The sequence below is a fragment of the Gasterosteus aculeatus genome, chromosome 6 (genome assembly GCF_964276395.1).
Source record: "Gasterosteus aculeatus chromosome 6, fGasAcu3.hap1.1, whole genome shotgun sequence".
Lineage (NCBI taxonomy): Eukaryota > Metazoa > Chordata > Actinopteri > Perciformes > Gasterosteidae > Gasterosteus > Gasterosteus aculeatus.
In genome coordinates, this window is record NC_135693.1 from 3,981,639 (window position 1) to 4,042,586 (window position 60,948).

General features: G+C 44.0%; 4 protein-coding genes and 1 long non-coding RNA gene across 27 annotated transcripts; 1 reads left to right on the forward strand and 4 right to left on the reverse strand.

The window, feature by feature from the left end:
- Window positions 1-438: 438 nt before the first annotated feature.
- Window positions 439-9,208, reverse strand: fam83ha (family with sequence similarity 83 member Ha). 2 transcript variants are annotated; one of them, XR_013468007.1, is made up of 7 exons: window positions 8,833-9,208; window positions 7,418-7,869; window positions 7,161-7,325; window positions 6,000-6,124; window positions 1,840-5,848; window positions 1,580-1,744; window positions 439-817 (listed from the first exon to the last, which is right to left on the reverse strand). XR_013468007.1 is itself a non-coding variant. In XM_040179030.2 (6 exons), exons 2-6 carry the CDS (start codon window positions 7,859-7,861, stop codon window positions 1,733-1,735), a joined length of 4,755 nt encoding a protein of 1,584 aa, XP_040034964.2. In that variant the 5' UTR covers window positions 7,862-7,869; window positions 8,833-9,208; the 3' UTR covers window positions 1,353-1,732. The 2 variants fall into 2 exon arrangements, 1 of the variants encoding a protein (XP_040034964.2); XM_040179030.2 differs by lacking the exon at window positions 439-817 and having other exon boundaries at window positions 1,353-1,744.
- Window positions 9,209-9,973: 765 nt separating this feature from the next.
- LOC144409516 (uncharacterized) lies at window positions 9,974-10,551 on the reverse strand. The gene is made up of 3 exons (XR_013468009.1): window positions 10,409-10,551; window positions 10,216-10,291; window positions 9,974-10,114 (listed from the first exon to the last, which is right to left on the reverse strand). It is a non-coding gene; the product is annotated as an uncharacterized LOC144409516 (long non-coding RNA).
- Window positions 10,552-14,206: 3,655 nt separating this feature from the next.
- Window positions 14,207-20,797, forward strand: mlh1 (mutL homolog 1, colon cancer, nonpolyposis type 2 (E. coli)). Its single transcript, XM_040179049.2, has 19 exons — window positions 14,207-15,912; window positions 16,142-16,232; window positions 16,466-16,564; window positions 16,652-16,725; window positions 16,838-16,910; window positions 16,999-17,090; window positions 17,190-17,232; window positions 17,361-17,449; window positions 17,526-17,638; window positions 17,723-17,816; window positions 17,911-18,064; window positions 18,247-18,548; window positions 19,334-19,473; window positions 19,629-19,737; window positions 19,821-19,884; window positions 19,967-20,131; window positions 20,238-20,330; window positions 20,400-20,498; window positions 20,582-20,797. Exons 1-19 carry the CDS (start codon window positions 15,806-15,808, stop codon window positions 20,735-20,737), a joined length of 2,157 nt encoding a protein of 718 aa, XP_040034983.2. The 5' UTR covers window positions 14,207-15,805; the 3' UTR covers window positions 20,738-20,797.
- Window positions 20,798-21,341: 544 nt separating this feature from the next.
- lrrfip2 (leucine rich repeat (in FLII) interacting protein 2) lies at window positions 21,342-39,622 on the reverse strand. 22 transcript variants are annotated; one of them, XM_040179031.2, is made up of 27 exons: window positions 39,336-39,518; window positions 38,021-38,181; window positions 33,884-33,970; window positions 33,390-33,452; window positions 32,717-32,773; window positions 32,536-32,574; window positions 32,263-32,334; window positions 31,566-31,613; window positions 31,395-31,463; window positions 31,052-31,141; window positions 30,667-30,723; window positions 30,253-30,306; window positions 30,090-30,143; window positions 29,539-29,610; window positions 29,184-29,297; window positions 28,792-28,833; window positions 28,317-28,448; window positions 27,841-27,912; window positions 26,881-27,051; window positions 26,666-26,758; window positions 26,200-26,292; window positions 25,554-25,655; window positions 24,323-24,455; window positions 23,922-24,092; window positions 23,755-23,834; window positions 23,555-23,659; window positions 21,342-22,097 (listed from the first exon to the last, which is right to left on the reverse strand). In XM_040179031.2, exons 2-27 carry the CDS (start codon window positions 38,108-38,110, stop codon window positions 21,987-21,989), a joined length of 2,271 nt encoding a protein of 756 aa, XP_040034965.2. In that variant the 5' UTR covers window positions 38,111-38,181; window positions 39,336-39,518; the 3' UTR covers window positions 21,342-21,986. The 22 variants fall into 22 exon arrangements, with proteins under 22 accessions (XP_040034965.2, XP_040034967.2, XP_040034968.2 ...); XM_040179033.2 differs by having other exon boundaries at window positions 39,078-39,450; XM_040179034.2 differs by lacking the exon at window positions 33,390-33,452.
- Window positions 39,623-54,703: 15,081 nt separating this feature from the next.
- On the reverse strand, window positions 54,704-59,335 carry dact2 (dishevelled-binding antagonist of beta-catenin 2). Its single transcript, XM_040179367.2, has 4 exons — window positions 58,824-59,335; window positions 57,432-57,564; window positions 57,024-57,305; window positions 54,704-56,897 (listed from the first exon to the last, which is right to left on the reverse strand). The coding sequence occupies exons 1-4, from the start codon at window positions 59,094-59,096 to the stop codon at window positions 55,057-55,059; spliced, it is 2,529 nt and encodes an 842-aa protein (XP_040035301.2). The 5' UTR covers window positions 59,097-59,335; the 3' UTR covers window positions 54,704-55,056.
- Between the last annotated feature and the right edge of the window lie 1,613 nt (window positions 59,336-60,948).

Genomic DNA, 60,948 nt, shown 5'->3' on the forward strand with positions numbered 1-60,948 from the left:
TTGAGTCGTGTGTTTCTCTTCAGAGCAAGAAACCAGTAATAGTGATTAAGCACATGTAACGTGATGATTCTGTTGTATGTTGATGTTTATGAATGCAGCATGTAAGTCTGCATTAAAGTAAGGTAAATGGACCCTCAGTTGTAGAAACGTATGTCAGCTTTATTAAAGGAATATAGTGTATATCATAAGCTACACTTATATTGTATGTTTTGTTCCATATCTGAATGCATATTTTTATATTTTCTCATTGTTTATGGCTCTTTTCACAAACCCCCAGTCCCATTATTAAAACCACACTTCACAGTTACTTCTCTCCGTTAAGGCAAAGCCAGAGTTCCACAGCAACTAGAACTAAACCCAAACTCAACACCACTTCTTAGTGGTGCGAGAGAAAGGGTCATTGGGGTGAGACAAAAATTAGTATGGTCAGTATGGAAATTTTGGTAAATCTGTCATTTTAATTTAGCAGGAAATAAACACATGATTTTTAATCACTACACAAATCCTCCCCAAAACGTTAAAATTACTTTCTTGTCTTATTTTGGCAAATTACTCACAAAACTGAAGTGATTTCTATTGCAGAACATGAAATAGATGGAATTTTAGGAACGGCCTATAAAAAAAATGGGTCTGTTCGACAGAAGGCATTTTGACGTGTCTCGACAGGACAGGCAGAGATGTAAGTAATAAAAACAAATGATCCTTCTTCAGGGTCCCGGGTTTGTTCATGCTGCCTCACGCTCACAGCGTCATGGCCTACTGGGATACTTGAACACCTCTGGTTTTCATATTATGACAAGTCTGCTTTGAAAAATGCCTGTAGAGACAGAGAATTTCTTTGAGAGGCAGGCACAGAAGACAGAAAAACATATTGTTGAAGACAATTTCTTTTACATATGGCACGGGTATAATTTTTTCCGTTTTGGAATTTCTTGTTTCAGTGAACAGGGATGATACGTTTTATTGTAAAAAGCAAATAACTATATAGACACTTAACCCTTTGGCATCTAGCCAATCAGAGAGCTTCGGCTTCAAACACAAAAACGTCTTTCTTACGTTTGTTTTTTGCACAAATGATTTTTCTACTAAGTCTACATTGTATTTACACCAGAACAACACCAGTCCTCCATGCATGGGGATCTATATAATATATATATATATATATATATATATATATATATATATATATATATATATATACACACACACACACACACACACACACAGACACATATACATATGTCTATATATATATATATATATATATACACAGGCTTCACAAACACATGTGATTACCACGGTTGTGAAATTCTACAATATAACCGTATAAAACAGGGAGAAAAACTCTTGACTACTTTACACAATCTATTTATTTATACTTGTACATAACACATTATGTCTTAAAAAGAGTTCCAATTAATGTAATGGCTGTCGTGGCTGTAAAAAGGCAAGGTCAGACCTCATCGAAGATCTGTCGCAAAAATTGCACTCAACCCAACCAGTCAGTAATACCATATTTGATACCTCTCACATCTTGTTTGCCATGACACATGTAATGATGTATTACAGGTAGTTTTACTCTTTAGAGTTCCGTGCTGGTGATACAGGTCCCCTGCTTCTTCTTCGTCTTTTTTAGGTCTACAAGCACAGAAATCCCATTTCTATTAAAGGTCTTTGGTGAGAAAATAGCGTTTGTTTCTGTCTGCAAACACTGTGCTGACACTGATCCCGTTTAAGGTGCCATCTGTGAAAATAATAGAAACAAAGTGAGTTACAACAAGGGAAACACAAAGTGCCCATAAATTGGTAATCGGAACAAGGGTTTTAATAAGGTCATACCTCAAATCGGCTGTAAACTTTCCTCTCCTTCCTCATGGTCTGGATTTTCTCCAGCGCCTTTTCCCGCTGCTCAGTCGTCTTGGGCTGCCCTCTGCTAAGTGATCTGATCCCTCTTTCTTTCTCTCTTTTGGCATTTTTGTCAGCTTCGTCTTCTTTCTCGTCATCGGTGACAGGAGACTCTTTAGCAGATTCTATCCTGCTCTGGCTATTAGCAGAAATTTGCTCCAAGAGCAGCTTTGTATCGTCTCTGAGGTTGCTGCTGGAGAGCAGGTTGGCTGTGGATGATTGGTAGCGGGAAAGACTTGATTTGGGCATCTTGGACTGTGGTGATGCAGGAACAACTTCGTCTGATGGGATCTCTGGCGGTTCGGAGCAGTTATTTTTTACGACTTGTTGATTTGTTTTCTCATTGCATGCTGACTCATCTATAGTAGTTTTATTTACTGTAATGGTGGACTCTGTATCATCAGTTTTTATCCCATTAGGGTCAGGCCTGTTGATGTGACTACGCTCAGCAGATACAGGTGATTCTGGAGGGTGGGCTTCAAAAGCCACAGATTCAGGTGTTTTGCTTGGTTCAGAGGGCTCTGTTGGGACTTTTAGGGTTGGCGCAGTTGAGCAAGATGTTTCTGTTGATGGAAGCATTGGTGTTTCAGTTGAGTCTGTTGCAATCTGCTTGGAAAAACCTCCACTATCTGAGTGGCTGTGCAATGTAGTCAATGTTTTTTCAGCCTCAGGGGACCAAACGGATCCCAAAAACTCTGTTAAAGGAGAAGAACATGATACTGGTTTCATTGGAGTGGGAGAGACAGATGTTGTCAGGTTAAGGCAGGAGGGAGGGGTCACTTGTCTTTCTGACTGAGCAGCATTAGGTGGATAGTCTGGGAGGACGGGAGAGCTGCTTTTTGCTGCACTATGCTCGGGTGAAGCGTCTCCTGGGGAGAGGGTCGAAGTAATAGTCTCATTTTGAGCAGATATTGATTTGGTTTCCAGCTCAGATACAGTATGTAAACATGATTCGGCAAAGTAGGGGCTAAGGTTAGGAGGTGGGCTTCCAGATGCTACGTTCATTGATGATCCAATATCCAGAGATTCCCCTCCAATGCCCTTTGGAGTTGATCTGTTGTCTGATTCAGGAACAGGTTTTGAAGGTGTAGGACCACATGATTGTTCAGAGTCTGTCTTTTCACTGGACTCTGATGAGGATGTGATTAGATCTCGACCAGCAGCACATTTGTCAGGAGAAAGATCAGATCCCACGTGTGCAGACTCAGCTGCTGAAAGGGTCTCAGATGATGTCAATTGGGAGGGTTCCGGAGGTGAGAGGCTGACAGATGCCTCTGCATTTAAGGACAACGTACTGGAAGTTAGTGTTGAGCTTAAATCTTCTGGGGTAACATTAGAGGATTTAAGTTCTGCTGGGAAAGAAAGAAGTGCACAGCTAGAGGGGGAAGGACTTGCATTCATCCGTGAACCAGAATCTAGCACAGTGTTACTAGCAAAAGGACTTTGGCCTGATGGGTCAGAAGTGCTGAGTTCTGACCTTGTGTCTTCTTCAGGTGGCAGAGGAGGAGAGGAGGAGATACTGGTTTCTAACTGAACTGACTCTGAATTTGGGGTGTTAAAACAAAATGCAGAGGAAGGCGGGGCCTTCACTAAACTGGGAGAGAGTAAACCAGACTTATTTGCGGTGGAGCTGAAGCTTTGGCTTTCACTTTCATCATTAACTTGTGCAAGCGAAGGAACACTAGCAGGAGTAGAGTTTGGTGGAGAGTTGTGCATGTGTGGTGGTGTAGAAGGAGGAATGGGGCTACTCTGTTTGACAGCAGGATTTGACAGCTTTAGCTCCTGCGGTGGTTTGCTCTGAGTCGCTTCTGTTTCTGCAGAAACAGGCACAGTCGCTGCTGATTGGCTGTTCTTCAGCTCTGTCGTCTCTGAATGAGGTGAAACTCTGGTTTGTTCTTGTTGACAGCTGTGAGGGATATTTGGGTCAGCTGTGACCAGACGCTTCTGCTTGTTAGCCTCATCTTCAGTATCTAAAGATGGACTGAGTGGCTTGTGTGCCTCTGTGGAGGCCGTTTTCAATACTCCCTCAGCTGCTGGGTCAGGGTTAGCCATCTTTTCAGAGGTGTCTTTTGGTACAGGCTCCTCCTTTTTAAGCGCCGCATTGTTTTTTAGTTCAGTTGGTGGTTTCATTGGAGCCTTCACTTTGCTTTTTTCAGCTTCTGCAGCCTTAGCGGCTTTGCGTTTGGCTGCCAACTCCTTGAAAAATAGGAGCCTGTTGTCAGGATCACTCATATCAACATTAAGTGGAGTTGGAAGCAACAGTTTGACTTTCTTTTCTGACTGAACTTGCTCTTCAGCTGGTGGTTTGAGTGATTCTTGTACCTCTGAAAGATCCTCTGACTTTTTATCCTTTGATGAATCTTTATTATCATCTTTGCTCTTTTCCTCCTCTGGTTTGGATAGGGCTGAGGCAGAGTTCTCGAAAGCAGCTGACTTCATGTCCCGGCTCCATTGAAAAGGTTCTCTTGCAACAGACCTCCTTTGTCCTAAAACTTGAGAAACACGAGTTAATTTGGTCTGTTCTGCCTCATTTTTGTCACTTTCCTCATCCTGTTGGTCTAGGGCAGTTTTGGTATCTTGAGAAGTAGTCTGCTGCTCCATTGAGCTGAATATCAAAGAAGATCTTAACCTAGAGCTCCTCGGTAGAGCAGCATTGTATTTCCTACGGAACGACTCTCCCCTTCGAAGAACAGCAGTTTGGGGTTCTTTTGGCTGTGCCTCCTCTATTTTTTCCATTTCGGTTGTGGATGATGACTCTGAAGGTGTCGGCGATGTTTTTGTTTCTGTTGCTACTGCAGTGGGTTGATCAGGCATTTTCTGTTCTCGCACATTGATTTTGGCATAACCTGGCATTTGACTTGCCCTGGGTATTGCAGGAACCATAAACTCTCTGAGATTTGCAATTTTAGGGACTGATAATTGCATGCCCGGTGTTTGCAGGACGGGTTTAGAGGGCTCTTCAAAAGTATCTGATGCATCAGGTGATGTCGATGGCAGACCTTCATCTTGATTATCACATGCACTGAGGTATGAGCTAATTCTCCAGTTTCTTAGCCCCCGTTTCACCATAGGATCCTTGCGGTCATCATTAGGCTGCTGGAAAAACTGCTTCTCGTCAGTCAGACTTGAGGGGGTGAGAGATGTTTGACCAGAATGCGACTGACCTAAATTTGATCTTCGAGGGTGAGGTGACCCAAACGGTAAATCTGCTGGAGGTGGGAATTTCTCTGAGCCCTGGTCATACTCTGCATTTCTGGTAGATGATAAATAGCTACGCACAAGGTTAAAGTTATCATGTGGTTCCATTTCTTGAGGTAAACCAGGTTCAATGTACTGATCTGCTGAATAAAAGTCTTGGTTCCAGAACTTGTCATAGCCACTGTAGTCGGCTTCTTTTCCTGGACCTGGTCCAGGCTGCTGCCCCCACTGGGACTGCCTCTCCTTGTTCTCAGGCCCTGGCATTCCCTGCTGCAAAAATGGATAAGGGAATCTACCATGAGCATCTTCAGTATAACTGTGACGTTTGACGGCAAGGTTTTCTATCGTGGGGGTTTTGGTCGGGCCATGGTCAAAAGACTGATCCATGCGAGATTTCTGGAGTCTACTGTACACATCTGCAGGGCCGTGCAGGGACTCCTGCTTTTTAAGAGGCATCATTCTCCAATCTACGTCCATGCGTTCATCATAGGAATGTCTCGGCCATTCCTCTGGATGCGCGCTGTCCAGTGACTGAAAGTTCTTTGCCTCTCTATACAGTATTCTATCACTCGGATATTGCCTCTTTTTTGAAAGGCTGAACTCTTCCATTGGGGTGAAATTTTCGATCATCAGCGGGTGGGACTGAGCAAACAGAATCCGAAACTCTTCATCAAAGGTAGATACAAGCTGTCCAAGGAAAAGGTGTGCCATACAGCGGTGAAGCTTCTCAAAAGACCATGTGAAGCTGGACAAAGACATGACAATAAGAAAGAATGAATAGAAGCACTTCATTCAGGGCATAATTATGTCGGGGGGGGTTATGCAAACACAGACAGTAATAATAGGAGTGAATATTTCTAAATTCAAAGTGTGAAGGTAGTTTTAAATGTGTTCACCTGTAGTTCCCACTTAACACAGCCCTGCAGTCTGTCAACAGGAAGCGATCCATCATCTGCCCCTTAAAGGATTTCCCTGAGCGGCAGTGATATGTGATGCCAGACACGGTTCTCACCCGTAAAAGCTGCAAGACAGGAATCAAATCACACAAATATTAAGAAGACTTTCTTGGGAAGGGAAGGGGGGGGGCAGGGGGTTGTGATGTAATGGTAGGGGAGACACTGGAGTTCTGATAATAGATACCTAAGTCAGTTAGGAGTTCGAGACACCTAATGTTTGGAAAAAGTGATATGCTGTTATTGTTTATTTTATGAAGTTTCCTCTGGCAACAGCTGTGCTTAACCCAACGGCACTTCTGCTTTATTTCACAAGTTGCTTAATAACGATAGTGTAATACTGTAAAGGATAGGTCTGGCAATATTCAATGCCTTTCCCAACAAATCCCATGACTCAGATCGTGTGGGTTCCCTATTCTGTCCATGGCCCTCTTACTGAAGAGGTACATCCTCACAAGGAGGTAACAAATATAGACAGGACATAGCTTGGTGCTGTTGTTTTTAGCAAATGTTAATCAACCAGGAGTCCGTTTGTTGTGCAGTACTTTCAGCTGGGGAACATTACACATTACACATAGGTGACTCAAAGTAACCTACAGCGTCTATGCTAATCAGCTAAAAGGAGAACATGACACCCGGTGCCACATTGTGCCTAAATATGATATTTCCAATGATGCATCATGCTCCATGGCAGAGAGGAATAAGCTATGTCAAACTTTAGATACACAGAAAGATTTTCTAGGATCGATTCATTGTTGTTTTTGGTCTTTTAACTAGATGTGTTGACAATAAGAGAATACAGAATATCACTAAACTTAACTTGGAGGAACTAAAAAAAACTAACATTGAATCAGGAGGTTTTTGATGTTCTATAGTCAAAGTGAGATTCATATTTGTCGTTAATGAGTTGGTTAACAGTTTCAGAGTTAACCAAATGGCAATCATTCAAAACACTTTACTTTCATCCAACCTTTTAATAACTTTAAAAAGGTCTGACTTTTAATAACTCTGGAAAAAAACCTTTGGTGGGTGGGTCGTGTGACTGCAGGGGACTGCAGCATTTGAAGAAAAGGGAGGGAATTCTAACGTGTAAGCTGTACTCACTTGAATGTTCTGTAGATTGACTCTGCAGTTGGACACCATGTTGACAAAGTGATGTGCATTCTGCTCGTCTAAGATAAGGTAGACGGCAACATTCCTCATGGCAGCGTCGAGAATATCAGCAAACACGTCGACATCAGTAAACATGTCCATCACTATAGCAATCACCTGAAAAGACAAAAGTCACAAACAAGAGAAAATTCTGAATGGCCCTGGTGGGAGATGGACACTTCTTTACCAGCTCAAAGTGAAAGGTCTACCTGCTGGGCATTCTTGATAAGTCGGCGGGCCTGCTCCTTGATACTCGGCATTTCAGGCTCAGGGGGGTTGACTAGAGTTGTGATCTCTGTCGGCCCGATGAAGTGGTGCACCTGAGGCCAGCCGAGGTCCAAACCCGGGGCGTCCAGGTCAGAGTGCATCGGCCAGTAAGTGTCTGAGGAGTTATCTCCTCCGAGCTCCAGAAACTGTTGTTCTGGGTTGTGTCTCTGCTGAGGGACCGGCACCGAGCTCTGAATGTACTGAATTTCAGGTAGGGACAGGAAGTCCACCACATCTGCCTTTTGGAGGAACTGATAGTATCCCTCCAAGTCCTCCTCAATCAGATGGTCAATAGCCAAGCGGTATTCTTCCCGATAGTGAGGGGGGAGGTAGTTGGGGTCCAGGGGGTTATCCCCATCAGAGGAACACTGTGAGCGACGTGCCATCCTGTAGTCTAAAGAGAGGATCATGGCATGAATAGCATGAATCATTTTCACTTTCACCAGCTAGATAGTCCTGAATTATCTAGTATCGATTGAATGAGAATGTACACAGTTGATAATCAGTTAAGAATACCTTTTCAACTCTTATGATTATTCCAGTTCAAGCTTCTCAAATGTAAATATCATTTTGTTTGTCTTACTTGATAGCACATCGAAAACCTGTCAGCAAACTGTCTTTGCTTGACGAAACAAAACATTTAGGGGAAATCGAAGTGGGTTCTGGCAACTTTTCTGACATGAACCAAATCAATCGACTGTTAATCAAAGAATCCTCAGCTACCACCCATTAATTTAGATAATCATCTTTTAAACGAATTGCATTATGAGCAGATCACATCCTGTTGTCAAACAACTATAAACACCTGACTGAAGTTCTTTTGCCTTAGAGAACATTTATGGTTCATTGGATCGGACCGATTTGACATTCATTCACCAAAATCAGAAGACAAGGATCTAATCAGTATCATGTCTTTTATTTCAGCCCAACGCCCTCAACTCTTTCTGTGGAGACGTGTGTCCTCCATGCGAGAGGTGAGGGCTCCTCTCGGCCGGATGAATGGGGGGGTTATGGTGCTCTGCTCCCCCACCAGGAGAGATAACTGAGGTTATGGGTGTGGCTCCTCCCTACGGCCAAGTCTCCATTTGCAAGTTCATGGAAGTTAGTGAAGTGCCAGCAAAACGAAACGTTAAAAAACACAAACACAGCAGGAGAAGAATGACTTGACGAAGCTAACAGATTACGTTCGACCGATTAAACGGATTTTGGTTTCCGAAATATTGTTTACCCAAACCCCCACCCCACCACCCCACACCCCCCTCCCCATTACGAGACCGATGGGGCATTTCGACACTCCAGCAAAGCATAAAAATCCGCGCTCGCGCGGTCCGTCCGGTGACGTGTTCCGTGAACTCACCTCCCTCGTCAAGCTTCTTCTCCGTTAAACTTTAAGCCCGTCGTCTGCTCCACTTCGCCATGTTTTCCGTCACAACTGCGACTCGCTTCTGCTCCAGGTTTGGGAACTTTTCGCTCGTCTGTGTCGTCCCCCGCTGTCACCCAGCCCAACCAGTTGGTTGTCATGCTTGAGGCATGTTGGAGGCGCACGGCGAGCCGCGATGTGCGCGGAACGTCGCCCCGCCTCGTCCGGAGCTCCACGCCGACCGTGTCCTAAAGCAGCTCAACTCTGCACATCTGTGGACTCTGCACATCTGTTATGGGTCCACTCCAGCTACTGACAACCGGGGTGATCCCGAGTAGCCTTCTCGTTCAGAATGCTTCATAAACCGACCTGCGCATGCTCAAAGCGTCACTCATAACTCATTGGAATATTCCTCTGCATGCGGGCGGTTTCCGTCCTTAAAATGTGCCACACAACCATATGATGTAAAAAGCATTATGGATGTATTCTGTCAAATGAAATGAATGCTTAGAGAGAGAGAGCTTTACTCAGAGAAAGTATAATTGAAAAGATACTACTCTCTAATGGAGCACCCTGAAAAGTTGGTAAATGCTTTACCAATGGATCATTCATCATTTCTTACTAATTTTTAGCTTCATTGTTATATATTTATGAGTAAAACTTTGGGTTACAGTGTTATGAAAAATAATAAATCCTACAGGATTACCAACAAGTTATGGGGGACTATTTTCCCGGGCCCCCAGATCAGGATGGGGGTCCAAAGCATCCACCTTATACAGCAAAAGCTTTGTGGCAGTTGGACTTCTTTCACATTTGTGTGATAATATGTAAGCCTACTAAAGCGTTGTGAGGTATTTGCGCCTGTATCACTTCTGTTTATGTTTTTGTTCCAAAGTGCAAATTCCTAAATACAATTTTTGCAAATTGCTTTGCCATTTGGCGGAGGATAATTGTAATTGAATCAGTAGTCCATAACAGTCCTTAATAATTGAAATAGAGATGCCATTGTATTGGGAATTACAGTAAAAAAAAAGGTAACTTCTTAAACTGCACGAGGTACCTTCTGCCTGTTTCTCACTCATCCATTAACAGACAGAGCACAGGGTTCAGAGACTCTGTCCCATCTACCCATTGTTGCATTGGGGAATGGTTAACCAAAAAACTGATCAGACCGGCAAAATAGGAATAACATGCCCGGCAGCAGTGAAAGAAGAGCCACTTTGAGTGTGAATAAAAGAAAACCTACCACATATTGTGTGCCTCCGCGAGGTTTCATCGCCTGGAGGCGAATAAAGAAAAACTTCAACCCTCAAACGTGGGAAGTCAACACAATGGAGCTACTGGGTTAGGATGATTATTATAAAGGCTCCATTGCCGTACTTTGATGAAGGTGCAGTCTGGTAACACCAACAAAAGAGAGGAGCAGCACAAGGAGGCCGGGACAGATCATCCAACGCTGTGGGGAAAGCTTCTTCTGTCAACATTCATTCTTTTGTTTATTTGAATGGTTCATTAACAATATGTTTTGCGTCATTTGTAGTACTGTAAAAGGAGTGAAATGACATGGCCTCACCAGACAGGCTGCGGTGTAAATGTCCTGTGGTTTAGTCACAGCGCTTTGAAGTTGGAGGGAGTCGGTCAGTATCTCCAGGATACGACTTTGTAGCAACGTTTTGTTAAACCCTGAAAGGAGAGAGAGAGAGCGAAAGATGGACCATACACAGAGCCAATTCCTTTAATGGTTGCTCCACTCTAGGACTTAAAATAAACTCAGCAGGATGACTAAAGTAAAGGAATTGATGCAATGTGACTGCACAAGTTAAGAATTGGAGACAGTCCCTCATTGTTTTCTGTGTCCACCACCCAAGACACACAGACAAGCCGTTTGAATAGAAACATGTAATGAATGTTCAACAATGGATCGTTGCTATACTACATACCACAGTGAAGCTGCACTCTTTGTTGACCTCCCTTTTGGTTTTGTGACTGACGGGTGATAAAACATGAACTTAGCCAATCGCAGCCTCCTGGCAAGATCTCTCTCTCTTCATAAAAGACCTTTAGGAATGTATGAATCAAACACCAAGTGTAACTGTACCGTGGTGTTGTTGTGTAACTATGAGATAAAACAATCTCCATTGAAGTGAGGCAAATATTGTTGAAGGTGAATAAAGACGTAGTATCCTTCGTGGTAGGAACACAACAGATTAGATTATTAGCTACTGATATAGGCCTTTCAGAATAAGAATAAAACCAGTTCATATACCATGTTGCCTTGGGGCAAAGTAGTATACACACCTGGAGTCAGTTTACATTGTAAACAGTACAGTCAAAGTGAAGGCTGAGCTTCCATTGTGCCACATGCGCTGTAGAAAGAGCCTATGACCCTGCTGAATAAATATGGACATCTTCGACACCAATGGAGATGTTAAGCCTCAATGACCGTCCAGTGAGTCATGTCACACTTAGAAAGCAGACTGAGAGCCAAACAGAACCATGCAACGCCCAATTGTCTGCTGTAAAGAGGTCAGTGGCTGATGCACCGCTGTTTACGGGAATAAACGCTGACACAAGTTTAATTTGCAGCACAAGAGGAAACTCAAGAACAACTGGATGACTTCAAAGCGATAGCTCACCGCATAATGCTTTGATAGTGAACCCTAAATGAACACCATTTTATTCAAGGGTGGGGTTGAACAGGTGACAGCAAGCCTTTTGTAATGTGCGCTGTTGCATGCCTTAAACTGTGTTTTAGCCTGACTAGCTGCATGGCCCTGGGGGTAGAAAAAAGACATGTGAGCTGGTTGGTCTAAACGGAACATTAACAATGTTTTTTTTTTAAAATGGAAGTTCTCGAGTGTCTTGATCGCCATTCAATTTGGTTTATGTAGCCCACAGGAAGAATCATAGCCAAATCTCTATGAACATATTAGCATGCCAATGTTAGCCTTTAGCCCAGCGGACGCCATTATATCATCTTTGCTCTACAGATCAATGTGCAAATTGTAATCTTATCACCTTTGTAATTATGGGTGATTATATCATTGTTTTTGTCTTCGGTCAGCAAAACCACACATGCTTTTTGCGTTCATCGTTTGTTTACAGGCTATGTCTCAAGGCTTTTGTCCCAGAGCAGGAGGAGGAGGAAGGTCACAGTAGAAGGAAGGAGATAGGGAAACAAAAAGAAAAGCATTTGATGGAGCTCATGACTTGGCAGGTTGCAATAATGATCAAGGGGTAATTAAAACACCACCGCACCCTGCCCATCATCACCATCTACAACTAACATAGATGGTGATGACATTGTCCGTAAATACACAATCTACCAGTCAGATTACAAAATTGTTAGACATGATTTTAAAAATCAGAGAACTCTAATTTCTAATTTGCCATAATGTGTCAAACACCTTCATTCTCAGAGGAAAAGTTGGTTGCTCTTTATCGGTCACTTGGTGAGGTCATAACACAGATGATTGTTTTCCCACATTTTGTGTCGCTAAGAGATACTGACAGACCCCTTTGTCATTGTGTCTGATGGCCAGCCGAGGATGTCTGGGGGTTTCGAGCCAAGAGACACAAACACACATGTGGGACAAAACAACAGGTTCCAGGTTCCTGTTTGAAGTTGTATTTGGAGGCCATGTGGGGGCAATAGGGTGCTGTCCTCGCTCTTCACAATGGGCGTGCTGCTGAGCAGCAGGTGTACATTTGCATCTGATTTTGTTGTCATTTGCTTTTTTGACCGCATTTGTGTGTTTTGGAGAGCGGAGTGTGGAATAAATGTGTGCTGAAAGATTTATAATATATCTTCTACATCTACAGTCTTCCTATCAGCGAACATGCATGCATGGGTTTATCCTTGTGTGCACCTGTAATCACATGTACCCTTGTGTGAATGTGCCATTGTGTGTTGACACGCCACTGCTACAGGAGTAGCAGTCATTGCACTTCAAAACTGTTGCTATCCGTGTTTCAGTAAGAATTGCCAAATAAATGCTATAAAGATTCTAGTTGCAAAGGAATATGACGCCTAGCTTCACAATTGCTGCCCAACGGTTAAACCATAAGTAGAACGAACAGCAACTGTTCTTTAAACTCATGGTGTACCCACATCATTTTTTCCCCTCTTCTAATTCCTCTCCAGTTCTATTGTATTGTATCCTGTAGCACATCCTGCTTCTACAGGACAAAGTGGAATTCCGTGCATTGAGTCAGGCACACGTGTCTCAGGATGGACATCATATCCCCCCGATACATCTGTAATACAAACACGATGGCTGATGTTGTCCCTTGGCCCACCGGGAAAAGAGGATCAACTTAAACAAGGGCATGGGTGATGCACACATCTGGATTTTCACGGTTTCACGGTTGTGTACTTTGCATGCGAAAATGCAATGACTTTATGTCACTTCTGTCTTTGTGGGCGAGCCCTGTGGTTCAGCTGTAGAAATTGCCCCCGAGCAGAATGAGAGGATCACTGGATGTAGCAAATGTACAAAGCCAGTAGCATGGATTATTAAAAAACAAAACCACATTTCAGACTGACGTTAATACTAAGGTGATCATTCAGGTTGTACTTTTTGTATCCGTCTGTGGTTAGCTGCTTCTTGGCCCTAAAGGTTTGTTGGCAACGACTCACACAGCACCTAAAAAAGCTGCTGAACTACTAAAGCATGCCAAGGTAGCTGTCATGGCTGCCTGTTGTAGGTCATACGTTTGTATAAAGTGTGCAACCAGTTTCATGTTTTTATAGCTGTGTTTCCTCATTCAGCTGCTGCCCTAAAATATGGTATAGAATCATCACTACGGATAACAGCTCAGAAGTATGAAGTTACTGCAAGAGAGGGTGAGCTCAGACGGTTTATTTCATACTTTAAAATAAGCCTTCTAAAAATGATATACTTATCTGGGGGAGTCATGAAGCAAGGCTCCAAAACGTCTCTGCCACATGGAACTTGAAAAAGTTGCCGCAGCTTTCCAAAGGAGGAATCAGATGATGGTGAAAGCACCTTCACTTTTAGCCATCACAATCTCTGCCCCTGCAACTCTTTGCAATGTACATAAAGGGGGACTTTATATTAGTTTTAGATATAAGATAAGATATTATTTTCCCCACCTGCCCTCAGTTTATTTGTTTTCTTCACACAGGTATTAGAGTGGTCTGGTTGGACTGCATTGAGAACATCTCCCTGGTCACGACATGCAAACAGCGCCGCTCCCCGGACAGCCTCCAACATTTTATTCTGATGAAGTCATCCTCCCTGAGGCCAAAGTATAGCAGCCTAACAAAATACTTCGTTAAAATACTACAATACTACAATACAAAATACTTTGACAGCTCATGTGAGAATCAGAGGCTAAAAAGAGCAGAGATAAGATTTCATAAAAAAGAAAAATCTTCTCATAAAAAATTAACTTTGGGATTTTTGCACCGCCACAGTTCTGCGGAGTCCTGCTGAAAGGTGGTTGTGCAACCAGACACACACGTGGTCGTACCTGGGCACAGTGGAAGATTGAAGTTTGCAGTCAACCCTTATGGGAAATACACAAACGGTTTGAAATATCTGGAGTTGTTCATTTATTTTTTATATTTTTAAAAATATGTATGCATGTATTACTTAATAATCTATATTTAGAATGTTGTTCATACTCTATAGATTAATGCAGCTAGAATGTAGAACCTTTTCATTGTGCAAATGTTGCAAACTTAATTTCTTCAATAGTTAAACATTGCAAGACACAGTTAAAGATTATTGACAGAGGCTGGACAAAGATGACTCAAATGTTGTACACACACACACAAAACAATTTTGTAACTACTGGCAGGGAACCTTTGATAGGAATGGATCTATAGTGGATTCTGACCCTTGACCTTTTCTATACCATGCAACAGATACTTTCCCTAGGGGGGCAATCAACTTTATTTCATCACTTTACGTTGTGGCCCTTTTAAATCAGTACATTCCTGAGTTAGACATGCCAGAAGCACAACACTTACATATCATAATGTATCAAATTATCAGGAGCCAACTGAGCGATAAAAAATGCATAACAAAATATAACAATTCAAATATGATCTATTAGGATTCATTAAGCCATCTCACTATTAAAATGGAAAGCTCCACCTTGAACAGACGTTGAGTAAATGTTGGCACACCGTGCTAATAATAAGAGTCTACCACAGCAAATAACAACATTCCCAGTTGGACTAACGTGTGAAAAGTAAAATGTTTACCTCGGGCCCCAAATCTTAAAATTTGGTTCTGTAAAGCACTCAGCGGTCAGAAATATCGGTGAAATAGGCCTAGCTGAGGAAAGTTCCAAATAGGTGCATTAGTAGTTTGCTTTGATACAACAACCACAGTTATAAAGTACAGGCTCACCCACCAAGTGAAAAGTAGACTCTTATAAGACTCTAATAAGATACTTAAAATGTGTCTCAAAGTAAAGCATTATTAATCAATAACTGTGAGGCGCAATGCATATTTCAAAGCTCAAATGTTATACTGTCTATAAAGTTTAGACTCTAGACGAATGACGTCAGCAGGAAGAAGCCCCACCCCTCGGTTCTCTCCCCGCGCAGTGTCGTCAAAGATCGCGTATGCTTAAGAAGATGTTGATCACCAGAAGATGGAACCGGAAACATTATTGTTTTATCATCGGCCACGCGTTGTATAGAGTGTTAAACCTGTGTCTTTTTTTCGTGGGGAAGTTATAAAACATCTCTCTTTTTTAGGCGCGTTACTGGGAAAGCTGCGTGAATGACACGTGACTCTTCCTATTCTCTGACTCCGACATTTCTATCACAGGGAGAGCTCCTCCTTTTTGTCTCCTCTCTGATCCCCTCCATGCTCTGTTCCCGGTTTCTTGTTGTGATGCTACATTGACGCCTTTTACACCGTTTGTGTCTTTCTGCAAGTGAATTCACCACTATTTCATACGACCAAGCTCCGTCAGCATCACTGTAAACATGGCCGGAGTCATCCGGAGGCTCGACGAGACTGTTGTCAACCGGATCGCTGCAGGAGAGGTCATCCAGCGCCCGGCCAACGCCGTCAAAGAAATGATTGAAAACTGGTAACTCACTAACTAGCTAACGTTACATAGCACAGTTACGTTCAAAAACGTAGGCCTGCGTCAGGCGTTTGATAAGTGGCTTTAAAACACCTGCAGTGTAACGTGGCAGGAGATACCTGTTACGCGCCGTGCATGGTTACCTCGGGGCCACGTGTTACGTCACTCTCACAACCCTTGACTTGAAAGGCACCATGTCTGTGTAGTGGCTGACTTTTATTGTGTCTTCCAGTTTGGACGCCAAGTCCACCAACATCCAGGTGACGGTGAAAGACGGCGGACTGAAGCTGCTCCAGATCCAGGACAACGGAACTGGCATCAGGGTGGGTGACGAGGGCAATGGGGGCGGGGTCCATCGGAAGTGTCCGTCAGGCATGTTTTCCCCTTTGTGATGACTGTAGAGTTTAAGTCAAGAGACAATAGAAATAACCCTGTGTATCCAGTCTCAATTCAGTCTGCTGCCCCCGGTTCAGTGTTTTGTTTCCCTACTGCTGAGGGGGTGTGCGGGTCCCTGCGCCAACATCTTTTAACCACCTCTGATCCGTCTGTCTGGCAGAGAGAAGATATGGACATTGTTTGTGAGAGGTTTACCACCAGCAAGCTCCAGACGTTTGAGGACCTCTCAGCTATTGCGACCTACGGATTCAGAGGAGAGGTAGAGCAGCATCCTTCGTGTTATTACACGGGGACGTCCATTTTTCTATGCGAGTACGTCACAGTGGTTGTCTGTTCTTGTTTTCAGGCCCTTGCTAGTGTGAGCCATATTGCCCATGTGACCATAACGACTAAAACAGCCGACGCAAAGTGCGCCCACAGGTATGCTACCGTTTGAAGTGCTTCCATCGTCTCCAGGAGAGTAAAAGCACATTATAATGGATGGAATTAAGCAGGTGGGTAGAGCTCCTGTGACCTGATCCATTGTCTGCAGAGCGAGCTACAGCGACGGCAAACTGAAAGCGCCCCCCAAAGCATGTGCCGGCAACCAGGGAACCCAGATCCTTGTGAGTTGTGGAGCGCGTCAACTTTTCCAGATTGAAGTCCGTGGAGTGCCAGAGAGACGTGAACACAGTGTGCGCTCCCTGCCTGCAGGTGGAGGACCTCTTCTACAATGTGTCCACCAGGCGGAAAGCCTTAAAGAGCCCCAGTGATGAGTACTCCAGGATTGTAGAAGTGGTCAGCAGGTCTGTGGTCTTCGCTTTGCCATTTTTGTCTCTTGATTCCTGCTCGTTGGATGAGTATCATTGTGTTTGGATGACTCACATTGTAATGTTATTTTGAAGGTACGCCATACATAATTCAGGGAAAAGTTTTTCGGTCAAAAAGGTGAGATGTGCGTCTTTTAAAAAAATAAAAAATTCTTAGCGTTTCTTAAGGACGACCAATGACTTCACAACACAATAAATAATCTCCCAATTATGGATAAGGCTGCACAGAATGACTCTTTCTTCCAGCAAGGAGAGACCGTGGCGGCCGTGAGGACTCTTCCCAACGCCTCCGTAGTAGATAATATTCGGGGAGTTTTTGGAAATGCAGTCAGCAGGTAATAATCAACGAGAGGGAAGCAGATGCACTGAGGTGCTCTCTGGCGTCACGTGACCTCTGTGGCCCGTTCCCAGGGAGCTGATCCAGGTCGGCTGCGAGGATCAGAAGCTTGCTTACAAGATGAAGGGCTACATCTCCAACGCAAATTACTCCGTAAAGAAATGCATCCTGGTGCTCTTCATCAACCGTACGTGTCGCGGAAAGTCTCACAAAAACGTGGCTCGCCGGTGCAGAGGTTTTAACGTTGATGAACCGTTGTGTTCTGCCTCAGATCGCCTGGTGGAGTCGAGTGCGCTGAAGAAGGCAATCGAGACGGTTTACGCCGCGTACCTCCCCAAGAACTCGCACCCTTTTCTGTACCTCAGGTGAGTCCACGCGCATGCCTCCTGTTTGTCCATATCGTCTGCGGCAGCCTGAATATAATTTGACATCCACCCGCTTGCGTTCCGATGCCCACAGTTTGGAGATCGCGCCGCAGAACGTCGACGTCAACGTCCATCCCACAAAACACGAGGTGCACTTCTTGCACGAAGACAGTGTCATTGAGAGCGTCCAGAAGCACGTGGAGAGCAAGCTGCTTGGCTCCAACTCCTCACGCACGTACTTCACTCAGGTATCCGTCCAAGTAGTCCGGCATCGTCACCGCGGCAATAGATCGGACCTCTGTCGTTTTTAGCTCTGGTCAAATGTTTGCAAAATGGATACAGTGTAAATCTCCGGATGGACCCAGAGAAAAACTTGAATTTCAACACACACACACACACACACACACACACAACATGTGTTTTTGTGCAGACGTTGCTGCCGGGTCTGTCAGCTGGCGGCGAGGTCAAGTCCCCCGGCGGCGGCGGCGAGCCCGGTGAGCGAGTCTACGCACACCAGATGGTGAGGACCGACTGTCGCGCGCAGAAGCTGGACGCCTTCCTCCGGCCGAAGGAGACGGCGCCGCGCGACCCCGACGCAGCCGGGCCCAGCGGCGGTGAGGCGGCCCGGACCGGCGGCGCGGAGATGGACGAGGCGGACGACGCGGACATGCTGGCGGCCCTGGCCGAGCAGGAAGCGGAGCGGCCAGAGGGTAACCAGGGCGACGCTCAAAGGTAAAAACTGAATCATCCTGGCTGCATTGGGTGTGCCAGTAGAGACTAGACGGGACAGCACAAGTCTGGGTGTAGGAGCAACCCATTAACGCTAGCAAGTCATACCGACGTGCAGGGCATGAGTCGAGCGAGAGGGCGGAAAGAATGCAATAGTTACCATGTTTCATCACTCATGAGTTATGTCACCTTTTTTAAATCCGCGGGTAACAAAGTAGCAAGTAGCAGTGTTCAAAGTTTACAATTTTACATGAGGAACCCTCCTGAGAAAGCTAATTGTTTAAGTTTAGGCAATAAAAAAGCCCCACATCAGTCCAGCTTTCGGCAAAAGGTTTACGTAAAGTGAAGAAAAGTCCAGGAGCTGCTGAATGTGTGATCTGGTCAAGTCTCTCTAACTTAATCATAAACTTGCCATATGGTCATTTAATTAGGTTAGAGAGATTGGCAAAGATTGACCAGATCACACATCCAGCAGTGGCTGTGCAACAGGAGCACTTAACCGGAGTGGCCTTCTGATGAATTCTATTCATGCTCTCCTTAGACAGACTTTTGTTTTTGAACAGCTACTGAGAGAAATATCTGGGTCTTAAGCTCCTGGACTTTTCATCACTTTACGTAAACCTTTTGCAAAAAGTCCAGTTTACTGGTCTGAATATATCTCTTCTGCCCCTCTGTGGCGAAAAAGAAAATCTCATGCTGCTTAAACTGGTCGGTGAATAAGCGCTTACACGTGTTCATAGGTTGTGTGAGTTACTGTGTGTGTGTCGGTGTGTGTGTGCGCACGCCAGGAAGCGACCCAGGAAAGAGCAGCAGACGGAGGAAGAAGTCCACGAGGACCTGACAGCTGCTGCCACGCCCAAGAGACGGGTCATAAAACTGACCAGCATCAAAGAGCTCCGAGCGGAGGTCACCGAGAACGCACACAAAGGTACTAACAGAACTCTCTTCTCCATTATTAGTTATGCTACCTTTTGTTACTTATTGGTCATTCATCAACTCGTCAGCATAATCTACAACTCAAAATAAATCAAATAGGCTTCCGTTTTGTTTTTCCTTCACTGGAGTTTGTACTTTTACCTCCAGGGCTTCAAGAAATGCTGCAGAACCACTCGTTCGTGGGCTGCGTGGACCCACAGTGGACCCTGATCCAGCATCACACCAAACTGTACCTGCTGAACACCACTAGGCTCAGGTCAGCGCTGAGCCCCTCCACGTGGTCGTGGTCCCGGCCCGCTGCTCCACGTCCCGCTTGACTCTTGTTTGTTTCTGCTGCAGCCAGGAGCTCTTCTACCAAATACTCATCTACGACTTTGGGAACTTCGGCGTACTGCGGCTGTCGGTAAGTCGAGTGTCTTTTGGGGAGTGTTTGCATACGCTGCACAGGGGGGATTCTCTTCTTGCGGCTGATCATGTGCATTCAGACACCAGCGCCGCTTTATGACCTCGCCATGCTGGCTCTGGACTCTGAGGAGAGCGGCTGGACCGAAGAGGACGGTCCTAAAGAAGGCCTGGCCCAGTACATAGTGGACTTCCTGAAGAAAAAAACGGAGATGCTCGAGGACTATTTCTCCATAGAGATAGACCAGGTCGGTTGGGACATGGTGCAGTTTGTCTTTTAGTAAGCCCGTCTGACCAAATCTGGACGGGAGTCGTTTTTGGTCGTGCTGTAAACCTGACGTTTGTGCATTGTAGGACGGGAACCTAACGGGGCTTCCGTTACTGCTCGACGCGTACACGCCGATCATGGAGGGTCTCCCCATGCTCATCCTGCGCATGGCCACCGAGGTGAACCTCTCTCCTCACTTATCACCGGACCAAACAAACCGTTCCTGAAGGCTCACGCTTGTTTTGCAGGTGAACTGGGACAATGAAAAAGATTGCTTCAGAGAATTAAGCAAGGAGTGCAGCATGTTCTTTTCCATCAGGAGGCGCTACGTTCTTGAGGCGGAGCAGGTGGGAAGGGGAACCAGACGAACTTCAGCTTCCTTTACATTTGCGAAGATGAGGCAGCGGTGTGATGTTGTGACTCGTTTCAGGATGCCGAGGGGAACTCGTGGCGCTGGAAGCTCGAGCACGTCATTTGCAAAGCTTTGCGAAGCCTCTTGAGTCCGCCGAAAAGCTTCAGCGAGGACGGCACCGTGCTGCAGATCGCCAACTTACCCGATCTCTACAAAGTGTTCGAGAGGTGCTGAACCCGACCACACGTGCTGCTCTGTTGCTTTTGTTTTGTGAATAAATACTATACAGTCATACAGAGGTTTGTCTTTGAGGGAAAAACACTTCAGATGTGCTTTTTAAATGTGCCAAGGCTATGTGGGGTTTTCCAAAAGTAAGAAGTGGAATGTGCCGCTAGGAAAAATAGGAATTGGGTCACGAGTCCCATTACGAAAGCGAAAACGTGCCAGCACGCTTGCTCCGTGCTCCTCGTCAGCGTAAAACATAAGTGGGCAGTTTGGAGGGAATCAGAGCTCCGTGTGGAGGGAAGGAACACCTGCATTAATGTTTACAAATATAAGCATGGAAACCTCTATGACCAAATGAAGGCACATTTATTTCCATGACTTATGCTATAGAAACTGTGGGTCTCTTTTTTTTTTCCAGTCACATAACTAAACTAAAACCAGAGTTTAAATGTGAAAACGCTGTGTCTTTTCCTCAACTAATTCAGACCGTGCACAGTGAGATTTAATACTAGAATTTAATACAGATGCTCCAGAAACCAAGGTGCTATATGAAGAATCATGACACGGATTAAAATAAACTATTGAAGAAAAAAATGACAGATTTTCGACAAAGTTCTGTAAATTACACATTTATTTTCAAGAACTCTTTTAAATATTTCAAAAAAATCAATGAAACCGCAGCAGAAACAGTTGGTTTTACACATTTTTCAAAACATCATTCTGTACCTTGTTAAAAACGATATTCGCTTCGTTGAGCGGTGCGAACCCCCAGTCTCCTAGTGTGAAAAGGCACTTCACTGTGAGGGGAAGCTGGGAAGGTGCAAGGCCGGAGCAGCCGTGACAGTTTAATAGTTAAAAAGCATCATTATACTCATTCATGCAACTTATCAAAAAAACAAAAACAGTACAGCCAAGCACCCGGACAGAGAGGAACTCTCACGGATAACTTGATGTAGTACAAAGCTCTCAGAAATGAAGCGGTGACTAGAGAAACTTCCTCAGATGCATCTCCCATTAACTTTATAGTTTTATTTAGTTAAGCCATCCCTCCAAAAACACCACCTGACCAAAAACCAAAAAAAAGAGACACAGTTCAGTTTGTTGCCTGTGCTACAATTTCTTTTCTTAAAGAGTTTTTGGTTAGCTACGATTTCTTAAAGTGTTACAGCTAAAAATGGAAATGCGCTCCAGACGCAGTATGGCGGTCAGAGGTCTGAGGTGCGAGTTTTAAGGGCTTCTGTGGTGACGCTGCCTTGCCTCACTGCTGCGACAGGAGGGCGTTTCTGTTGGCCTTCATCTTCTCAAGGCGCTTTACAAGATGGTTGTTGGTCATCTCCATCTCATCGATCTTATCCAGGGCTGTGCGCAGCTGTGAGGGAGCAGAGAGGACAAGTTGTTGTGAGGTGTTTCACTTGGCCTGGACACACCCATTGAGATGGTCGTTTCAATGTCCATGGTGCCCTGGTCCTAACCCGCTACACAGACTCCACCTGCACTCTACGGGCATGCTTTATAGGTTGCACGTGCTGAATTAGTGGGCGAATGCATCCTCATGATTGGAGGAGAGGATCACCAATCAGTCCAGTAGAGGAAGTGCTTATGAAAAAATCCTCCCAATTTAGAAGCAGATAAATGCCGCCATAATCAACAAAAATGATTAATAATAAACAAGATCAAAGTCTACAACAATGCTTTGGATGATATTAATGAGACAGCTTGTAAAACAAAGGCAGAAGCTGTTCTATATACTGAGGTCACTGACACTGACATAACATAATTATAATTATGAACTTGATGAAAAATGAATTGTAATTCCTAATCAGACACAAACAAAGCTGACGGTAAACCGGAAAATGGGCGCTAATCATTTAAAATCTCTGTTATAATAATAATAATCCACATCATAGGAACACACTAAGCGAAGAGACATTTTTGATTGATTTGATTGATTGAGATTAGTGAACATATCTTTGAAACAATCAGACATTGGATTCTCTCAATCAGGCCAGAGATGTATTACACTAAGCAGTGTATTGCTCACTTCTACTCATGAAAACCCTGTAGACACGTTAGGTGCTTTTCTAACAGAAGTATATTTTGTAAAGTATGTTTACAAAGTAGAAGTTAGAATATTTATTGTAAATCTCAATATAAAAATTTATGTAATCAAAACCAAAGCTATTTGCACCTGGCAGCCCTGTTTAACCTACGTTGATATAGCACAACAAGTTATTATAAGAGGCAACAGCAAGTTAACGTTTTCTAAATCGTTTTTCTTTTTTTCTGAACAGGTAGCAGCAGGAAAATGTTTCTTTATCAGGGAGCAGCACACACAGTCTCTGTTCAGGGGTGTGCGATTTGTTATAAATGTATGTTGGAACATTGATGTTCATAATTCTTGTTGATGTTTATAAGAGGCAGTACATGGAGGGACTTAAGACCCAGGGGGGGATTTAGGTGAAGGAAACAACCTGGGGGGGAATAGCATGGCTGGCTCTCATTGGTCTGCACGCGTGATGACGCCCCTCCCAAGCAAATACTGATCAACATCCCCCTCCTGTGACCTGGGGTTTGTCTGTATGTGCACTTTGAATATAATAATAGTTCTTAAAAACTGCGTTGACATAAATTAATACAAAGTAATTGTTTGCGTTAATGAATGAATGCGTTAACGTGCTCAGCACTATGAATGACATACGATTATTTAGTTTGTTTAAGAAAAGCACGAGGTAGACATTGTTCTAGAGAAAAGGAAACCTTAAACGACTTCTGTTATGATCTGGCACTATACATTATTAACTTGACATTCAAGGGAGGGGTGTTTACCTCTCGTTGAAGTTTCCGTTTTTCAGCTTTAAGTTCGTCTTCTACTTTCTCCGAGCTGTCTGCTGACGACTTGTACCTGGACACTTGCCCTTCAAGTCTGTTGATCTGGGAAATGGACACAGAAAGAGTTCACTTTGGTGACTGGGAACCCAAAAATGTACTCAACATGTCATTTAGTTTGGCGAGACATTTTGACTTACATTTTGTTCCATTGTACCCATTTCCTGTTCTGCCTTGGAAAGCTTGAATTTATATTCACTAATCTGTCTGTTGGCATCTCCTACAAAGAAAACACAGAAACCAGTGAGTTTGAAAATAAGTGTTTAAACAATCTGTGAGCAGATGGATAATCAAAAGGCCAACTTACTCTGCATCTCAATAACGTGCAGGTCTGTACCGTTTTCCATCCTCTCCCCGTCTGTGCACGCACTGTCCATCTTTGTGTGTTTCTGTCTCTCCTCCTCCAGCTGATTCTTCAGCTTCCTGATCTGAGCCAGCAGTTCGTCTTTCTCCTCGGCCAACTTCCGTAGCCTGACATCTAGAAGACGCGTGGAAAATACATTAAGCTGATGCAATTTACTGTAACATGACTGCTGAGACTGTTGATCCTACAAAGTGTTGAAAGTGTGTGACGTTGTTGGAAGGCGCTGAAATGTAACAAGGTTTTTTTTTTTCCTCTTCCAAGCGTTGCTGTTTATATAAAACACATCCCATCCCATTGTTTTTTTTTATGACTTGTGGACACAGAAGCAGCATTTCCCGACTCACCCAGCGGGCCCTCTCCTGCAGACTCCAGCACCTGGGCGGCCTCCTGGGAGACCACGGTGATCCCTGAAGACAGAGGCTCATGGTTGACGTCTCCATTGGGAGTGCCGTCCGGGATGATGACCAGCCCGTGTTTCTGTGGGGAGAGAGAGCATGTTAGGGAGGACCGGCGGCACTCTCTCTGTTGCTCACAGAACTGAGGGCATGCACCGGTTTCACTGGCTCATACACAGCAACCGCTGTGAATGGAAAAAACCTCAAAACTAGAAAATGTAAAAGGCCAAATGAACAGTAAGATGTCTGTAGATGTTAAAATGTAGGAATGCAGCATTTACATTATTGGTTGTTGGGCAATAAGCAAGATTGTTATATTTTACACAAGTTAGGTAAAAGACTCAAAATCTACGACAAGGAACAGATGTAGATGGTATATATATATATATATATATAGATATGATATATATGTGAAATATGAAGCTTAACATTGGGAGCCTAGTTGAATTAACCAAACCCTGACGTTCTTATTCTAAAGCTTGTCTAAATGGTCAGAAAACGCTTTGGAATCTCTTGTACAAGCATTTGCAAAACATCTCTTTGGTAGGTTTACAATGTGAACACACAAAAGCTCACGCAGACTTCCGTGAGTTTGCCAACGACAGCTATGTGCAGTCACATTACATGCACACCTATTGTAAAAAACCAATAGTTTGATTGCATTACATGTAATTTAGCTGACGCTTTTGTCCAAGGCGACTTTCAATATTTTCAACCAAAAGAACACGAAAGTGCAATTTCATCAAATAAGCCGATTTACAACTCGCTACAAATAAGAGCCATTAGAAGTACAATTAGAGCGCTACAATTTGTTCTTTTTTAGTCAAGGTAAAGTCTGAAGAGTGTGTCTTTAGTTTGCAGCAGAAGATTTAAAGAGTCTCTGCGGTCCTGCGAGCTCATTCCACCATTTAGGAGCCAGGAGAGCGAATAGTACTATGTACACTATAGTCACGGTCAAGTGCATGTACCAAATGAGTAACGGAAAACCAGAGGGAAGGGAATAGTTGTCAGGAATATGAGATGGCAAAACAAAAACAATGAGGTAACAAGTGAAACCCAATACCAGGTATTATGGCATTAACTGGCTTAGTTCCAACCAAAAGGAAAAGCATAAAAAGCAGATTTGGGACAACAACTCACTCCTGTGACCTGGTACAGCCTGCTGGGACTTTAGACCTACCTCTCCGGCTTTGGCCTTCCCCTTGATGTCAGCAAGCTCATCTCTGAGCTCGTCTCTCTCATTCCTAATGCAATCAAAGTACTCTTTCTGTCTCTCTAGGGCCTGGCCACACGGACGAGGAGAGAAAGGAGAGTGGAGAAGAGACAGAGGAGAAGATTGATCCACTGTGGGCAGACATGCAACACCACACACTACAGCAGGACATCTCATGCACAAACATGAACCCACTAAGCACATCAAACCAACAAAGAACACACCCGTATGGGTGGGGGGATACGTCTCCACGTACGATGCTTTCATCACTCAGTCTGACTTCATGACCTAACAAATCAACTGATCCACAGGTGGAACATGCACGTCATGCTGAAACCTTTTCTACTTTTTAAGTGGGCACATGGACCTAAACAAATAAAAAACTATTATTATAGTGGCCCACTGCAGACTTCAACATCTGTGCACTTGCATTGTTAGCAGAGGTCACGGGATCCAAACCCTGTTATTTTGACATGCAAAAATGTATTGTGCCCAAGTAATGCTTAAAAGGGTCTCCCACATGCAGAGACCACATGAAAGGCAATAGTGGTGAATGCACAATCATCCGTTGCCTTCCATGTTCTGTCAGAGCACCCCATGTGGGACCTCCTACCCCGATCTTTTTGTCCTTCCAGTTTATAGTTTCTTGTAGGTCAAACGCCTCTCTGGTGAGGGCATCTAACTTAGTCTGCATTCGCTGGCTCTCCTGGAGCGGCGTAGAGAGCAGTGACAACACAGCAGTACATGAACGAGAGCAGGACAGGAATAATTGAATGGAACAAAGACAAAAGAAGAGAAACTGCAGATACACAAATGAGAGATGGTCACCGGTGCAACACGGCGAGAAGGGACCAATATGAAGAGACTCTTATGAGAAATAAATGAATGAGTCAGATAGGACGATGAAAGGAAGCTAAAAGGTCAGAAGAGATTGGTCGGGAGCCAATCAACTCTTATCAAGTCCCTGCAGAACAGAGCCCCCTCTGCAGCCTGCACAGAGGCACAAACACCTTTCACGGTGTTGACAGAATAGCTGATGTGCTCACTCTGGCACAAACCTAATGCGAGAGCAGCCGTACCTCTATAAGCTCATCTCTCTGGCGAAGTCCCTCTTTCAGCTCTTCTTGTTTATGCTGCAGGACTGTACACGTGTGCTTTTGTCTTTCTAGTTCCTGAAACCATGAGCACAACATTGACATACATCTTTAGCATTTTTACGTGCATGAAATGAATGTTCTGACATGTGGTTTAACACTAGAATAAGCTTCAGAACTTGGACTATCGTAGACTGCACCTTTGTCTTGTCCTCCAGCTCTCTCTTCATCTCAGCCGTCTGTTCCTCCATCTCCTCTATGACGTCCTTTAGTGTGTCCACTTGATAGATGAGGTTGCCTTTGTCGTTGTCCAGCTGTGCATTCGATACCATGGCTTTCTTATACTTCTCCTCCACCTCGGCAAGTGATTCCTGATGGAGGTGGGGGTGTGTTAATAAACAGAGTAAATTGGTTTGAAGCGCCGCTCACTTACATGCACCAGCGGGGCTTACTCTCTTGTATGAGATGAATTATTTTAAGAGGCATTGGCCAAACATACTTCACAGTACAGATGACTTTTTTATATATTTATGTTATAAAGATTAAGTAAAAGTATAATTGTGTACCAACTTTTCGTGGGATCTTTAAAACAGGTTGTGCACGTTACGTAATCATTTAAATGTGTAAAATCACTGAGTCAGGAGTGAAACAGGGCGATGTGGTGCAAAGGGGATCTAAAGAGAACTACAAGTGATAAGTAATCGTGTGCATCGGCGGTATCACATTCCACCAAGAACAATAAGGGAAGAGGGCTTGTTAGTGAGCTACTCATATTGAAACAACATACAGCGCTCCGCCTGAAAGAGCGAGAAACCACTGGAAGGGACTGCAGAGGTCAGCAAACATTGTGGGTGGCAGCACAGCTTCCAAACTGAAAGAGTGACCATTAGCTGTCAGTAGGTGGCGCATTTGAATTTTTCTTCTTGAAATTTACAGACAGGTCAAACGTGGGAATGACGCGACTTCAGAACACACGTCGGAAACAACAGGAAAGTGAGGGAAGATCGTGCAAAGGAACAACTTTAGGCAATTCACTCAGGGAGCATGCAAAGACATTATATATGAGTGGGGAAGGGGCGGGGGAGTGGGGGGGGCGTTAGTGACGCTACATTGCTCTCAGGGAAGAGGAGAAGGCATGCTGTGAGCTCAAGCCCCTCTACCTTCAGCTCTTTAAGCCCTTGCATGTACCGCCCTTCTACATCCTGAATCTGGTCCTTTAGTTCATAGATATCCTGTAGAGCAGATAAAAAGGAATGGTTGGGGTCAACTCGGGGGGCGTCGGGGGGGGGGTTTCAAGGGACAGATAACAAAGCACCCGTGCTGCCGTGGAAAGACAATCTCAGCTGGCGTGCACCTTGACCGGGGAACCCGAGTTGAAAGGGGAACAGCTTTACAGGACGCATGTCAAGTCCATGAAGGAAAAACAGTTAAAGCAGACACCAAGACCAGCAGGGAGGGCACAACCGAGAGAAAGCTGTGGAAGGCTTATCTGCAGAGGACACATGGACTAGCAACTGATACCATAACTATGATGCCGGGCTGACGGACATCTGCCACAGCTACGAATGAATTCATATGTGAGCCTCTTTTCATTAAACCGACAGAAGTGGGAGGCGGTGTGCGTCGTAGACCTTACCCTAAGTTCACTTAGACTGGTGTCGGGGTCGTAGATACTGCCCGTGTCTGCGCTGCCCCGCCGTGACGAGGTGCCCCCTAGCGATGCCAACGTGGCAGCCGAGAGGCCCGGGGTGGTACATCGGGAAGACGGCTGAGAACACAAAGCACCACAGAGCTCCGGTCAGAAAACCGGGGCGGCACAACTCTGCCAAGGTTATTCAACACCATCACCCGATATCGCAGGGCCTTCATGAGGTCCCGATCCTGATTCAAATCCTCCCGATGGAGGCAGAGTCACCGTTGAGTGACGCAGGGTATTTTATAAACATCACAAACTAGCTGGCCATCTCCACAGAAAGGCATTCTAATGGTGGTTGATGCCTAATACGGCATAGAAATGCACTTGGTGTTCAGCGTGATTAAACCTACTGATGCTGCATTGAAGAATTTAAATGAACAGAAGTCAAAACACAAAAAAGAAACGATGCACTCACCCGACTAAAATCTGTGTACTGCTTGTCACATTTTTCATCCAGCTGTAATGAAAGAGAAGACACACTTTAAAAAGAGATCACCGCTAATTAGACGACAACCCATGCGGTGATGTCATGCTCGGGAGTCCTTTCCTGGTCTGTAAATCAAGGAGTTAGTCCAGGAGAAGTGCTGCATGATGACAAAGTACAGAGAACTGACGAGCAAAGGAAGCACTGAGTGAATCCCACCACTCTGTTAAAGAAGGTGTTTCCGTCATGCTGCTGACCGCTGCAGCAAAGTCACTCAACGTCAATAAAAAACACACACCGGGGGATGAGTTTTGAAAAACCAAATGTTATTCCTTTGACCATGCATCATTGGGGTTGCACATCACCCGCCCCAACAGACTTACAGCGTCCAAATCCGGAATGCTCAAATCATCGAGGTCAGACACAACACTGCCTCTCCGGCTGGTGCGGCTGAAATAATCAGCAGCCGACTCACTAATGTCGGAGAAGTCAGACGACTGCTCACGACACAGAGGAAGAGGATAGGAGGTATAGGCAGAGAAATAAAGAAGAACACAGCGTCAGTGAGGAAAGCAAGGAAACACACAGAGGAAAGCACTGGCCAAGGACAGGGACTTCAAATGGCATTGCTCTTGTGTCAGTACGACAGAATAAAAAAAAAAGATAAAAAAGTTTGCACAGTGTTGTTGGTTACTGGGATCGGTTTAGATTGGGGGGAGCCCAGTCCCTGCAGCTCACCACACTGTCCCTGCGGCCTCTGCCGAAGCGTTCCTGGGACACGCTGCTGACAGTGTCATCATCAGAGGAGGACTGGGAGGAATACGCACATACATATAAACACACACACACACACACACACACGAGATGAGGAGTCAGATTAATGTAGGATGGATACATGCCAGCAGCAGACCCTGTAGTGAACTGATTATTCGATCACGCTAAGAATCACACACACTATACTGCATGTTTAATCATGCAATTATCAACATAGTCATGTACGACAACTGGAGTTTAGTTTAATAAGACAATCTAAAACCTCTAAGCCTGTACAGCGCCGTAGCAGAACTCCTTAAGACACACACACACACACACACGTTAATGTCCAACAACATGGCTCCCTAAGGGAGTACCAGAGGGCCCAAGCTGTGGCCAGTCTGGTACTGGTGATCAACATTCTCCCAGGGAGGGGGAGGCCTGGTGGTGAGAGGGGGCGAGGGGCAGCTTGTTAAATAGCAACGGTCCGTGTGTGTGGTGTTTTGTGACATCATGCGGTGGTTTAAGGTGCTCACCACAGGGCTGCTGTGGGTGGAGCCGGCTCCAGAGTACAAGCTGTATTCAGAGGGCTGTGGATGGGTGGAGGAGGAGGACAGCACAAGGGATCAGTTAGCTGCTGTGGTGGTGGTGGTGGGGATATTGCTTAGACGCGGTTTGACAAACATTCCGAAGACTTACAGCTCTTGAACTGTACCCTGAGCCGCAAAGGCCGGTGTCGTCGCAGAGAGAGGCCTGAGGGCACATGTGGGAGACAAGGCAGGACTCAGCAAAACGCACAGGGCAGTACGGCCCATTGAGCAGAGCCGACGCACAGTCTCCGGCCAAGCAACAAAATAACACTCTGTATTTCAAACATGAAGTAGGGCATTTCTTTCAGCCCTCTACAACAACAGCCACACACCTCTACCTCATCTAACCGAAGCACCGATCTCAGGCTGAGGCCGAATGCCCGGTAGCTAAATACAAGCAGTCCTGTGTGCCCCGGGCATCCGATCAGACATGTGTGGCCAGCAGACGTGGAATGTCTACTTGTGAAGGGAACATGAGGCATGCAGGGAGATGTTGGGGCCACTCGAGTCACAGAGAACTGACCATGCTGTAGCTGCGAGGCAGCGCCACGCCCACGGTGGAGGACGAGGAAGTGGTGGCCTGTCGGAGAGGAGGGGAGCCGGGAAGTGGCCGTTTAGAGGACAGGGGAAACAGGATGAATGCTTTTGCTGAGTCTGGAACATTTAAGGTCGAAAAGGGTTGAGGAGCAGGGAGGTGAGGTGACAGTGTCCCTGTCGAATGTTTTATTACCGGTGAAGTAATAGAATCTATATAAATTCAACAGTGCTAAACTACACCTTCAAAACCAAGATTTTATCGGTTTCTTTAATGCTTTACGAGATATATGGATTATATAACAAGTCTGTTAGATTTCTAGACTAGATTTCTGTGTATAAAAAGGTTGGACAGCACTTTCAGGGGGACCGACCCGAGGCTGATAGGTGGAGGTGGAGAGAGGAGCCGTTGGTTTGGTCTTCGATAGGCTGCTGTAGGTCCTTTGATCGTGGTAAAGTCCAGTCTGGAAGGGTAGCAATGTAAATGTCACCTCAAACAAACACCGCCATAACTAACATGACCCTCGAGGATCCAACTACTATGTTTTTCCACACACATTCAACGTGGCTCGGCAAACAACTGCGGGACGCTTCACAAGGAAACAAATAAGTAAATCTTATCGGGGGTGGGGTCGATCAGCAGTTCATCACCACCGCTACACTACCTCCATGTGAATGCTGCAGAAGAGACACAAACACTGATAGGAGTACACTGACCAGCAGGTCTTTCTTCGAGGAGCTGGAGGAGGCCCTTTTATGGCCATGCAGGTCACTGTACACAGAACTCTGTTCAAACCAGAAATCAAAGAAATGAAGAAAATCAGAACGAGACAGGCCATAGGAAAGGGAGTGACAAACAGCTGATGGCTACATCACATGGGTACATACAGTGGAGCGGGAAGTCTTGAGGGTGGAGCTAGAGGAGGGGCCATCGGACTGAAGAGAGAACAGGAGTGTCATGAATGGCGCACACGAGCAGAGCACGTTTGTGTCTCACTGACGGTGTGTTAGATCTTCAACAGGCAAAGAGGAGCGAGTCAATGCGTCGGCGGATCGAGCAAACAATGGCCAAGTGGCCCTCTGTCGATTAGGATGTGGTGAGGTATCGTTTTGTTTTTTTCAGATCAACGGGTGCAAACGCACACAGGAGCAAAGTCCTGCTGAAGTGCCTGAGTTCGAGTGTACTAGGGGACAACTGCACTAGTTACTAGCTAATATTTAACATGCTACAATGCTACATGAAATGTTTGGGTCAGGCAACCAAAACCGCTCAGTGACGCATGCCAATGTGATTCGTGGAGAGATGCAGTGTGGGAAATAAAGTCTCAGAGACACGTCTCCTCCAGTGTTTGACCCCTTCTGCCATATGTGAATCTCTGATGTGAAAAGGGTTTATCTCGAGCAGAAGTGGAGGAGACAGACTAAAGGAAAGTGGAAACATTTGAAATTGGGAAAACAGCTGCTTGCTTCCGTGCACATCCCTTCTGCTCTACACAGTTAGCCAGAAATGAACTCCAGTGACATGCAGAGAGTCCAGGCCTTCGATCAGTTGCCAAGCTGCACACACTGTGCACTCACAACGCACCAACACGTCTTTCCTACGGGAACTGGATCTACTCTTGGACCCCAAGTCACGGGCTGCCGATGATGAGGTTGACTTCAAAGTAAAAACATTAGGAGAAATCTTCACTTTGCCAACCACTTCATTCTATGCAGCCGATTAACAGTACCAAATGAAAGCATTTCACTTATATGCATTCGTTAAACAAAGACTTTCCTAACCAGAGCAGCGGTTTTCCACACATCTGTGTGAGAGACCTAATAAAAAACTGCCATGGATTCATTATGTGTTACGCACCCTGTAGCTGCGGATTGACATGACATCATCATCCAGCCCCTATTGAAGTGGAAAAACGGAGTCACAGCAGGGAAGCAGACAGAGAGGAACATGGATGATGAGACGTTGACTGCAGGATTTAAGGAGAAAAGCAAGGGGGGAAATACAGGCAGACAAAGAGGAAGTGTGGGGGGATACAGACCCGACGATGACGGCTGGTTATACTACTACTAGAGCTTCTGGCCTTTTCTGAGTCAGCCTGCAGTAAGGAAGGAAAGTAGGAAAAGATTACGGAATGAAAAGTAGAGAGGAAGGTCACTGTGACGCTCAACAGTTGCTATGGCAAAAACCAAAACATGCAACACAACTCTGGCGATCATGTTTATCACCAAATAGATCTGCAAATGTTATCCTCTTTAAGCACGGCAGCAGCAAGATTAGTGATAGACAAAAACTGGGCATTTTGCACATTTCTGTCTCATCTGTTGATTTAAAAAAAAAAAAAAAAAATAGAAAAGGTTAACATAAGCACACCCGATGGAAATCTCTGCTAGGCTTTCTTGCATCAAAACACCAACACACTTACACACAGATCCAGTCCATGCTATGGCTGTGTGTCCACACTCAACAGCCTGCATCCTACTCGCTTGCAGACTTGCCCACCCGAAATAAAGTCAAAGGGCAAAGCAGGCTCTACAAAAACACACAGCTTACGACGTCTCCAAAGCAAACACGCCGCTGAGGCCTACTTCTACAGCGAGCTACAGAGTGGTCTGGGACGGACGGACGGTCAGACTCGACTGGGACTCAACCCCACACGACAGGCGCCGTGTTAGTGGAGCGACAGGGCGGCGAGCTGCCGCGTGCTCGCCTACCATCCACTGGTGGATCTGACCCCATTTCCTGTTGCCGCTGCTGCTGGATGTGTGGTAAGAGCGCTGCACATGAGCGGGAGAAGTGCCAGAAAAGACCAAAAACATACAATCATACTTCACTTCAAACTGCTGAAAAGTAGAACTGGGTGACATTCACTTCAGGAATAGAACTTTTGGTTTCATTTGTGGACATGCAGCACTTTCATTTTTCTCTCTGTGGGTATATGTTTGCGTGTATGGACAACCAGATTCATCTAAAAATGTATTTCAAGGCACACGGCCAAGCTGCTTCTCTGCACCAGGGAGTACGGAGGCAGAGGAGTGGCTTGCCAACACACAATCAGTTGTGGTAACCGTCCATGTTAAAGCAACAAATAACTAAATAAATAAAGGCGAAAACAATGCCTCTCTCCATATTCAATATACAGTTGATAAAGGGCTGAGAGCAGCAGTTAGGGTCATTCCAAAAGAGGGGCCCACTTTGTGATTTATACCTCTTTCTGCTGCCGCTCAAGTTCCCTCATTCGAATATCCCTGGCCTCCGCCCGAGCCGCCCTCTTCGCCGCAAGCCTCGCCTCCGCCTGTAATACACAACATGAACACACTTGTCAGTTGTTACTGGAAGCTCGTAGTGCTGCCGGCCTCTGAGGACACACCTGCTGAGTGCAAGGGGAGAAAAAACAATGAAGGGAACCAACGGCACAGTGAGATCTCCAGGAGCTCGTGTTAGAGAAGTGAGCCGGCGGAGAGCACACACACGCGTTCTTCCCCGTTGATGAGCTCTATGAGGGCCCAACTGCAGGAACATTAGGCATACAAGGAATATGGCTTGGTAAATGGTGCAAAAGTAAAAACACAGCAAAATAGTCTGACTACCATTTACATTTACAATTTTGGTTAACAAAATAAGAGTTAAAAACATATATGTTATGCAGTGTCCAGGAGTAGAAGAATTGACTTGGCGATATAGTGTCTGAGTCCGTTGGTGATTAGGTTGACTTTATGGAAGCGCTGCATGGTTACAACACTGTAGTTTATTGTTTAGATCAAACTAATTCAAAACAACTTAAAAGAAAGAAGGCATAACTCGTATAATCTAGTTGAAAGGACAGTTATGGGCATGATGTCTATAATGCATTTCTCTGCTGATAATAGTACAATTAATATTATGAACATATAGAACATATGTTTCAGGGGGGGTAACTTTCAAACCTCATGGGGAAAGGGGTGGGGTGACTCCAACACAGACAAACCGAGAGCAAACAATGTGAGTCACAATAGTGTGTCAATACGACACGTCAGCACCTTTTCAGAACGAGCTGTACCAAACAAGTTTGACTCAAAAGGTAGACCGGGCCAGACAGAACCCCCTCCATTGGTGAGTGTTGGGGGGGGTCATCACACAATTTTCCCCAACCAAGTTGGAACACGAACAGGAGCTCAGCAGAATGAGTCCCCCAGGTGACCATGTATACTATCGCTCCACCGCGTCCGTAAGAGCACATTGCTGGTGGAGCACGGGCCTTTATCCCTTAACGACAGTCCATAGATACAGAGACACCAGCATGCGTTGTGTACAGTATCTCACAGCAGACAAACACTGGCAGCATTCCAGCAAGTTCTTATCTGCACTGCCAGAACAGAACGCCTGTTGGTGCTGAGGCTATTCCTGTTTCAATGCTAGGCTGGAGGGAACAAACACCAAATGCTGCTTCTTTGGGTCCACGCACCCAGTGGTACTGAAAGACCCTTGAGGCCGACGATTGGATAGACTGAAGAGCCAGGGGTTGTGACCTGTAATGAGTGAAGATCATGACCCAGAGTTTACGACAGCACAGCCAGGGTGATGATACAAAAATCTTCTATTCCACCACCACTCATAAATGTGAGCAAAGGTAAACAGTTAATTTGTCATTCTTTCGTTGTGTGAATATGCAAGATCTTCTTCTGTGAAACCAAAGCCTGAGAACGCCATTAAAAAGAAAGTTAATGCGATGTGTGACTTTTCCTATGGACTTTGGAATCTAACTGATAGCCAACCATTTAAACTTGGTACACGGTGAAAAGGGAAGCACATTTGTGCGGCTACGAGGGGAGAGCGAATGAGAAACGTGTTCTCTGCACCTGTCGCGCTGTCTGACAGTATGACCTGCTTTGCACAGCAGCACAGCTGAGCTCTCTGTCTCTGTCCTATCTATAGCCCCCGGCGCTCTGACGGCGATATCATGAGGCTGGAAGGGTAACCGGAGCAGCACAAGTTCACCATCACACACACCTACAGCAATCTGGGCAATAAGAGTGCAGCAATCCCCTCTGAACTCATCTGGAGCGCTCCCAACAATGACTTGTGTATGCTGAGCTAAGACGCCGCTGCTCTTATGCCACTGCTAATTAGATTCAACAAAAATATTTGGGAGTTTTTCACTCTTGGGTTTAGTAAAAAAAAAAAATATGAAAAAGAAAACAGATGAATCAGTAATGATTATAATGAACAAAATACTATTATGTCAACAGTTTGCAGTGTCCAGAAAATAACTACATAAATTGAAATAAAAACTAGTAAAGCGGGGTACAGTATTTCCAGTTTCATTACTGTGGTCCATATTTATACATTTTTGATATAAATACTCAAATTGTTCAAAAGAATAGGTGGAAATAAGCTTACAAAAGGAAGGGCTGATATGTAAACAGAATGGTATTACGACAACAAAAAACGTGAGTGAATTTGACTAGTGTTACAAAGCCTGCATTAACAGAGGACCAAGCCGCATCAAACAGGTTTTCCTTATCAGTTCTTTACAAACCCGGGGGGGACATGGGCTTTGTCCGCTGCAGCCTGAGCAGGGACGTGCAAAGCTTTCCATTGAAATACTCACTTTTGATATCACAAAACAAAGTCATATGAACTATGAACTATAGCTTCCACAAAAACACACACCCTTTGTACATAGAGAAAAGTTAATGATTGTCTTGTTCGAGTCCCATGAGCTCCCTTAGATCCTAATCTCAGGGACAACAGGAATGAGAGGATCATCTTATTGTAACGCGTGGCCTCGGTCACATTTCTAAGCAAGCTGCTGGTGTCCAAAAAGTAACGTAGGAGACCTCAGAACTGAGCCGGGGAAGGTGGAGGCTCAAATTCAGTCATCCCCAGTCGTGATCAGCGCCAAGGGTACCGACACACCAGGCAGAAGCTGCAGTGTTTTGAAGATCTGTTTGTGGGGGCGGCGAGTTGGACACTGACCCCCTCGAGCTGCCTGCTCAGTTGATCTAATCTCTGCTTTGCTCCACAAAAAGATTCAAACTCAGAACCTGACTGGGAGGGTCGGGTGACTCATGTTTCTACTACCGGCCCGCATGACTATAAAGAGAGAAAATGGAGCCTTGCGCTTAGTGCCCCAAGAATGACGAGAAGTATTTAAATATTTAAGGAAAGCCAATTCATCGAGTGTTACATTTCTACCTGAAAAGCTTCAAAGGTAATCTTCAGACTTTTTTTCCCTTATACAAGAAAAAGTCTGACAACGGATCTTTGTATTTCATGTTGTTTGCTACCTCCCTCTAAAAAGAAAAAAAGCGGCAAAGGAATGGCAGCCCTGCAACGGAACGAAATGGAATAATCTCAAGACATGTCGTTACAGGCTTTGCAGCTTTCCTCCTCGGCCGTGTTTCCCCCCCCCCATATGGAAACCTACTCAAGTCGAGTCAATCCCCCTTCGGTCCAGACCAGCTGTCTCCATTTACTTCAGCTGGGACACATTTTAACCAGCAAAACCTGAATAATTATGTATCATTTAAAATATGAATCCCATTTGCTAACACTACTCTGACCCCCATGTTTCAACGTTTCAAATCAAACACAAACTTGTTGAATGGAGAGTTTGGTAAGCGAGACAAACTAATTTACCAGCTGTATTTAAAGCAGTACTTGAAACAAATCTTATCAAACTGCAGAGATGTTTTAAGTTCACTTAATAATTAACTGCTTCTAAAAATAAAAATCCACTTATATATGCTATGTCCTTTTTAGTTGCAGTCTCAGGGTATCACTTATAATAGTAATGAATAGAATAATACCAAAAATAATCATGGTCCACTAATGTTGACCCAAATATTTAGGAAAACAAATTATCTGCACATGCTGCAGAACAAGTACTATTTATATGGAATATCTGTTAATTTGAGTTATTGCGAGTCAATTTTCAAAAATAATATATTATTCTTTTCTATAATGGTTTAAGAAAACAGAAGCAAAATCACATGTCATATTTTGAAAATGATACATTTTTTGGTGTATCTCATTATAATGATACACCGTGGACTGTAAATTCAAATGGAAATAGCCTATATTATCATTAACCTTTTCTAGGCGATAGACGTTTAGGTATTAGCTTATAAGGGTCAACCACTAAAAATCATTGATTCTAGGAAATGATTTCCTCTGCATAGTCCTTTAATATTGAATTGAAAGAGTGCTTTGATGCAACAGAAACTTTTATGCTGGATAAAACATATATGCATTGATTAAACAATAAATGGATAGCGCTACACAAGGAGATTTACAGTGTAGATAGATTCCACTCTAACCCAAATTAGAAAAACAGAATGTGTATGATGGAGGTTCAACTTACCTCCCGAGCGATGCTACTCAAAGCATCGTCCTCTGCTGAGAAGCGGTCTTTCAGGGGGGCACGCTTTCTACCACAGCCTTGTGTCCCCATGCTGCCTCTGGAATTGTTGCACCACCAATGATATGCAAGGCCACAGAATACACACAAGTGTATGTTATTGGCTACAGGGAAAAAGCAGAAACAAAAGAAACATGGTTTAATGGTGTCTAAACAAAGCAAATGTGGCGATAATTTGAACAGAAAAGCAGCTGCACACGTGAACCAACTTTAATTCCACACATGTACATAATATCCAATAATATATATCTAATGCTATTGATACAGAGGGAATCATTACAGATATACTTTTAAAAACAATCAGAAAGCATTATTGTTTACTGAAATGGTTTGCATTTGCTTGTATTATTAATATTATTCTTCATCACCAACATAATCATATATTTGACAGACATCTTGACACTATCAGTGAGATCATCTAGAGTCTAGGTGATCTCACTGATAGTGTCTAGGTTCTAGACAAAGCGCACTGTAGCTGGCTGGCAGAGGCATGGAGGGGGGGGGACACGCCTAGTTTAGAACCCAGCTGAGTCAGAAGACCCAAGAGAGACATGAGCGCTCATTAAAGACGGTTGATGATCTGAACCCAGAGATCCATGATTCAAATTCAATGTCGTGACTAACTCCGAGACCCCGGCTAACAAATCAGCGACAATTCGCGTTCGCTATTCAAAAATATGATAAGTTACTGTTAGCTTGCGCTAATCAATCATCCTCCTCAGCTGAAATACTGAAACACTAACCTTTCCTCGGACAGTTTTCCACTGTCGAATGTAACATTTTATTTCCGGTACCATGGCCATTAGGAAAGGGATTGTAAGTAACGAACCTAAAGTTAAAGTTACCTCAATGCCATGTTAGCATTAGCTGGCTAATTATACTAACATTAACGTAACTCAATCTAAGGTTAGCCAACTCATCTGGAAGCTAACTAGTAGGGCTAGCGTTAACCAGCATTGCGTCCTCTCGAAATTCTTATTTAAGAGTTAGCTCACCATACCTTTTTAGTTTCTTCCTCTGCTTCTGGTGAGGCGAACAATATACAAAACCGATCCCGACCAACACATGCACTTTCCCCAGCAATGACCCCGACATGGACAACTGTCTCCGGGAGACAACGCTATGCTAGCTGATCAGTTTAGCTGGGTAGTTAGCTTGGCTAGCCAGTGCGGCTAACCTCAACTGTCCTGAGAGGCAGGCAGGGCAAACTGGGACCGATCACCCAGTCATATTCCCGACCCCAAATATACAACGTTACCTTCACAACACCTTCAAATAATCCGCGACACTACCAAGGTGTTGTCCCTTTCTCCAGGATATTTAGGAGAGAGCCATTCGGGGTCTGTTCACAGATTTGTAGTGTTTTTGTCCACACTGACAGCTGTCATCAGTCCGCCTTTCCAGCGCTTTCCACTGACCGGTGGGTAGATTCAAATGTCCCGGATGTTGGGAAAAATGAGGGTGTGATGCCGCCTTCACGAACCTTCAGACACATCGTGATGACATCTGGCAGTTAGCGATTTTCCATTGAGTGAATTTATGTCCGTTGGCTAAAACAAACAAACGAACTCTATAGGTTTTTATGCCTTGATTACTTCAAAATCTAATCAGACCGTTCACCAATTAAGCAGTCTCTGTATGAACACTGTCGAAATGCAACAGAAGCTCACCACTAAACCCAACTATAAAACCAGAAATGTGGGATAACACAACGTGAGGTTTGTTTATTTTTTTCAGGGAATTTCATTTTTTTTCTGGCTATATATATATATATATATATATATATGGCACCTATAGTGTTTTGAACTAGATCCATTCTTTACGTTTTACTTTTAAGTTTAACGTATAACAAACATTTAATTAATTTTATCTATAATTAATGAGTTTCCTATTCTACCCATAGTAGAGTCAGTTCAATACAGTGTTTAATTTATTAGTTTAACCAGTCTGCGCTGTCGACTTATTAGAAGTTGTCCACAAGAGGACAGTAGCGGATAATTAATTATTCTCGGTGTCACACTGTGCAAGAATGTAGTTCCTCCTCATATGAATGGATACACTCAAAAATAGAATTACAATATCAACAAAAATCCAGTTTGGACTGCTGGATTGTCTTTTTCTCTAGTAGTAGAAGTTGTAACATTTAAAGTTATCTATTCTGTGGAGTGTTTCGGCCAGTTAAAGTATTACAGTCGGACATTACAAATATCATGACAGGATTAAAGAAAATACAAAAATAGCTGAAATATTTTGTGTGTAATGCATTTGATTCATAAACCAACATGTTTGTTTAGTGCAGCACAGCAGTAAAACAATGCGAGCGGTACCAGCATTATGTTTTCTCTACTACGTCTAGGTGGTAAAGCACCTGTAAGTTTTTATATGACCTGCATGGGAATCCCCTGATTGACACCATGGCACAGGATGCTTCCAAACAATCACACACTTGCAATCACAAACCCCCACAGCGGCTGTATCATTCTCCCTCATTATAGGATGCTAATGACTGTTTTGTCTCTGGTCACCCCTCTCTGTTACCGTGCAGACAGAGTTTACTGGAGTCTTAACCCAAAGACACCATCAGCCAAACTGTCTCCATGCAGCCACTCCTGGTAAAATTTCCATGTAGTCATCATTTTAAGCTCTAATTAACCATTGTTCACTTTCATAATAACAAAAGATCATATCTAAACTGGCAACGGATGCATAACACTTCAACTTCAATATTAGTAGTTAAAACTCTATGACCTTTTCAGTTGCAGTGCTACTGGAACAGAAAGCCCTCATGTATTAGATATTCTATCAACATACATAACATTATGAAGTCATTTTTAAAAACTGTGCGGACCTGTGACAAGAAGTCAAATTAAACATATGATTTGGGGTCTTGAATTTCAGTCGTCTAAAAAAGGAAAACATATTGGACAAGCATTCATGGTGAAAACAGGAGGCCTAAGGCATCCAGACAGTGCTTAATTGTATTTGTCTTGGTTTATGGCCCTTTTAACTCATAAAAATGTGGTTTGTTTTCCTGGCACAGACAGGCATGTACTCAGCTGCTCCAAACCTGAAAAGTCTCCACGTCTTTATCTTCAGTATCTTTGAGCTTTGTCAATTTTCTCCTCTGTCGACTCGCCTTTGACAGTTAGCGTTTTGTGTCAGTGTGAGGGATTCATATAGTTTTGGACGGCATGCACCACCGATGGTTGGAACAGCACAGTCTCAATTGTTGACTGGGATATCTTTAAGCCTGTCTCTCCACAGAAAAAAGGAGTAGAAACCATGGAGCCCCAACATGTAATTACCCCATGGAGGGCAATGCTCCCTCTCTCCATCTCCTCTAAAGGCCTTTGAAGGTGCTCCATAGGGAGTTGGTTGTAATCAGCACACATGACTCATTGATTACTCCTTTTCGGTCTTACAGGAACACAGCACAAGGAGTGGACGCAGCAGGGGGAGGGTAGGGTAGTCCTCTTAGTCCGTGCAGATCGGCGGGAGGTGCAAATGGAGTGTGAACCGCACGGCCTGAGTCTTGGACACAAAGTAGATGCTATAAACAATCAGATGTGCCTTGTTTTCCTGGTGGTTAGCTCAGTGGGTCTGTTAAACTGGCTATTCATTACTGTCTGGAGAAGGGATGAGCAGCCATATGCTCAAGGAAGGCTATAGTAGTGCAGATTTTCATTCCAGCCAAAGTCATTGGTACACCAATTAGTACAATGTTTGACAATTGTTGTGTCTTGCATGTTATACATCTGTTACAAAATATTTGCACTATATATTTTTGTTACACCACTTTAATGCCGTATCAGTTAGACTGTTTGTACTTTTGTACATGGTAATACACATTCATAGGGGGAAAGAACAACAACTCATAAGAACCATATGTTTGTATATATCTTTATTCAATGGGTGCCTTTCCCCGAAACATATAATTAGTCACACAATCTGTATTTTTTCTTTCATCTCTTTTATACAATTGGAAAGTTAAGTGTTTTTACACACTTTTCTAAAAGATGTCTGAAAAAAAGATCTGCGACCCTTGATGAAAACAATGCAACTTCCTCGTATTGTGTCAAACCAAAGGCCAGAAGAACATTTGTATTTACATTGAAAGACTTGCAGAAGATTGTTAGAAGATGCTTCATTTGGCATTGAGAAAGACATTTCTGGTAAACAGGCAAAGTAAGTCGACCATAAAAGACATCATAAAGGACGTCTTTTAATGTCTCTGGACTTGCACTCTGGACACCTGTGGGGTTGAACCCATTGACTGGACATCCTATGTTGACATGTTGAGTAGAAGTAATTGGGTCATTTCTTACCAAGAAGCTGAATTATAGGAAATGTAATGCATTTCCTCACAACCACATGCTTTCTTTTTTAAAGACCATAGAAGGTTTGATCCACTTTTTTGTGATCTCACAAAGAGAAAACAGCTTTGGGTCCATCAACAGTCATCATATTTGGCATGGTTTCTATTTGTGTTGCATTGTCTCTTTGGCAGTGAGGCGTTGTGGATGTCTTGGTTTTCTCCCACAGGTCTGTGGCCAACGTGTAGTGCCTTTCCCTGGAAAGCATTAGTAATGTGGGGTGTGTCGTTCAGGCCTGTTCTGATGGCAAAAACAAAATCAGAGGATTGTGAAGCTGCAGACACGCTACACACACACGTACACCCATATCATTGTTGATGACCACTATACAGAAAAAGCCTTCAGCGGGGAAAGTTCAAAAGCCAAATAAGGAATGCTGCAGACCCGAGGCCATAGTGGAGAGGCACATTGGTCATGTTGTACCTTTATTTAGTCAGAGATGAGCATCTTATGTGCTGCATGATTGCATATATCCTCTACTTGTTTGTCTCCATTCAGATTGGGATTGCTAAATGACAACATTTCAACCTTTCAAAGGCTGTGTTTTTAAAGTAAAGAGCAGACCATATTTCCAGTCAACTGTCATGCAGATAGTGTTTGCGTGTTTGTGTGTCCTCGTCTGCATTTCTGTCTTTAAATCATTTGAATTTGGTGGTGTTGTCTGACACCCCAACTATTTAAAGGTCTTTAATCTTTATTTGTCAACATTTATCATCGCGAGGCTCCCAGTCCTTATAAAGAGAACGGTTAGCCTAAATAGGGTCTTCTTTGGGGGTGGTCTGGGCTTATTTACCAATTGACATTTGGTGAAAGGGTGTTAGCTGAAAAAAAAAGCACCTCACACCAATGAGGTAGAAACCTCACGCCAAACCCCATCTCAGACATGTTTTGTTTGTGTGTAAAGAGGAACTCGTTTCACCACTCCCTGCTCAGACCACAACACTATCTGTCTGAGAGGTGGGAAGTGTGTTGCAGCCCGTAACCTTTTCTTTAAACCTTCTTATGGAAGTGAATGAATCAATTTGCCTATATCCTTCTCCATTGTTTTGGCAGCATAATAAACGTAATTGCATGTTGATATTTGGGAGCTGTTATTTTAGCATTACCATTAGAACAACAGCGGCTGATTACATTGCTTACCCTGTAATTACTTTAGGGCAGTGTTTCCCAAACTGTGGGGCGCAACCGTCTAGTGGGTCGCAGTGGCATTACAGGTGGGTCGCATGGGGAAATTCAGATTTTGTTTATTTTAATATCTATTTAAAGAACTTGCCATATTACGTGAATGTGAAATATACACGGACCGCTGTTGTGTCTCACAAAACAAAATACAGAGCCAGGCTCAACATTGGGAGTTAATTGAGAGTGGACATATCATATCATATAAGTCTGCAAGCTGCAGCCACGAATAATGATAAAACGTGTTTTAAAATATGAGATGGGTCATACGTATCTGCACAAATTTTGTTTTCTTTTGCACATTATTGTTGTTTTGAAGAGATATGGAGTGAAAAACTCTTCATTGCCAAATGTTTTTTATTTTGTTTTTCATAGGTTGCACTTGTTGTTATCTGTAAAAGATGTTCAGTGAAAAACAGGTTAATTATAGCCAGAATAAACAGTTTTTTGAAACATTAAACACTGATTTGAGGCATTATGATTAATACGGTTTTCAATATTCTGCTTCAGAAATGTGCACACTGACAATTTTGACCAGTTTTGGTATCTGCCTAATTTCTACAGATGATGTTACAAACCTGCATGATACATGTACATTTAAATGGAATGTATCCATTTCTTATCAATTCTATAGATGGTCATATTTTTAAACAACGTCCTCCTTTACTTAAGCCAAAAAGCAAATCAGGAATTTTGCAAGTTCAAGTGGTGTTATGATGTGATCTGAGGCAAATAAAGTTGATCTCCTCTTGCGTCACTCTGTGAAGACTCAACTACAGTCTTTCATAATGACTCCACTTCTGAGAGTGAAGTGACTTCAATTTAAAGGCCTTGCTTTTCAGTCCACTTTGAACAGTAAAGTGGAAAGAAGGCAAGCGCAGAAAGGTTGAACAACATGATGGGAACGACAGGCTCTGGACAGTGTTGAAGTAATGGGTCTGAATCTAAGCCCCTCATTAGACAACAGACTCATCCAGGGATGAACTCTGCAGGGTGCTGCGATGTCAGATTTGCTATGAGGAAATGACAGGGGAATGTGTACTGAAGTAAAAGTCAGCTGACGGCTCTTTGAACTGAATTTCTTTCTCCACAGTTCACTCGCCTCTTCTTTCCTCATCTGACTGACTCCAATGCTATCTAATTGGCATTGCTTTTAACATTTTCAATTCTGTGCACCGATAAATACACTAGGTGTATAAATGCATGCGAAAGGTTTTCCAAATATTACTATTATTAATATCCCTGAATAATTATAGTATATGTATATAAGGATAAGGATATAAGTATATCCGTGATCTGTGAGACTGTGTGAAGCGTGATAGCATACTCACAAAGAATGTACTAACATGCTAATGTTGATGAGTCATGGTAGTGGAAAATATACCAGCCTAATACCAGCTCATAATTTTGACATGATGCTAAACAGATAAAATGAAGGCTTTTACCACCCATCTTTTACCTAAGAGAAGACCTCTTTACTATTTTAGTAAAGAATTATTTCAGTCATAGTTCTTTGCAGTCGAGAATTTCTATTGTTCTAACCAATACCAATGTCTATCGATGGTAAGAATTACTTCTGAGAGCTAACGCGCCACAATACTGACTCTAGTGTCACCAAAATACCACCAAGTAAAAGTCTTTTAACCAAACAATGAGCAGGCTTTCACTACGCTAAACACCAGAACACATCACTTCTTAACTGAGCACAAGTGAATAATGACAAACGTTCCCTCGCCACCACTCCAGCCACTCAATGGTACAACAAAGAGTTACAGTGTCCCATTGCTGGTGAATATATGAAGGAACAACATTTGAGAAGTTGATCACACACCTGCAAAAGCCACTTACACCTCCAGCCCAGATAGCTGTTGGCTATATTTGCTGATGTCAGGCTAAAACAGGTCAGATTACTGTCCTATAAATACCGCCTGGTTTCCTGGTTTACAAATCCACTTAGGACACAGAGAGATGTCCTAACCTCAGCGTAAGAATGTGGCCTATGTCCGGACTCACATTTACTATGTGATGAAGCGGAAGGGTAACAACGGAAAGCATTAGCATTCTAGCCAGTATGATGGAGAAGGGACATAACAGCTCAGTCTTTGCACACTACTGCCATCTAAGATTATCTTCTCTGCCTGTGTATGTTGTTCCTCTGTGGAGGAACCAAAGGCTTCACTTCTGCCATTGTGAAGACCAGCATCCTGTGCCTCACTGCAGGATTGCCCAAGACACTTGGTAAACACAGAAAATACAAAGCCTCTAAATACATCCCTACTGTGTTTGGAGGACTGCCATGACAACACACAGTGGATCTCCTGGAGAGCCGGGTGTTTGTTAGGTGGATACACACTGAGATATGCCAAAGCAGTGCCCTTCTGGACGAGGGCGTGCGGCTTTAGCTTATGCACTGTCTGTCACACCACCATAATAAGAAGCCTCTCGGTGCAGGGACATAGAATCCATGTGAGACAGGAATCCACTCTTGGCTCGCACAACATTCTTTATTCGGAAGGAATGCCAAAAAAGGAATGAGATCAAAATCTCAACGAAATGTAAATATCTTAATCTGGTGCACGGAGCTTTACACTGGATTCTTGAGATAAGGCATGCAGAACTGCTGTGCGTTTTTCTGACATTGCGTATCTGCTCTTGCCTTAACTTTGCATGGCTGAAGAGGATCTCCAGACAGTTTTAGATTACCCCTTCGCTCTCCAGAAACCACTGTCAAGACTAATCTTCTCTAAAGACAGGTCATCTGGACGCCAGATCCACACAGCATCAAAGCTGGCCCCTTTCTCTCCCAAGCTGTCTCTACCTCCATCCCCTTTTCTTTTGGATTTAATAGCCTCAACGAGGGGAGGGGATCCACATCCATTCGCCCATCCTGCAGCTGATGTCTTCGCTATAATCAATCTCACTGATGGAGGAGTTGAAAAGTATGTGAAAGTATGGGCATTGATCCAACTAGAGCTCACCCAGTACTGATCAGTAGAATAGATCCGCTGTGGATCCATGAGTGCAATGGTATCAAAGTGTACTAAATACGGGCCAACGGCTGCCGGAGAGCATCCTGGCAGGAGCCTCTGAGGCCGTGTCACCCAGTCTGTCATCTTTTTGTCTTGTTTATTTAATGATTACGGCATTTGTTAAGTGGCGCCATGAAGTAGCGTGACTACATAATCCTCGCTGAGACCATATTATGCAGAGTTCCCAAGGAAAGTACTGTAATTGTTAGTTTGTAATGACAACAACACACCTTTGCATGAAGAGAACCACCAACCTAACATTGTTATAAGCACCAGGAAAAATATAGCTTAAGTTACAGTTTGTTTAGTATGTTCAAAAGTTTCCAACTGCCTCTTGCTCCAAGTACTCTATACATTAGAAAGTGTTTATAGTTAGTTTACACAATGTTGTGCTGCTATTATATATACAATATAGAATGAACATTTTCTATTAAGAACCTCTTTATGAAGCCGATGAATCTATCAACTAACCGGTTTTGTGTGAACTGTGGATTGCCAAGGATTTTCGTTGTCAACTTAGCATATGCTTAACTATAGTGATAGAATCAGCAGTGCTTTGATGTCAAAACATGACCTCACCAGTATACGGGTAAAAGGACACTCTGTCTATCTATCTTCCAAACAATCTTCTTGTGATTTATGTGACCTCATCTTTCTTCTATAAGATATATGACAAAGAGAAATGAAGGGGCGATCTCAGTTGCTGAGATCTTCGAAATCCTTCATGTGCAAATCCCTCAACAAACTGCCCTGGAGTGTCACCCTGGGTTGTCCAGTTCAAAGGAATCCCGGGGTCAAACCTGCCAGGTCATCCTCTCTCAGAGTGACAGAGTTTACCCCCAAACTAGCCCCCTTCTCTCTAAAAACACATGTGGTCCCAGATAGACTGTGATCCTCCTGTGGTGATTTACTGCCTCAGTACACACCACATATAAACATATCATCCACATGCCATCATCCAGGCCCCTGGGGGCCCTCACAGAGATGTGGTCCAGTTATTTTTTTAAACATGTACCCACTGGCTGTAAACATAAAGAAATATTAGCCAGGGCTAGATTGGTGTCTTTAGAATTCCCTTCATTGGATGTCTTATTGGAGCAAACTACTAATCGCGGTTTATCTTGGAGCACATTCACTGTCGGGTGTTAATGTTTATCTAAAGAGCCATAAATGGAAGTTCAGTTGCCACCCTCGTAACATATTTATGCCAGGAAGCTGTGGTGCTAACAGCAACAGCAGATAAAGGAAGCCATATATTGCCTTTAGGTACCACTGTGAAAACACTGTGCCCACCCAGTCTAAATAACCGTCATTAATGAACAGAATAGTGTGTCGCATAACTACTGATAAATTATCTTTTTAGTTTTAATTGCAACACCAACAAATTAAACACACTACAACCGGTTGCCAATTACATTACATTACAGATACCCCTCAGATAAATCCTGTCAGTGCCTCTTACCCATACTCACAACAAGATCCATTTCTTGTCCGTAAGCCTCCTCCTTCAACTTTCCCTAATACCCCGGTACAAAGGGTTCAGGTCTACCCTCCCCCGTCAGTAGCTTTTGTTTCATGTTTCAAAGACCCATTTATCAGTATAACATACACAAATTACAATGTCATGCATCATTTCAAACTGTTGCCCTCTGGAGCTTGAAATGATCAAGTTTCACATGACATATATCTCTAAACATTTTTGTGTAAAAGACCCCGCTCTGATGATGACTTGGTTTGCATGCTTACCAATATTCATTTTCATGTGTCCAAGCATGCCTTATAAGCCGTGCATGCTTGTATACCAATTATGATCAACTAAACTGGTCCTGGTTAGTTTCATGGTGACAGCTGTTTGGACCTGTCTGTCCTCATTGTGTTTGCTACGGGTACAATGAATGAAACCGCATGGAGGATCAGTCGGTTCCCTGCCTGACCCCTGACCCCTGTGCAGAGATAAGACCTCAGGGTGTCCCGCAATGTGCTGGTGGAGCCGGCTGGAATTACATTTGCCTGCGCTGCAGTTTCGTGTTTGTTTGCTTTTGTTGCCTTGACATGCCGAAACAACAAAAACACAACAGTTGGGAAACAGAGACTAAGATAACAAAACAGGATAGAAAGGGGATAGACTTCACTTGATTCCTTTCACGGTTTGTTGAGGAAAGAGCCTTATTATCTTGCACAATTTCTCACCGTTGGATCCTTTCCATTCCATATCACCTACGAGCTGGGACCTGTCTCAGATGGTGGAGCGCAACAACCACTAACTATACCTGAGAGACAAATACAAAAAAAACATACAGCATGGTGACCCCAAGGAAATGCTGCATTTTGCCCCATAACAAGCCACCTGCCCCAGCTGACAACAAATTAATTGGACAACTTAACGTGCTTTGGGAAAAAAGAATGTGTACATGTGATTTTATTCATCATTTCCCCACTAACTCTTTATTTTTTCCTTTATCACGATGATGTGACTAAAGGCACTGTTAAAAAGGAAAACCAGGGAAGTGAAAGAAGAGGAAGAGGGGCCATAAAACTGTGAGCCTGCCAGACAGCTTTGAGCCCATAAAATAAATAGATTATTTACCCTTTCAGACGTGCCGGCTGAGCACATCTTTTAACTGGTGCACACGCAACAGAAATAGACAAGTGGGACTCTTTGCAGAACATCTAAAAACCTTTTTATAGGCGTTAGACTAGAGTCCATTAGGCTTGGCGTGGTAGGAAGCCCCAGCTCTAAAGTGGTCATTGTGAACGCACTCCAAACGGGTTTATGACATCTTGTAGAGGAGTGCAGTCACACATGAAGGGCATGCAAATATTTTGGAGGTGCTGAGTAGACATAGCTATAAGAGATAAATGAAATACAGGATTTCATATGAAACATACCGCGTGGATTTTGATGTTCACCTTTTAGGAGGAAAGAAAGGAGTCAAACTTCTTGTTGGTGAGGGATTTGTAAGTGGCCAAATGGGAGCAGCAAAGAGGGTGCTGGGGCCGGAGGGAGAGACCTCTTGGGTCCCATGTTCTCCTGTCACTCTGATCTTATCAGGGGGCCCGACCAAGAGGAGGACCAGCTGTCATTCTCCACGCTCTTTTGATGTCCCCCTTCAGAGCTCACACCACTTCAGAGTCGTGGCTTGTTTTGGTTCATAATGAGGACTGGGGGCTTTGTTGGGGAGCCAGTTAACAATCCCCACTGTAGAAAAAAAAATCAAGATAAAACAAGATAGTTACAGCTCTCTGAGGATATTTGGGGTTGGGGCTGTTTAGTAGTTTAGAGCCAGAGGCTTGACAAAAGAGAGGCTGACACAGGACATCCTGCTCATAAAACAGTCAGGACGTCCTTACAGAGACACTGGGACTGATAAAGGGAGAAACACCATGTATTCATCTGAAACTTCCTCACACAAATGCACTCACCACTGTGACTCATGAGCTCATACCCTACCTTTAAAAATTACACACTTTGGGCAGAATCCCAGTGAGAGGAGTAATTATTTCTGCCTACCCAAACACAGAAGCTCGCTGTAAGAAAAGGCAAGTCTGTTTTGATGAAGTTCTCAAGTAGCATCAACATGTTTCACCCACTCATACCAACAACACAAGAGACCTTTTAGATGGGTAAGCCATGCTTTAGGGAGGCAAAATATGTCTGATGGTGATGATCCGTCAGCTTGGTTCTGTAATATCTCAGAGTATTGGACTAATTGAGATGGGTTTTTAACGGATTGCCCTGGTCCCCTGAGGATAAATCCTATCACTTAGGTGGTTCACATAAACAACCATTATGACAGAATTTGTACAGACATTCCTTTTACCTTCAGGTGGATTGTAATAAATGAAATAACATTTTAACTTATTCAGCACCTTGGTTTGAAACTAAAAAGCTGATGGGTGAAATTTGATTATATAAAAAAATGAATAAGGCTTGTATTGGTAATACAGGGTATGGTACAGTGCACTATCGTCAAAATTGCCGTCCTCATTTACTTTTTACTTTTAATATTACTTTGTTAATCCCAACACAAGTAACTGATGGTGGTCTCAACAGCTAGAGCCCAAATACTACTTCACTTGAATGCTCAGGGATTTCTCTCTGCCTCAGACAATTGCTTGGCAGGAGCGACCCAACTCACAAAGCCCCGTGTGGCAGTGAGTGCGTGCTCCCCATACACCGCGAACTTTTGAACCACCTCTTGACCACAGCATGAAGATGGTTGAAACAATGGTGGGTAAACACAGCAGAGTGAATGAAGGGATTAGGCATTACATGACAGGATGCGCTTAAAGAGGGGCAGGTGGTGGTAGAGGAAGGACCAGCTTAGCCTCGTAGGAGTGGAACATCATGCGTTTCCCTCTGACTTCTCCATTTTGCTCATATTCATGCTCTGTCTCCTGTGCTCTCAATCTTTCACACTTGCCTTCCAATAGCTCATCACTTACCGCTCATTTCCTTCCATTTCTATCTCATCCCGCCATTCTCTATCTCTATTGTCCTCTTTTGCACAACCAGAGAAGCCCGTTCTTTAACTCAGGCCTCAGACAATTGACATTCATGAGGTTAGACATTCCGGTCCAGACCCATTCATATGTACAGTAAGCAAAGGGACAAAAGCCCCCTCTCACACCACAGAGACCATCCCCCGTGCGAAGGGTTTCAGAGGAGCCGGGTAAATCTTAGTGGATTTGCCATGGATCAAGGTACTATTTTGTTGCTGTAAGCAAATTAAGATGCATACACATTGCCATTTAGTTCATAGCCTACGGAAATAGTGCTGTTTAGCAGTTTTTTGCAGCTTCATGGGCCAAAGACTAAATATGTATTTTAGTTAATATGTCTTGAGTAGATCTGATTTGGAGCTGATGTTAAACATGTCAAACTGAAGACAATCTATCTGGCTTTAAAAAACCCAGGAAAAGCATGACCTCCCTGCATAGGTGTGCATTGTGCGTAGGAGTCAAGCGCTATCGAGCTGGTAATAAGCCTATGAGCTTCCATTACATCATAGTATCTCATAGCAATTCCAGATCTTGTACCCCGGGCCTTACAGCACACTCTCTCAAATCTTCACATCAAGGAAGCAACACGCCCTCAAGAGCGAGTGGAAAATATTTCAGAGGGTTATTTAGAGGGTAAATACTGATACTCTCAGACAACATCAAGATAAACAGTGTTACTCTCTAAGTAAATAGCACCCAAAATGGACACCTCCGGTTAAGTTACAATTCTTATCCATGTCTGTACTAACCATCATCACCTTGTCATTAGAACATTTTACACATTTGATTGAAATTGGCGTAGATAATGAATTTGTAAGTTGCAAAATTCACCCAAGGCGTTCTCTAAATATCCGTTTCACGAGAATGAGACTGACATGAAATCACAGTGACCTTGACGTTTGACTTCCAAAATCGAAAACACAAGCAGCTTGATGGGCTATTATGTGTTTGGAGCATAGAGACAGACTAAGAATGGCTGGTACGGGGGGATTACCTTGTGCACACGCAAGAGGTGATTCCCTCCTCCAAATGTGACCCAATGTGAACCAAGCCGAAGTTTAATTAACACCTTTCTGCAGCACACCCATTCTTATTTGAGCTCGCTTTTCTGCTCTGTCTTTTGCAAGTTTGCTAAGTTTTTACGGATGTCACGTTTTAAATCTACCACTGGATTTGTTACCGGGGTACAGTTTTATAATTATTTTTCTAGATTACTTTAGATTTGGAGCCCTGAAGGAAATGTTTGTCAGTCAAGGAAGATGCCAGTCACTAGAGGAAAAGCTGAGCAAAGTGACCTGATGTGTAATAAGATCAATGTCTAAAGCGGCTCAGAGGCATTCCCGCATTACATCACTGTTTACCTGTATCAGTACTCAAGAGTAGTTTGGCATGGCACCTATTTATATCTCACTGGAGATTGACTGACATGTTTTGCCACAGGCCGCTTTATACGGAGCGTGTGAAGGAAAGCTGGGTGTGAGTGTGAAGTCTATAATCTGTTTGCTGGTTAAACCCTGCAGTCTCAGTACCTGCATTGCATAGATATTCCAGATTTTACATTTTCCTCTCGAGACCAAAATTCAAATACAAATGTTGAAAATAGTAAAAAAAAAAAGAATAAAAGTGTACTCATGGACTTCTGAGCAGGTGAAAGGTCATCATGGCTCAGCCTGCGTAGGAAGACGTCGGTTAAGATCTTTTATCGGCAGGTGTGGCGTCAGCTGAAAATATTTGATAATGATTTGATGTGAACGTTTGGCCATGTGTTCTCATGTATATGATGTCAAAGTCAGAGCACTTCTGTGTAATCAGAACCCACGCCACATCTGTACGTGTGTACAGAAAACCATCCATAGGGAGTGCGTTCAATTACACCCTCAATGCGCTCAACTTTATACCCTCTAAAATGTGAGCAAATCCCATTCGCTGTTTCCAATTACAACCCCAGAGGTTTAATTAATTAGCTTGATTCATAAGTCAATTACATTTTCCATTTAAGGCATGACTTCTACAAAAAACAAGAACATTAAATGCATTTATTCCGCAAAGAATATATTTTAGCCGGCGCATAGCATTGGACAGGTGGGCTCGTCTCCTTACAACAGACTCAAACAATGAGTCCAAAGCAAGTAAATGGCAGACACGTTGAATACAAAAAGAGACAAGTCAAGAGACTGCAAGGGTACAACCAGGCCCCTGACCTCTCCTTTGTGGGGAGATGTGCCCTCAGAGATGAGACAGCTCTACAGCTGTAAAGGTCAGCTAGCACACAAGGTCAAGCCGACATGGTCCCGCCATACTCAACATCAAAGACAAGTCCAGCGCATGTCATGCTCCTTCTGAGCCGGGATGAAAACAGCAGCACTAATCCCCCCAACTGCTTGCTGTCGCTTTTTCAGTGAGCACAAAGGTCAGATGGATGTACAAAATCCTAATGAGTCGATTCAATTGTAGCAACTCTCCAAACTATAAATGCCCTCTTTGATGTGTGGTGTTTGTGCCCTTTAGACCTTTGGAGGCTGCTGGAATGACACCTGCCCCTTAGTGAGCCTTTTTAATCAATGAGTGAGGCCTTTTCTTCTACGATGGCAGACTGAACATTTATACTGAAAGGAAAGAAAATTAATACATTTAGGATCCGTGGGTCTTAAAAATAATGGTCTTCATTGTGATTAAATCTCCAGGGAGCAAAACTTCAAAGTAACATTTGATGAAATGCTGACAATGTTTGTTGGACCTATAAGCTTCTTAGTTGGGAACTTTAAGGTCAGAGAGGCTCTCTAATGGGAGAAAACATTATGGAAAACCACGGGAGACGATTTGTGGAAGCCCAGTCACTCCACTGCTTACCTTCATGAGTGCCCTTTTGCTCACCCCGTCTTTTTTAGAATTTTAATGGAAAGATACCAGAGCAGATTTGGGAAATGAGATTATTTGTGGAACTCTGTACAGCTGCCCAATATATTAATCCTCTCATGACAGCTCAGAAATGAGGAGCCTCTTATCACCGGTCATTCTTTCTTAATCCCACGCATGCCCTGCCATAAATACACCAAGTGTCTTAAAACCCCCGGTCCCTCCTCAAAAGAGACCTGAGCTTCTGTAGGTGTGTGTGTTTAAATGCTTTAATTAAAGTTTGTTTACTTACATTTAAATGTCAGACTGATATGTTTCACCCTTTAATTAACACGACGGTGTGGGGTGATTGTTGAAGACGGAATTTATTAAACCAATACCTGGGCAGGAAACAGATAAGAAGCTGTTAGCACTATCTCTGCTAAATTGGTCTGCCTCAGTGGGACATTGGGACATTTGTTAGGATTAAGTGGAGATTTTTTGACCAGTCGGATAAATCGTCACTAGGGAGAAGACAGCGGATCAAATTCTCCAAACATTGCTCATTCACATATGAAGAAAAGCAGGGTGCAAATAATACCAAAGGCAGTGCTTAACCCAGGTATTTCAAAATAAAAAGTAGAGGATTCCGGAACACTTAAACTATATAAATATATATTAAATACAAAATTATTTGCAATGAGAAATGTAAAAAGACTGGTTTTATTTCTTAGGAACATACACTTATATGACAGAAACGTCCATGAAATTGTCAATACAGCCACATAATATGACAAACTGTACATACAACATAAGTATTTACAGATGAGAAGGAATTGTGCCATACTTGTTATACATGGGACTATTGTGTACAGTTTAATGTTCAACCACTATTTTAACTAAACAATCATTGCACAGAAACAGTCCCATTTTATTGCTGCTTCTCAGCGATGATTAAGGGTGTTGAGGTCAAAGACCCGGTTTCCAAACAATTTTGAAAGCATTTCCCACAGCCCTTGAGTTTTCCCAAAAGTTCTAACTCTGCCCAGGGGGAAGTTTGCTACACCAGGGTCATGACCTTCAGCGAGGCCGGCTGGAACCGACGGATCTTCTTCTTCAGGGCTCGGGAAGCTTTGATGCGGCAGGCTGATGGCTCGGGGCATGGCAGCTGCTGAAGGGGCCGTCCAGCTGCGGTGGGTCCCAGAGCAGCGTCAGCCCACACCAGACCTCTCTCTTCCTGGCCGTACACCTGGTCCTCCTCGTCCAGGGACAGGCTGCTGTCAGAGTCCGAGAAGGACTGGAAGCTCTGGCTGGTCTCGCTATCTCCAAACCGGTTGGTGGTGTTATCACTCATCTCCCCCTCGCTACTTTCAGCAATGGTGGAGTGAAACAATGACGCACATTCGGCCGAGTACTCTGACTCGCATCTGGGTGGGTAGTGGCTTGAGATGCTGAAGGCTGCTGGAGGATATCTGGTGTTGAGATTGTGGAGGAAAGGGTTAGAGGACTGGAAGGAGCGATGAGGTCCAATCCACTGGCTTGACTTGGCACTCATACTGCGGACCATCTGTGTGCTCCCTGGGGCCTGAACGTGACGCTGAACACATGAGGCCTGGAACATCTCCACGTCGGACGGGCATTTGGCAGCACCCTGCTTCCTCTTCCTCTGCTCTGCAGGCTGCTCGTACCCAAGGCACTGTATTCTGCGGCTTTTGCTGGACTTTGTAACAGCAGGGATGGGATGTGGCTTGGGATGGACCTTGTGGGTGTACATGAATCCTGGGCTACAGTGGCTGGAGTCAGACCCCGAGCCCTGTCTGCGCTCCTCTGTGGGACAGATGGGAACTTTCTGGGTATTTTTTCCTTTTCCTGATCTTCTCGGTTCCACCTTGGTTCCACCACTGGCATCTCTGATCCTTTCACCCGAGGAGTAGCCATGTTGCTGCCTCATTGCTCGCGGCTTCTCACTGAGTTTTCTTCTGAGTTTCACTGCTTTGGTTTTACGATCTCCCTGGTCCACCTTGACCCTCTGAGATCCGGCAGGTACAAATTTGGCATGGACAAACTCAGGGGAAGCGGTTTGACAGGTGTGAACCTCAAAGCTTTGACTCTCCTCTATGCTGGAGCTGCGGGCCATCCCAGATCTTTGCCTATGGCCCTTTCTCTCTTGGGGAATGGAATCTGGATTGCCTCTTGCTACATTAGCAGGTTCTCGGTACGGTTTATCAATCCTCCTTAGAGATAACGGGGTGACCTCATCAGCACTGTAATCCCCCGTGCCAGCAGGATAGGAGTATCGGTATGAAAACTCTAGGGCTCCAACTGACTGATTGTGGTTTGCCTTATCAGCTGGCTCTTGGCTGGAGAATGCCGTGCAGTGTCTCCTCTGGTCGCTGTCTAGTGTGGTTATGTCTGTTGTTTGGGCTAAAAGAGGCTGCAGCATAGACAAGTCTTTCTGAGACACTTCAGGAGACCCAGTTAAAACTGCAGTAGGCCTATTGTGATAGTCACCATGTGTCTGCAGAGTTTCAGTACCTGTTTCACTCTGGATTTTGCTCAAACTACGCAGGAGGAGCTTGTCAATGTAACCCAGGGTCTTGGTCTCATAACCCATTTGTGCCCTTTGGAGGGTGTCTGAACCGCTCACTGTAAGGGATCCTTGTCCCTCTTGGAGTCCAGGTGTAGTTGGGTCTCCCCCATGGGAAAAGATTGGGCTCTGGAGAGCAACGGCGTGCAGGGGACTCGGGTAGTGGTACACTTCTGTCCCAGTGCGGGACACCAGGTTGCTGTGGAACTTGGGGTCCACAGTAGAGGTCTTCAGGTTTGAGCACAACACGGTTTTTTTGGAATCCACAGATTTGTTGAAGCTTGGACCTTGAGCCATCATCCTATCAAGATCACCTAATGAACACAAAGACATAAAATACAGATTAACGTTTCAAATAATGAAAATGATTATTAAGCAATATACATGTTGCATGGTTCCTATTATGGCAACTTAAATTAGAGATTGAGAGATTTGGTTACCTGTTGACACAGGTCTTGGTCTAGCCTTTTCGGTGCTCGCTCGGATCCTGCTGCTGCCCAGATGGAGGCCTGTGGCCCGCTGAGGGTTGGCCTGGGTAGCGCTCTCATCAGCAGAACGCCGGCGGAATATGTCTACGTGGGATGGCGGGCTGATGTAGGAATTGGCAGGGCTCGTCGGAGAGAGTAGAAGGCTCGTCTGCGAGGATGACAGACAATCGCTGTACACAGAGGTGCACGAGTTGGACAACGAGCAAGACCCACCATCACTGAGCTCATAGAAACCTGGAGAGAGCAGAAACAATTGTGCACATGAGATTTTTTTTCATCATGTGATGCTACCTTTGGTTGACAATTTAAGACTTGTCAACCAAACCAAAGGGCTTTTTGTGCATGTGTTTGCTTACACACCTGAACTTGGCCTGCTGTCATTCTCCATCTGCTCCGTGGAGGCCTTGCTAACATCCAGCTTCAACTCACTGATCTGGTGGTCCAGCTGCTGCAAGTGAGTCTTCAGGCCAACATCCTGTTTCCGAAGACGAGACTGAAAACAGACAACATATCACATTTTAGCCTCGCTCATAAATCTGTGTGGCATATCCTGAACAAAAGGAAAGGTCATACCGATTCTCTGAAGGAAGGCGTTTTTGCACACATCTGTACAGTTACACTCTGTACAGGTGAAAAGTTCGCAGGAAAGTCATGATGAAGGTTAGTAGCGCTATATTAATTAAGATGAGGCCTGTTGTTCAGATAAAAGCTACTCTAATGTACAGGCATCAGAAAAACAAAGGCGACTCAGCTGTGGCTGATGATTAACCCCAGCAGGACAAGGGGGAGCATAAAAGAAGCAGTGGTGGGTAACTCATTTCTCCCCCACAGCGAGGGCCTGGCCATTGTGTAAACTAATAGAAGAGGAAAGCTTGGGGGTTGGGATGAAGGACTGTTTGCTTTGCAGGGCTGGGAATTTACTGTTACAGTGGTTCCTAAAATGACAATGCCGTTTGATTAAAGTCTTATTATCTTGTAAAAATGAAGTTATTTTGGTTGAGTTCCATTTAAACTGTGGCAAAAGGAGGCTAATTGGAAAGTGTTGCCAGACCATTATGTATATATGTAGCTGGTGGAGTCTTTTTAAACTATGGGGTGTTGTGAGTGTGCAGTATTTTGTAGGACTCTAAAACAGAATTAAACCCATATGTTATATGGCAGTAGTTTACAGACAATACTACTAAAAGTCAAGCGTTGCACTGTAATTGCTGCCCTCTCTGTGAATGCTTATAATCTTAGCTCACATGGAAAAAGCTTGTGATGGAAAACTCCATTTACTCAGGGGCATCTCATGACCGTCATTCACAGCAAATTAACCACTTTTTAAAAAACACATCACCATTCTTTTAATACTACCTGGCATTAGCGGTTAATGATTGCGGTATCCCCCCCTGCAGGGTGCACATGCACTGTGTGCGCGCACGCACACAACTCGGAGACCTCCTGGTCCTGCAGTGAACCTTGATTTATGACACCTATCCTACTTCCTACCCCCAGCTGAGAGCATGGATGTGTGCCTGCTAATAATTACAGACGGAATGCACATGAGAATCAGCGGACAGCAAGATTCAAACCAACAACTTTATCCTCACGACGATAAAACAAAAGTACGTGAGGGTGTTGGTCCCATCGTTACACGAACTATAATGAAGATAAAGCATAGTATGCCCGACACCGAACTACAGAATGCATTGTATGCCCCCGAGAGGTGTTTTGATGATTTTATGGCTTTCGGGATAGATTGCTTCCTACCAGCTGTTGCTTCAGGGTTGTGAGGGTCGCCTCCAGCCGCTGTTCCTCGGCCCCCATCATCCCGGGACTCTCCGGGCCTGCTTGGACGGAGCTGACCGGCTTCTCGCGGGCCATCTTCAGCGCCCAGCTCACCATGTCGCCCTGCCTGTCCTTCAGCAGATGCAGCTCTTGCAGCCCGGCCAGGGCCGCCTGCAGCCTCTCCCCGACCCTGGAGCGGTCCACCCCGGCTGCAGCACTCATCATGCCCGCACAGGAGCCCTTCCTGCTCAGCATGCTGGAGAGCGGCGTCCGTGTATATCCTCAGATGGGACGCTGGTGAAGACACGTCTTGGCTCGGTCTCGGTTAGGGACCGTCTTGCTGTTGCCTAGCTTTTAAACTACCTGTTAGGATAAATGTTGAGCTCAGAGGAGAGACTGCGCTCCTCCCACAGACCAAACGGCCCCCCTCTGGATTGGCTGGGCCCTGAGTCCCAAAGCACATCTGGTATTAATCCCCTTCATTCAAGTCCCCGGCGGAGCTGCCCGGGCATGTGTGTATCAATTCATCTGCATAACACCACATGGCTTGATGACCATATTATAATGGTATTGACGCTGTTCTTGTGGTATTATTCTCCCCAGAAGTACTCAGAAGTAGGCTAATGATTTCAAGGGATGCATAGGATTTGACATGTGCTCTAAGTGTCGCTCCGTAAATCCATTACAACCCAATCCCCTTAAAAGCATTCATCTGAGCAGTTATGAGGGAGGTATTCCACACGTTTTGTACATGGTTTGTATTTTATGTTAAAGTTACGTGCAAAAGTCGAATCTTTGAATCACATACAATGAATACACGGATAGCAGACTGAGCTTTTTGATAGAAAGTCCAACAACAAGTACCAATGTTTGTTTAACCCAAATTAGTGGTGCTTTTTGTTTCCCCTTGGAAATGAAGACTTGAAAAAACAGAAACGTAGATCGAACTGTGATAGATAAATGACGCCTCCTTGTGGTAATAAAGAATAGTCCACTCGATGATGATCTGCACATGGACATGAATGCTCTGTCCCTCTTTGGCCACTCAGTTGGCTCAAAACAGACTAAGCTGAATTACCTAAAATGCGTTTCAAGACCTTTTGGATGAGATTATTATTCGTAGAAAGCCATTATGAACCCACACATCATGTGATGACACGATGAGGAAATGTCTCACCACAAAGATACCTGCAATCGTTGGAAAGATCTGATTGGCTGTTCCAAATTAGGTTGATAGTGTGAGCATTTAACCACTTGTATTAAGATTCATTAATACAGTGACCCCAAACTTGCTTTGCATGGGGAGCACTTTCATAAAAATGACAGTTACGACACAGAAAATGTATTTATGTTTTGGTTAATCCATTTTGACCCTTTCAAGGTGGAAAAGCATTTGCCTTGAAAAGCACTACAACCAGACCAATGTACTATCTGACAGTACGGCTGCAAACATTGCACTTCATTCATATTGTGTGGCTGATAATAGTAGAATATTCAGCATTGGGTATGCTGGTTAACGGGTACTGTGCTTAACACGATGCAGGGACAGTCAGCTCAATGAGATACCGGAAGAGTCAAAAAACTTACAGTAGAAAACTCCTCCTGCCGGTATGCAAAAACGCTCACACCCGTGATCCTACCTGATCTGCATATGAACTGAGTCTTTGAAAAAGGGCAACATGGATTTATTTGGCTGCAGGGCCGTGCTAGTGAATGCATGATCAGTTTAAAATAGAATGTTTTCACTGAATACATGTATTAGGAAATAAAATCGAATAGTTTCCCTCCGATGTTCTCAAAACAAAATTACTGATCAGACTAGTGTTAATCTTCCTTTCTTCCCTCCTGATGCAGTTGAGATGAAGGAGTCATGTTCTTGTTGTTAATAATCTGATTACAAATAAAGTGAGTGACTGGACCTTCGTCACAGGCAAAGGCAGCATTCTATCCAGCTCCACTGCTGCTGTCCACACTGAATCACAAGTGGGGGGATACTTTCACGCCGACATCTGCAGCTATCTTGAAGACAGAGTGCAAAGAAAATACCAGAATGCCAGAACGAGTGATCATACAGTGCAGTGTTACTATGAATTGAGAACTAGTAATT

Excerpts from the sequence above, each read along its gene's own strand:
- lrrfip2 (XM_040179031.2), bottom strand. The coding sequence starts at position 38,110 with ATGGGGACACAAGGCTGTGGTAGAAAGCGTGCCCCCCTGAAAGACCGC. Across the intron at positions 32,335-32,535 it reads TGTCAATCCGCAGCTACAGG|TCAACCTCATCATCGGCAGC; the intron begins GTGCGTAACACA and ends TTTACTTTGAAG. Across the intron at positions 29,298-29,538 it reads GAGGCCGCAGGGACAGTGTG|TCGTCTGACTTCTCCGACAT; the intron begins GTGAGCTGCAGG and ends TGTCGTGAGCAG.
- mlh1 (XM_040179049.2), top strand. The coding sequence starts at position 15,806 with ATGGCCGGAGTCATCCGGAGGCTCGACGAGACTGTTGTCAACCGGATC. Across the intron at positions 18,065-18,246 it reads CACGCACGTACTTCACTCAG|ACGTTGCTGCCGGGTCTGTC; the intron begins GTATCCGTCCAA and ends GTTTTTGTGCAG. Across the intron at positions 19,885-19,966 it reads TCGGCGTACTGCGGCTGTCG|ACACCAGCGCCGCTTTATGA; the intron begins GTAAGTCGAGTG and ends ATGTGCATTCAG.
- dact2 (XM_040179367.2), bottom strand. The coding sequence starts at position 59,096 with ATGCTGAGCAGGAAGGGCTCCTGTGCGGGCATGATGAGTGCTGCAGCC. Across the intron at positions 57,565-58,823 it reads CAACCCTGAAGCAACAGCTG|TCTCGTCTTCGGAAACAGGA; the intron begins GTAGGAAGCAAT and ends GTCTGTTTTCAG. Across the intron at positions 57,306-57,431 it reads TGACAGCAGGCCAAGTTCAG|GTTTCTATGAGCTCAGTGAT; the intron begins GTGTGTAAGCAA and ends TGCTCTCTCCAG.
- fam83ha (XM_040179030.2), bottom strand. The coding sequence starts at position 7,861 with ATGGCACGTCGCTCACAGTGTTCCTCTGATGGGGATAACCCCCTGGAC. Across the intron at positions 6,125-7,160 it reads TCAATCTACAGAACATTCAA|CTTTTACGGGTGAGAACCGT; the intron begins GTGAGTACAGCT and ends CCTGTCTTGCAG. Across the intron at positions 5,849-5,999 it reads GTGTTAAGTGGGAACTACAG|CTTCACATGGTCTTTTGAGA; the intron begins GTGAACACATTT and ends GTCTTTGTCCAG.